Genomic DNA, 72,089 nt, shown 5'->3' on the forward strand with positions numbered 1-72,089 from the left:
GAGTTTTGGGATGACAAGCGAGCATTCAGAAACTGACTTACCACATACACACACATATTCACACAGACAACTGATGTTTTTAATCAGAATCCTCTCCCTTTAGTGTGGTGTGGAATCATTTATCATGGTTGCATTTTGGTTCTTCTGCAGTACAAGACATCGCACTCCCCTCATTTTTAACTACCACCTCTCACCCCCGTCAGTCTTACCTGTCGCCCAACACTCAGTGCTGCTCTCAGTCCTCTGCGGGGGTTTAGCATGTGTTAACATGACAGATTGAGCCCCAGTGGGAACCTTAATTGCATCATTTCATGGATGCGAGTCAGTGCTGTGGTCCGGGAGAGTAAACAAGCTCTGAATTCAGGAGCAGAGAGAGAGGAAGGAGAAGGAAGGGGAGAGGGGGAGTGATGGAATGAAGAGTGGCTGGTAAGATGACGGTAGAAAGAAGAAAAGAGGAAAGAGGGAAATTGGTGTAAATGGCTGAGGTATTAAGATGAACTGAAGGGGTGTGAAATACAGTATGAGATAGTGGAGGTGTGAAGACGGCAAAACAAATCTCTTAGCTAATAACAAAAGTTGACAAAATCATCAGCCTTGCATAAAACCACCCAAACCTCCTCCAAGGTGGTCGGTGAGTGAGGTTTGTTTTGTTATGTGATAAGTGTGAGTTAAGTGAGGCATAAGGAAAAGGCAGCGGCAGCAGCAGCAGCAGGCTGGTCGGAAAGTGTGTCTTCATTTGTAAGTGATCGGGGCAAGGGAATATGAAATTTCAGCTGCTTCAGTCGTGCGTTTCAGCAGTAGTACTCACTGAGCCAGCCCAGAGTAAACACATGAAGTCACAGAATACACTACGCAATTAGTGGTGTGAAAAAAACAGATATACAACCGGGGTATTGACATGCACACAGATGTACACATGCACACACAGAAAAGAAAATACAGGTACAGACTCACTGAAACAACCACCACAAAAGTTTACACAGCCATGATGCAATTTTCTCACATAAATCAATATGTTGGAACCCGGACGGGCCACAACTTATATTCAAAATCACCAGTGCCAGTTTGGACAAACACAGATGTTAATGCGCAACATTAATCAAAGCCGCTCCCCTGTGAGGATCCTTCCCCGACAAGACATCATGACTTCATCTGTTAACACATGACATCAAACTCAAAGTGTACAACTCACATATAACAGTGATTTCCATTGTTTCGTGGTATGGTGGTGTAGTGGTAATGTACAGTTAGATCACAGTGGAAACAGTTATTCATGGTGCAGTCAAACAAGACTTGAAGAGATGTCACAATAATAGTGAGTACAGGGAGACGTTTCCAGAAAAATGTCATGGGTGGACAAGGGCGGTATCAGAAAAATCATGTCAGCAGTTGCAATAATGGATTATAATGTGGTTTTGATAAAGGAGCAGTGCCAGACAAAGACATTAGGAAAATAGACTTTGTTTGGGTAGTAAAACAAGGTGATCTAAGTTTAAAACAATTTAGTTCTACCAGCTTCATTAAAGGGACTAGCCAGAACAGAAAAGGCTATTAAGCAATTAAAACACATATTTCACACAGACTTTTTAAATTTCCATGTATGGCTGGGTAGATTATGTTTTTTCCACTGCGTAAGTCACCAAACTGTACCTCTACACGCACACACTATAGTTTGTTAGTACTCATACGCCTCACAGTCACAAGGGCACCTAAATATTCACTTAATGATTATTTTAAGAGAATACTGGTGAACAGTCCTCTTCTGCACAAATAGTTCATTTTTCACGACAGTCCCATACTGGCATAGAACTATCTATGACTCAGCAAGGTGTAGTGAAAATGTAAAACTCTAAAAAAGATTGGCAACACAAAGACCTCACAATTTTGCAGAATGATTAAAATCAAAGGACCAACCATTATGGTTATGTTAAAATCTGTAGAGACAGCTGGAGAAGCTGAGTAGGATTTTAGGACAAAGTTTGAAGTAAGAAATGAGTCATTAAAGATAATCATCTTTTTACAGTCTGGATCTTATTTTCCTATTGATAATGATAAGATTGTACTCTCCAAGGTAATTGCGAAAGCAAACTGTCAGATGACCTATTGTATTGTACTACTTGCGATTGCAGTTTTCCTATGCAATGAGTGATTACTAGGGATCATTATGCATCCATTATATTTGAGTAGTTTAAGACTCATATATCAACAGAGCAGATCTATACCTGTATGCATAGAAAAAATAGCCTACATAATAATTTGTATGATAGTTTGCATGAGACTGATTGCCCGCCAGAGTTATTTCTGTGCTTGATCTACGGCACAGTGACAGTCCCATAAGAGGAGACATAAGTAAATACAGCATAATAAATTGTTCACATTCGTCTGGATAAGGACAAAAAGTATGACGTGTGTCTTTTTAATCACATGGCTATTGTTTTGTCCATTTTTTCCCCTGCCTCCTCCTGTTACCCTATAAGTATTGCTTGTGCTGACTCACTCACTCATGTATACAATGTTATAGCATGCACTTCCAGCCATCTCAGTCCTACAAATATTTGGTATACAGGCTCCTCATGTTTATTCAAAGTACTGGGTTACACTGTTTGGGAAAGATAGCCAGACAAGGGCCCTTTGGGAAGGAAAAAGAAAACTGTTCCAAATGAAAAGTAATGATTCATGCCACAGATAGTGTATAAACTCAAATATACGCTGGACCTTGCAACACTATTGGACAGTTCCACTTTATGCAATTTTGATTGGATCTGAGCAGTGCACAGACAACTTAGTATTGCATTACACTAAATATGGCAGTGTGTGCACTTGTGTGTATGTGTGACTGCGACCAGAGTGAGGTGGGTGGTCTCCACTCACTATCATTATACAGCACAAAGCCTCATTGGTATTTTGAGAAGGAAATTAATATTGCCATCAGTGGCGGCTCTTGCATGTGTGCCTCCACGCATGAACGACGTACTTCCGAAAAACCAAGTGGAGAATTTCCACTTCAAATTAGGAATATTCAGGCAGAAGTTTGAGCGATGCTGTGATGCCGCATAACGACAGCAGCCATCTCGACCCTCACTGTCAACTCTGCAGGCAGCGTTTCCATTCAAGCAGGAGTAAAGGGAAAACCCTGGGTCTCTAGCCACATTGGCCCTTATTTCACATCCTTCTCTTTACTCTATTTACCTGGATGAAGGACAAATCATCAGTGGAAATGTTGTAGCTGACTTATCAGAAGTGAAACGCTTCCCAGTATGGGACCATGGCAGGGTTCTTATACATTAATTCTAAATGTTGTAAAAAATTTCCCTTGCATAATGACAGATTATGTATGACTAAAATTGTAGGCAACCCATTTTGTTTTTATGGGTTTATCTTAGATTGCAAGTTTTTCTGTTTCTGTACTTTTTCTGTTTATATATGTGTGTGTGTGTGTGTGTGTGTGTGTGTGTGTGTGTGTGTGTGTGTGTATAATTCGTACAAATCTATGGAATCCCTAAGCGAGAAAATTATCCCGTTATTGCAGGAAAACGGAGTAAGAAAAAAAAATTTAATTGACGGCCACTTAGGGCTTCCGTACAAATCATTTTTACGTGCTGAAATATTTCTCGTCTGGGAGCACCGACTGTGACATCACTGACAGCGATGACAAGATCTGACAAAATTGATGTAAACAAACAAGGTATAACATGTTAATTAGTGACTTTTAGAAGACTCTGTAGGAAGATTTTTATTAATTTATTTTTGGACTTTGGACAGATCCAGAATAGTGCTTGACTCTTTAAGCTAAACGTCTCTTGGCTGTAGCCCCATAATTAATAAGCATAATTATGTAAAAGTGGTTTTGTTTTGTTAATAATTTGCAGCTATGAAGTTTTGTATTAATCATTGTGGAAATGGTACACTACCAATTACAATGACTGTTAGTGTAACCTGGAGAGTCTATTAGTAGATAGTAGTATTAGATAGTAGTTTGCAATGATACATGAATAATGAATACATAATTAATTGCTTTTTTCCGAGCAAAGCTCTACATTTTCAATAATTAGAGCAGTTCTAAATAACATATTATAAAATTAGGAAATATAAAAGGTTTACCATACATTACTGAATATCAAAGACAGGACAAATATTTCAGACATGCTATAAATTTTAATAGACATATTGATATTTCTGTAGAGAAACAAAGTTATCCCTAGTTTTATTTACAATACAGGAATAAAAAATGTCACATACAGTACAATGGTAAAAACAACATAGAGAACTTAAATAATCATTTTATTTGTGTAACTACTTAAATAATGAAAATGGTTATTCTATTCACACCACGCCGTCTCAGCAGCTACAATGCAACTTTCACATTAAGTGCTAACATTTTTTTTTCCATTTTACAGCATGAATTCCATTTTGACCAGGTATAGTTGATTTATTTCAGCAAACACAAGCCAGGCGGGAGATGAAGAACAAACACAGACACTGAACTTCAATTAACCATGATACTTGGAAACTTTTTTTCAAAGTAAATGTTGGGAAGACAGCAAAACTGCAACTGTTTACCTTCACAACTCATCTTATGGAATTTAAATGGAAGAAGATCAAATGTGAAGTTCTTAATAAGATAAGTTATTAGTTTAAGAGAATATGGGAATGCATGTATGTGTTCTGCATCTGTATGAACTTCAGTCTGGCATTTGAAAAGACACACACTAATGTGGCTCCAGACAATCCCAGTCTATGTTTAACTATTTTTTTGGACTACGTGTAGGAGTCAGATGCTCATTAAAGTGTAACGTTCAAACTTATCTCCATTAATTATCCTTGGGTTAATCTTAAATCTGCTCTCCACAGATAAGACTGTGAACATTTCTGACAGTAGTAATGAAAGCACATGTCAGGGAAAAGAATTAGATGGACCCAAATTACTCTATGCAGGCACAGACATGCATTACTTGCACACGCCTCATGTGTCTTTCGTAACATAGGAAAAAGCTGCATATGTATAAGTACAATAACATGAAATGACATGAACTGACAAGCTTAGTGTAAAACTGCTTTCTATAAACACCATTCTCTCCCATATATTATTACGCTTAAAAAAATAAACCCTCCTCTATGATAACAATAGTAATGCTATAGTTTTTTTTGCAATGCTAAGTAGTACTTAGGTAAGCTCTATTGGAAATATACATAACCGCGTATCTCTTCCCTTTATAGTTTTGAGTTCAGGTTCAGTTTCAGTGTGTGACACAATGAAAGAAGTTTGTTGAGCCATAACTGTGATAGTATGATGTGTATGTGTGAATGTGAAACTACTTTCAATGCGCTTAATGACAAATTCATTTTGAATAATAAAGTGAATGAAACAAAAAATATGAATACAGTGCATGGGAGCCAATAACTCCGTTCAGATTGTGTGAAACTGGCTTTGACAAAATGTTCTCACTCGGTTGTTCCTATTTCTGTGTAGGTAACAGTCCTCTGTTGTAGATCCATTCTGTACATTGATAGCAAGTGAGTATTGCAAAACAAAGTATACATAATGTATACTGATATAGCTTTAAATGACAATGTGCCCACAAACTAAATACAACATCATAAGTGAGACACCATGTTTTGTCTCTCTTGTATTAGTGCCTTTAGGATAGTATAGCATAAAGCACTGCAGACTCTATGTGACCCAAGACTCTTACTGACCTCTCAGCTTTTTATAACTGAGGAAGAGGTGCAGAGTATTCCTTCAAAGTCTACGTATATAGACTGGGTAGACTTTTGGGGTTTTGAATGGACCGTGAGCACAAGCTGGATCTTGAGTCACGCCACAATTTAAAATCCTTAAAGAAACCCTGAACAATCAACTGTCTCCGCTGAAAAGCCTCAAACTCCATTTTGTGTTGTCTTTTTTTGGGGGGGGGGGGCTTACATAAGGCGACAGATAGCCCCTGAAAAGATCCACAGTCTTGAGTTAAAATGGTCTGTTCCTGTGGAGTTCCTGTTCCTGTGGAGTCATCTGTGTGCGAGCGTTTTCTGAACGACAGAGGAAATGTCTTAGTGGAACTTCCATACCTTGGCCATGCTTGTCAATCATGTCGCTGCTGTCTGCAGGTCTCTCTGAAAAGTGAACACGGCTTGGATGCCAGGCCTGGTGCTCAAGAGCAAGTAGCTTATAGGCAAAAGAGGAAGAGTTCGGTGATGAGGATGAAAAGCAGTCTGATTGGGATCCTGTGTGTGTGTGTGTGTGTGTGTGTGTGTGTGTGTGTGTGTACGTGTCTGTCTGGGTGTGAGGGACATTAAGAGGCCATATTAAGGACACCTCATTAGAGTCTGCTGGTGGTGGTAGGTAGATTTGTGTCAACGTGAGGATGACATCGAGGAGCAGCCCCCCTCTGCGCACAACTATACGATATAGCTGGTCAGGTCTAGGAGGTACGAAGTCATGTCAATGATGTGGTCCAGTATGCCAACTTTCTCCTGGTCATTGGGCATACCCCGCTCACTCTTCTCACACTGGGCCCCAGAGTAGCCGCTCTTACACAGGCACTTGTTGGGCTCCATACACACGCCTCCGTTGCGGCAGGCTGGTTCACATTTGGCTTTGGGCACAAAGAGACAAGGGAAGAAAAGGGAATGGTCAAAAGTTGGGTAGGCAAAGATTTTTGATGATTCATAAAACATATTTAGGCAAGTGTACTGTGCGTATGTATTTCTAAACCTCATTTACATCGGGGAAGAAGCAACACATAGATGTCTGTCCAGATGATGCTCTACTCTGAAAGCAACAGATGCAAATCTACTAAAAGGCACTCACCAACTCGGCAGAAGGGTCCCTCCCAACCGGGGCTGCAGCAGCACTTGCCAGTAGGAGTGCAGTGACCGTTCTTACAGTGTCTGGAACAAGCTGTCATCAGCAGCTCTGGAGGCTCTACCTGACGCTGGCACTCCTTAGGGGCATGAGGCCTGCAACAGTTGTTAGAAGGAGGGAAAGTCAATATGTGATGGACACAAGCATCACATGGGCATGCAACGAATTACAGAGTGTAGGGCTAGGCATTCATTTAATATTTTCGCTTAATGTCTTTCTATAAAGCCACACAATTATGAGGTCATTAAACTACCTAGAATGACACAATAGCAATCTCACAATTGAAGCTATTTAGGGAACATAATTTAAAAATATTGGTTTTAGGACACTATATGACAGTTTCATCAACGTGTTAACATATTGGCGGTCACATACAGAATTGTGGAGATATCATAGCAACAGAATCCTAAAAATATTTAAACTTGTCAGTTAATTCAATAATTCCCAACTCCAGTAATTGGGACCCCAAATAATTTTGTTATCATTCTGGTCGTCTAATAGGGAGCAAAGACAAAAACAATTATGTGGTCGCATAAGTCATTCCCTCATTATTTTAAATTAGGTTAAATGTTCAGCTTTCACGCCACTTACAATTTCGAATCATTAAAGAACCCATGGACATTCAACTCAGTCTCCTTTTGGGGGGGATCTTAAGTAAGGCAACAGATATATCCAATAATAACGTATGGATGTACTGGAAATAATTATTTTTATGTAAAAAGGGTCCCATTGACTTATTAAACGCAAGCAAAGTGCGGTGTAAAGGTGTGTAGTTATACTGTGAGACTTGTGCAAGAACTCAGTGAAACAGCCAGAGACATGTTTAAATTCTACCAACATTTCAGAATTTTGGCCAGTTATACTGCACTGCTAATCAGCTCTGTATTTGTTCTGTGCTCAGCTGCAGTGCCAAGTGGAGATATTGGCAGGGTTGTTATGTCCAAAACAGACATGACTCTTCCTGTGTGCACAGGTTGTTTGATTGGGCTAGTAATGGATGGTTTCCTTCTTCTCGTGTCTGCTTTTAGGCACACTACGTTAAATGAGTCTGTTTAGACGTTTGAGCCTTTCAGCGAGCAGTCACACCCATCAACACACATCAGTTCTTATTTGCCAGATCACAGTTTCCACAAAGTTTTGTGCAAAATCCATTCATAACTAACTTAATATTCTCCTGACACTAACAAAAAGCAGGGACTGGGCAAAAGTAATATTGACTCAGGTACACAGCAACAATGATTTGTGGCAGTACTATATGAAGCATGTTCTTTGTAAATATCTAACACTTCATTTTGATGTACCGTGCTAGCACTGTAAAGCTATTTTTAAATACAAAAAGAAGCATTAACAAATCTGCAATCATGTGTTGTGTTGATGATTTCAGAATTCACTGTAGATGGTTAATAAAAATGTATGTATATATCTATGATGATTTTTTGCCATGTCATTAATGTATTGGCAGCTTTTCTGGGTATCGTCAATTTATAGCAATTCAATAGTCAATGTACCATCTAATGACAAGTTATATAGTTATATGTCAAGTGTGGCGCTTTTATTGTTTTGACTGATGTTTTTCTTAAATTCTCCCTACTCGAAGATCAAAACTACTCAATGGGTTAACACAGGGCTCCCGCAGATATAAACATGAATTGGAAAATGCAGACACACACAAACACAAACATCTCCACACCATATGTGTTAAGCCTGAACACCAAAGACACATATTGTGATCATTCCATATTAAGACAAACATCCAGACACGCACATCAGCAAATGGGCTGAATCAGAATTATTTCATATCACGCTCTACAAATCTGGAAATAATACAGCGAGTGCAAATGTGAAGCGTCTGTTGGCGCCTGTTGCTCACTGGCCCACACACACATTTGTCTGTGTGTGCATTTGTGAAAGAGAGAGTGGGAGAAACATAGATGTGTAATATAGATGTGAAAACTGTACTAGGGGTAACAAAAACTAATTAGCACAATTTGCTGGACATTCACTCACACACTTTTACACACAAGCATGGTAACAGGACTCCTACGAACTGATGCTGGTATGAGAGAGTAGTGAGGTCAGCGTGTGTGACTGTATAATGTGTAGTCCATGGGGGAACAGTCCTCAATCATGGTTGGAGAGCAAATGGTTAATCAGCAGTAGAAAACAAAACTAGATGGAGTTTAGGACACACTACCAGAGTAAATATTTTGCACATTAAATTAGAAATCAGCAATGTTTTCAATGTACTGCATTACACACATCTAGTTGAGCTAACTGTGCATCCAGTCTTAGAAGCTCTCAGTATTCTGCTGTGGGGAAAACTGATCAGATTTGAGAAGTCTCACCTGTTCTGACCTTCACTACTTAGATACATATTATTATATTTGTTTTACTTACTATAAAGGATTGACTGTGTGGGAAGATATGTATTTCAGCCGAAAATCTGACGGTTAGTTGGATAAATGATAGTAGCTATAATGCTGAGTGATGATAATTTTATTTATTTGATTGCGAGTTTAACTTTCTAGTTTGAAAAATGTGTCGCAAATGTTCTGACAGACACAGTGACTGATAGCAGTGTGCAGCGACAATACTGTGACTGTGTGTGTGTGTTAAAGTTGCTTTAAATTTGGAGGATGGAGAAGGGGTAGGGGGGTTGATTCCCATGCTCCCATCAGCACCCAACTGCAGACTCCATCGATGCTGGCTTTTGTTGTTGCAGGCTGCATGTAGTTTAAAAAAGAGCGAAGAAGGGAAGCAAACAGAAAGAGAGGGAGAGAGAGAAAGAGTAAGAGTCCCCGGAGGATTGGGGGGTCTGTAGCGAACACTGTTAATAGCAGGCAGGGGTCAGCAGCGCTACTAAACAGTCTGTACGACTGCCAGGGTGGCTGTGAAAACAGCACCTGCTGGTAGCGCCACTTGACAAAGGCAGCTGGGTCAACAGCCACTGTGGGAATTTATCAACTTTGGGAGGGGTGGTGTATGTGTGAGAGCGAGGGAGTGGGAGAAGGGCGACAGTGCTCACACATGAAGTAGTTACATGGGCAGAGAAAGAGATGATGATGACGACGAAAATCAGAAGGTTGCAAAAACACAGATATGTCATAAAGTCATAATTAAAATGAAAAGAGATTGTGAAGTGAGCAAGGCATAGTAGCTGCTGCTACAGGCTAGATGTTTTGTGCATTTATTTTGTGCTAAAAAACTGCCCTCCTTTCTGTCCATAAATCAGGGGAAGCTGAACATTAACATATCTTAACACTGACATCCATTCAGGTCTGCGCCATCAGAGCAGTGTGCATGCTCTGCCTTAGATTTGTTCCTGATCTGTTTGATTATTATGTTTGTTAGTGTGTGTGTGTGTGTGTGTGTGTGTATGTGTGTGTTTAGCTTGATGGCTCGCAGGGCCTGTTTGATTGACATGAGGTATATGTGAGAAAAGGGCTGTGGAGTGGTGTACATTGTGCGCCCTAACAATGGCTTAATCAAACGGCCCAGTGTGGTCTCTTTTGCTGTTTTGTCATCCGACTCCATTGTTTGGGGGCTTCTTTTGTAGCTTCATTCCTTATTTTAATTGTGCAAGAAATTTACTGTGTATTGTAGGAGCCAGGGCTATTCAGTGAGACTGGCAATCAGCTTTGTCAAGGGGAGGACCACAGCAGAGATGTAGGAAGATTTAGGAGGGATAGGAAAATAAAGAAAAGGCTTTTTTTCTACAGCGTGCTGGGAGCTAGCGTACCTCATGCTCACACAGGCTCACAGATGTGCATGTTCGCGTGTACCCACCACCCACACAGTTTATATCTGTACACACAAAACACAGAGAGGCACACATACAGATAAATATATCCACAAATGAGCACCCGCAGTCTCCTTCCCCTGTATATCAAGTGATTTGTGACTTCCATGGCTAAGGCAGTTCATAAAGGAGGTCCCAGGACCCTATTTGAAGTTCACTCTGTCTTTTTAATGTCTCTGCTCACTGTAATTCAATCAGTCCAGCTGCAACTGACAAAACCTCAACGTGTGAAAAGTCCTTCATAATGTTTACCCTTCATCTGTGTGGAGAGGGGCTGTAACAAACATAAAGGCAAATTGCATTTTACACCAGAAATTAGCAGGAGGCCTGGCTCTATATGTTACAATTAGGTGTTGCCAACGACCAACTGTAAGAGCAAGGCTGATTCTGTCCTGCATGGATGGAGTACATGCGCCTTTTGAATTATTATATGATAAACATGTAACTTTACTATATGACTGACATAGCGTATTGTATATACACAGAAGGGCTGAAACAAGTCCCTGTCTTGTGCTGTGTGATAATATCTTCGTAGCATTATTTGCTCCTGGCATAAATATAATGCTCTCATTGTATAAATGATTACGTTATCAAAGGCAGACTCAGTGAGACTGAAAAGTTGCCAAACTTGCCCTTGAATACCTGCCTACAGTACATGTGCAGAGTAAACCACAATCAAACTGAAGCTCCTGAATTACTGTATGTGTTAAAGGCCAATATAGGAAGTAAGATTGTTGGATAAGCAACAATGATATAAAACCTTAATATTATATTTGTCTTAATCTGACATTCTTTACATCCGACATTGATATTATTTACATATTTTACTCTTGTTAAACCCTATTTTTCTTGTGTTTATTTTATATCTTGTCTTAAGGGCTTTTAAGCCTTATGTAAAGTAGTTTGAATTACCTTGTTGTTGAAGGTGCTATGCAAACAAACATGCCTTCTGTTGCCTTAGATAAAATGTGTGCATGGATGCCCATTCCTAACTTTTGGGAATGACATTTGGTGATGAAAATTTAAGCTCAAAAGGTTCACTTAATTTTGATTCAGAGATTTCAACTGTATACGGTCACCGTATAGAGACTATGATTGGAAAAATGTCTTTCCGAATGCTATACCACAAACAAGCCCTGCCTTGCTCGCTCTCTCTTTCTCTCTTTATCTCACTCACATACGAATACACCCTCACACCACACACATTCAGCATGTTTCAAAATGCATGGTGGCCTATTTATTATTGGAGGGGCACTCCAACTGACAAACAAATACCTAGAAATGAAGTCATCTGGCCAGGACATGTTTACACAAACACTGCTGAGGGATTTTATGGCTGATGTTTCCCTGTAAGCCTTTACCACTCTCCCTAACAGTTCCCCTTTCCCCCTCTATGTTCCCAAACACACAGTTGATCAAAACACAGTGCTAGATGCTATACTGGACCGCAAAAACCACCATACTCTAAAACAAACCCCTTTATGTGAGGGTTTTAGGGTCCAGATTGCCTCGCAGTATGGAAAAGAAAAAAGGGGAGGACCACCAGACTTGATAACGTGCTGAGGTCGGACACGTTAGCTACCCTATTTACTTCCCTCTGTCACCCCCTCTCCATCCTCCCTGTAACAAGATCATAATAACAAAGCCAGAGTGTATTAGGAGTCGAGACTCCAACACCACAGGGTCCGCACAGACTAAACAAGTCCACTTGATGGTGGAAACAATTGTTCTTTGAGAAATGCATCCAGTGGCTTTGGCAGAAAACAGAGAGAGCCACCAGGGCCCCTATGAAACATCTGTGGTGTAATTAATTGTGCTAATGCCTGGGCGGCACTGTCGTCACCCAGGGATAATCAGCTGCGGATATGTTTCTATTGTGATTCTGAGGCATGCAGATTCTCTCTCTCTGAGCCTGCTTCTCTTCCTTTATCTGCCTCTCTGAATCAAATCAGACCTTGCCTAAAGAAATATTATTCATTTGGGACTTTTCTTGTGCATTCATTACACGACCCACTTACTGATCTCAGCAGACGGGCCTAACCCTGCAGGATCCCACTCTCTCAACTTCCTGCAAAAGTACTGATAAGAACAACGGTAAAGTTGAGCTTGAAACTTAATATGCAATTGGTTTGAATTACAAACTCTGCTTATGTTTGCAGTGATTTCCTTTCCTCCAGGGTAATATATCAGATACAAATGCTTACACCTCCCTGATCCTGAATTCATGCCCTGTCTGCAAAATTTCTCAACTTGAGTGACAAATGTTTTTCACATGTATTTGGCTTTGCACAAACAGTTTATAGATCCATTACTATTGAAGCAATTTCTAATACTGTGATGCATATGGTAAGCTTTATGATACAAAGCCACACGCACACACATTTGAATTATAAAGTTGCGCTCATGCGCATGTTCCCCACACATTCCAGTTGTTTAACATCAACTTGAGATTAATTAAGCATTAGACCTCACGGAAATAGACTGGACTGAACCACCCAAATCAAAGCCGATGTGTGTGCTGCAGCGTTGCTGAGCTCTGTCCACATCATGACAAATAAAATGTGCACTAAGTTATTTGTGTGTGTGTGTGTGTGTGTGTGTGTGTGTGTGTGTGTGTGCTTGACAACAGGTGCCTTTGTGTTTTTCTTACTCTCAGCAGAATATACCCTGCTGTCAAGTGCTCTGAGCAGCGTAGTTATTAAGGTGAGCATGGCCAGCTAGTCTGTGTTGCTGTTAGCGATACTTAACATTTTAAAATGCTGTGCTTACTCTCGACTTACTGCTCGGCATTTGTTTTGGCCAAGGCAGCTGGTCATATGACAACTTGTTGAAGGGCACAAAAGTTCTGGTCATAGTGATATGTTAAGTGTGTGTGGAGGGGGTCATGTATAAGTAGTGACGACTTGAGGAGGAAAATTAGCAAGAAAAGACGTCACTGCTGTGAAATGTGATTAATGGGTGGATCTTGTAGTATACACACTGCATGTGGGATCATCTTAGTCCATCATAAAACAAAGCCAGCATGGAACTAGGGATGGTGGGCTAGTTTTCCAGAGTCATGCAACTCTACATGGCATGCACAAGTACTAATGGATCACTTACTTACTGAACCGAAACCCAACTGTATACCACCACAGTCTACAAACATATGATGGTTGAAATAAAGGTTCACTGAAAGCTCCTTTCCAAATTAAAAACTAACCACCACATGAGAAAATGAAAATGTGCTTCATGATTGTACCTTTTGGGGTCTACCAGCTTGTAGAGTTTCCCACTGTGTGACTGTGCCATGCTCTTACTGCTTGCCAGTATGTAGACTTCACCTGCAAAAGAGGAACAGTCACATGAAATGGGCCATCAGCGTTATTTAAATTACATACTTTTAAAAGGCAGCATATATACCAATAATTCTCTTTTCTGCCAAAATGACAAAAGGAGACAAGAGGAGACAAGCGGACACAAGAGGACAGCAGGCAAGGAGATGAGGAGAATGAGTATAGCTAAAGCTTCTGCATTGCTGCACTTGCCAAAGGACTTTAGGAAAGAGTTTAATGGGACAATTGGATACTCATGACTGGGAACCAGGCAGATAATTTAATGAGGAACAAGCCCGCAAGAAAATTCCATAAGGGGACAAATTGTAAACATGTGTCTGTGGGGCCCATACTTTGGGACCTAAGCCCACCCCCTCCATAATTCTTGCACCACTTGTAAATCACGATCAAATGCAGGAATCTTTAAATACCTTGTCAAATAATAACTCTGAGACCTGGAAAGAACTGTGATCAAACACTTCTGATGGCTGTGTGATGCACATCACGTCTTCATTTTAAATCAGAAACACCAGAGCTGACAGCTAATAATTCTGTGAATGTCTAGTGAGGGTCCAACTGGTAAAAACGTTCTGTATCATATTAGTCTGCTCACCTCAGCTCACCCTACCTTATCTTCATGCTGCTACCCCCAGGTAAACAGTAACACATCTCTCCACCCATGCAAAACATTGCGTTGTAGGTGGCCCATTACATAGCTCATAAGTGGGTCTTTGGAGAATCATTGCTATTCTATGGAAATGACAATTAATCCAGAAGGAAGAATGCACTGTTTAATATCCTGTTGGGAATATGCCATAGAGAGGGGTCTGAGTTTCCCTTTAAGTTCTCCTTGTTGGCTGTGTTGTAGTTTCCTCAGATTTTCAGTCGGGTTTTCATGCATCACCATGTGTTAGTGCAAAGCAATCCAAACATCTTTTAAATAACCATCTGGAACATTCCACGCCATGATGTTAATAGATGTACCATTGATACATATACAAGAACACGACACTAAGCCACGATTTTTCCATAGTTTCGACTTCCATCATTTGAAGTCAACAAGCCTTGAAGGGTTTATGTTGTGAAACCCCAAAGCAATTTCAGAAATTAAGTTAAAATAGCTGTTACTCAGATATAGGGAGGAAGAACAATGGAAGAGAGAAAAAAGAAAGAGAGCTAGAAGAAAAATCTGAGAAGAGATAGAGAATCTGCACAACAGTGTAGGTTTCATATCACAGCCCTACTAACCTAGTTCATCCTCTCCAAAACCCAAGATGTGTCCCACAGGCATAGAACCACAGGAGCCAGCTGAGCCCAGACACAGCGCTTTCTCCAGCCACTGTTCACCACTTGCTGATGTTGACGATGTAGACTTCTGGAGGATCCGCAGGTTACTGAGACAAACAAAACACACAGAGTAGGTCAATTACGACAGCCATTACTTTGTCAGTTTATCTCATGTAGACTGTTAGATGATACAGTGCACATCTCTTAGATTAATAAATCACTGTGTAACAAGTGAGAAATACAATGCATTGCATTTGCAGTGTATTAGGCAAATTACAGCTGAGATTTGGAACAGGGACAACTTCTTGTACCATGGTTCATTGACCTATCATCCTTTTCCACACCATGTCTCACATGGTGTTATTTAAGACCTCAGCTTTTAGTTTCAAAACAAACATCATGCCTGGAGCCTTCACTTAGCCACAACAATATGCCCTGAAATTGTAATGAGGCACAGAATTAACCACACATTGTTTTAAACACAGTGCCAACTCCTGATAGTGTACTTCCCCCTGCTATTTACTTCCTTTGTTTACTCAAGCGTCAATGTTTGACATCAGCAAAGTAGGATAAATTACAAACCAAAGAAAAGTGTGAACAGCACAGAGCAGGATGTCTAATCTCCATTTACACTGAATGGGCCGCGCTGTAGTGGTGACAGTAACTTAAAACTTGTTTTTCCCCACGTGGATGGAACTTTGTGTTTACTTTGGCACATGTCAACGCAATGGACAGATTTTCAGTGTGAGAGAGGGAAGAGTCATGTTGATCTGTATAAGACTGAAGATGTTTCTGACTACGCATAAATCAAGTGTGCTTTAATGGCAATAAAGCCACTACAATATCTTTAAAATAAAGCTATCCATCATCAAGTATGCATGGAGTCGATCAAGATTTCAACATGTTTATCAATTCATCAGTACTGTTTCAATACTCAGCCCTTTTTTAGACTTACCCATTTTTATCTCCAAACACATAACTGCCATAAAGTCTTCTAGACTGGCAGCCCCTGTAGATGAATCCCCCCACAGGTGGTGCTCCTCCACTAGACTGCAGGTCATAAACAGAAGGCTCATTTTCTAGGGAGGGACAAGAAGGCAAAGGTCTGATTTAGGCACCGCTGCCTGCATACATCACCAGTAGACAAAGTTTAATCAAAGAGGCAATCTATTCCATCTCTCTGAGATATAACGCATTAATCACAATAATTGTTCATCTGTATCCTTCAGTGGTTACTTTACTAAAGGAATTATTATAATTTATAATTTTTAGTCCCACAAATAAAACTGCATAATAAGTGCAGTTTTATTTGTGGGACTAAAAAGAGTAACCATTTTTACTTAATTTTGTCTATTAGATATACTGTGCGGTACCTATTAGGGGAACTGATATCAATAAGTAAAAAGAGCAAAGAGTGAATCTTGATTTAAATTGGACAACAATATATTTGACTTCTTCCTTGGCAGCCAACTTAGACTTGAATATGTAAAAAATGGAAGACAATGTATTAATATTTTAGTGTGTGTAATAGTGTGATGTTGAGGCAATATGACATGTCATTTTGGCAAAAGGAAATATGAATGGAGGTTTGCTGCCTTTAAAAAATTATGATCCAAGACTTGGTTTACTCCCAGCTGCAATCACTTTGGGTAAACTGGCTAAATCAGGCATTTAGCCAGGTGAGAGGTCGTTTGTGACAAGAACCAGCCCTTTGAATTAGAGTGAGAGATCGAGGTTGAATGATTAATTAGAGTTGCCAAAGCTACATTCATTGAAAAAAGATAACCGGCCCAATGTAATTTGGAACAAATAGGGGTAATTTGCTTTTCTGTGAAAAGAAGAAGGCTAAGCATTGTCAAGCAGCTGCTGTTATTGATTATTTTCTCAATGTGAGAAGAACTAAGACCCTCTCAGCTGTGTTTTCAACAATACTAAACAATCATCTAGACAGTTATTGTTGTTGACAGCTTTAAATCTTACTTGTGGACACAATCTCACATTCCCTTGGCAAATCTACACACCACAGGGGAGGAATCTTTCTAGATCACATCATTTTTACATTTAACCTTCAATGTCTCTGCACTAAACCCGGTGTGTTTTCTGAAACTGTTGCCAAAACACCATGTTCTTACAAAATGAAAGACATTCGTAAAAACAGATGTCATTTTCAGCAGAACAAATGTGAAGGGTTATCCAAAAAGTTCATGTACTTTCATTTCTTACTCCAGATGTACATCATCAAACAAAACCCAGGCAAAGGTTACACTTAGTTATTTTTATCATAAGATATGTATATTAACATTGCAAAATAATCATAAAAATAATCCTTCCAAACTTAAAAAAGTAAATATAAATAGTATGAACATTCTTGGAAGATCTCAAGAAAATTATAACTTACCGTAATCTTTCCCCTTAGAAATCTCCAGTATTCTTCCTGCTGATGTGTTTTTGCCACTGGCGTCTGTACAGAGGATCAGGAGACTCCCATTGTCGGTCTGAAGTCGATCTACTGCACACCTACAGTCAAGAATACCAAGGATGAATACAGGAGAAACAGAAGTAATGTCTTGACACCAACCAGCTACAAGGTGGCAAGCTGGCATGAAAACAATCTGAGTGTTTTTCTCAAAACAGCAGTAACACAACAGCATATTAGGATAATTGTTATGAAATCTAATGTTTTGAATGAACAAAATACTGTAAAAGTTTGAATTAGTCATAGAGTGGGTCTCTCTTATATAGCTGTTCTTCAGTGTGACATTGCTGAAGTTTCTCATGCAAACGTTTCACTTACCTGCCTGGGTCATGTAATCCATGGGCAAAGATTTCAGGTGGCTGGTTAGTGCTGTTGAAGTATGGGTTGTTCCGTGGTATGGAATAAGGTGATGTGCAGCAGTCCGTGTCCACATCCACTCTCAGGACAGACCCTGTGAAATCACTGCATTCAAACACACAAACAAAATACACCTTCACGATGGTAGGAGCTAGGAATTGATTCAATCTTGAGGCAAATAGCAGCAATTGATCATTTAAACCACAATTCTTAGTCGTCGGATCTCACCTGAGTCCATCCATCTCCTCCATATCATCCAGGGTGATCATGCCATCTCCCAGGATGATGTGCAACAGACCATCAGGGCTGAACATAAGCTGACCACCTAGGTGCTTCCTGTGCAGCTCAGCTACTTCCATCAGCACCCGGACAGTCCGGGTGTCCACCTGGTTCGGGTTTTTCCTGAGGAAAAACACAACATGTCATTGTCATTGGCTGCGAACTGATGGTTGCTACAGTACAAAGTAACTAATATTTATCAGGAGTGTGTCCAACATATCAATACCGACAGGCTTCCATACATTAATAAAAATGTTAAAAAGTATAAGGGTCTTGGTAAGTGGCTTTTTGGATGACATGCAGTTGGCTCTTGACTGTGGTGAAAGAACAGTGATGTAATGTTTTGAAATATGCTGAGTTAGGCATGACTTTATAAACAACAACATTGATTGTCTCTAAATACTTTAAAAATAATTGTGTTGGTGAGCAAAGGCATGGATAAAAAACACTGACATGACATGCCATACCAAACATAATCAAACACTAAATGGGTTTAAATAGTTTGTTGTCTGGAGACATTTAGTCTAAATCGAATTCATTGTCTCATTAAGGCAAAGACGGTGGGTGGAGATGTAACACAGGCTTTAAAATGTTGCATAATTTCTGATGCAAACTGAGGATTTGGGTTCACAGTATCAGCAACAAATATTTCATGATGTGTTATTTTGGCTAGTCCAACACTTTTTAAAACACAGCTTGCCAACAATGAAAAAATTACTCTCTTAAACTACCATCAAATACTGTCATTTCTCTATTGAACCCTCAAATTAAGGACTATATGCTGCAGTCACTATGACTGCATGCCAAGACTATAATTAAGATTAGATCATTAAGTCAAACATACAACTGTGATTATGCAAATTAAAATGCAACACTTAAACACGTTCGTGAGAGAAGATCACTTGCAACACTCTTAATCACAGGTGTGTGATGAAAAGCGTTGCAAATGAACGCCCATCACATATTCAGCAAAACAGCGCACACTACAGCGCACGCTAGTTAGGTGGGACATTTGACCTGGGTTTTAAATCCCCATAACACAAAAATCCTTCATTTTTTTCATTGCAGCTTTAGAAAAATTACACTGTGTGCTCTTGAAGCCCTTGTATTTACTGTGGTTACCATGGTCTCTGGCAAAAATGTGTCACATCAGTGTTGTTGGATTGGAATAGGCAATATTATAATCAATTGCTCCAGGGTTTTGTGAACAGGATTTTTTTCACAGCATCCAATAGGTTTAAATTTTGTACTATCCTTATACTTAGTTATCTTTTTCCATCTGAAAAGGTTTTACAAAGTGCACCATTTGAATTAGTAAGCAATAAAGAGTCAAATGTGAGCATGTATTAAAAGCAGATTGTGGGAATTTTCACCAACCGCTGTACATCACTGCAAATTACGACTAACCACATTGTAAACTGTGTTGTATTTTTCAGTAAGGATGCCTTGAAATCTTGATGATTAAAGTGGGCTTTGCATGAAGAAATGCATGTCCAGGGTATATTAATCCTCAGTACTTAATAGATAAGTCAGTTTAATGTTGTGTAGACCATGAGGCAGCTGAGGTTTTGGTTTCCTTACAGGCAGTGAACGACCCATATTTAAAGGTAGATTTGGCACACACTTCTCCTATTACCTTGAAACGGTGTACTCAACCACACGGAGAATGTGGTCGTGTGGTCCGATGGCCCAGCGCTCTTGGTTGGTGGTGTAGGAGACATAGAGCTTGCCATTCTTCTTGTAATTGGGGTGGAATGCCAGGCTTAGCAGTCCCCTTTCATCTCTACCCTGCAGTCAGATGAGAAACACAAAAGATCCAGGAGTTAATTATGTCCCTCTTTGGCTTCTGCTTGGCTGTGTGGGGTTGGAATCACCCCCCTCAGTCATCTTCATCATCACCAAGACCACTATATGCAACTCCTACACACCAATCTCACCCCACCTCCTTTAATTCTTCAACCTCTCTAATCCCCTTTTTTATTTATCCATCACATTCCCTTTCACACCCCTGCTATTCTTCCATTCTGTCTTTTTCTCCCCTCGTCTGTTTCACTTTCACACACCTTCACCAACCTCCTTGAATATACCATTACCAACCATTATAAAGCATTTGACTCTGGGTAGAGGTGCACCTCCTCTACAACCCCCCGCCCTCGCCCAGTCTTCTCTGCAGCCTGGTTGTGTGCGCTTGTCCACAGGGTCGGGGGCCCCTGCGACGCCCAGGCCCTCCCGGTGGCCTCCATTGTGCAGTGATTTGTGTGTGTAATCTTTGGGGGATATCCATGAATGCTATGCTGAGTGGCTGAAAGAATTTATTAGCTCACTCACAGTTCATAGAGAGCACAAAAGTGCAGAGTGCTTCAGTCCGTGCTTTTTGCTCTCCGTCCGAAAGCTCTTTCCTGGTTTACACAAAATCCATGCAATTCAGGGCTTGTGGGCCGGTGGGGGGTGGGGGGCAGAGAGCTGCCAACTCCCACTGTCTTGGCAACATGTTTAGAAAACATCCAAATTGCTTGAGTAATATGTAAACCTTTGTCTCACCCCGGAGGCAGCTACATCAGTTGTCACTACCCTGGTGGTCCTCCCATCATAGTTAGCTGTAATAATCAGCTACAGCATTTCATCCCCAGGCAAGGCAAGCCAGGTCGGCCCTTTTTTTATGTTGTGCTCTCCCTCACTATTTCTTCTTGACAAAAGAATGAACGGAATGCTAGGCTTAGGTGTGAAGAACGTTTATAAAGTGGTCCCTGTGTGACTGTATCCCTCCAAGACTGTATCCCTCCAAAACAGCTTAATTCTTTTTTCTTTCAATGAGGAAATAAAAAAAGCAAAAGTAAGCGTCCTGCAGAGAAGTTATCTTACTCATGGCAAACAAACAAGTATTATATCCACAATTAACACAGCTGTCTCAGCCTTAAGGTATTCCCTCTCAAAACAGTAAAAAGAGGAATTGAGAGAAAAATATATCTTGGTTTGGACATATGTGGCAGGCACTGGATAGGTGTAGTCTATGACAGAGGCCAAGGAACACACATCATAAATTGGTGGAATGGATCTTGTAGTTCTGTTTGGACTGCGTTAGACCCGGCCCAGTCCAACACAGCAGTGACACAGGCCACATACGAATGCAAAAGGGATGACTATTTGAAAAGGAATGTACTTGAAGTACCACTGAGCAACAACAGAGACCCACATGATAAGCCACAGGGGTTCCATCAATCTGAATATGAAGTGAAATGTTGTGAAAGTTGACAAATAAATCTCCACCCCAATAGGCAGAGTTCCTCCACAAAAAATTTATGAGTACTACTAAATGTCAGATCATTGAAGTCAAATAAAAAAGGAGTTATGTGGGAATGCATGCAGCACACTACACAGCTGGATGTTAGTTGAAGCAGAGGTGACTGCACTTTGCCAAAGAACGTCAAAAAGTTTCATCTTGGGAAGAGAAATTCTCAACCTCACCTTGAAATGCTGGATCCATATGTTGGATTTAGGGTTGCAGTGGTTAAATAGACTGAAATATTAGCCCACTTTGCTAATGACTAGCCCCTTTTAGGAGAAGGCGAACAGCAGAGGTGGCACCGCATAAGAAACAAACACTGCATTTTTCACTGCAGAGCCAATCCAAGGAGGTACCCTGATTAAAAGAAGACAACGTGCCAACCTGTGGCTCCTGAGCACCGATCACGGTTAAATTGCTGCCAGAATGGCAGTAAGTAAGATATTCTTGGCACGGCTCAAAAACCAATACACTGTACAAACAAGCTCATTTACAGAAGGTACATGTTTCACATATTGTCAGCTGCAAAGTGAATTTTCAGGGGTTTTACGGTCTACAGCACCATATGCACACTATTAAACTCTGTGGTATATTTATGTCATTTAATTAATTTAGGATTCTTTCACCTACAGTACATATGGATGAAGATATGGGCCGATTTAAGGGTAAGCGGCAAGATTCTGTTTCATTGCAAAAGCTTTACTTTCATATTAATAATTCACCTTCATAATTTCTTAACTACAGATGTTTATGCCACTGATTATAATGCCTGCCATCACTAAACCTCTATCAAACTAAACAAACAACTCTGCTGTATCAATTTAAGACACATTCCCTCCATTTTTCCCTTGAACATCTTTGTGTTTTTTTCCTCTGCCATCATTCTTCCACAGCCGGGCAGGGGGTTCTGATTGAATCTCTCATGAGGAATTATCTCTTCATTTTTCACAAACACCTGCCTCTGCATTCCTCCTTTCCCTCCAATTCTGTTCTCTGGGGCTCCGGCTTTGGCACTGTCAAAATGTTGGCGTCATTCCACAGAAAAGCTGGGAAAGTGAGGTGCAGGGTTGAGGGGCGCTAGTTATCTCACGGTGCATTACATGGAATACTGGTCCTGTCTGAGTGGCGGCAGCAGAGACACACACAAAGCTATTTCCAATTCTGCAGGGGCAGCTGTCTTTGAGTCCTAGTGATGTCATCCATTGTTAACTCAAATCTTTTGATCCTTTCTCACTTGCTCGTGGGCATTCCTCCACTGAAAGACATTCCACATTGTTGAGTTGATTGGAGCAAAACAATGTCTACGCCCTTCACTTAAAGACTACCTGAAGCATCTACGCTCACACCTCCCACACACACACACACACACACACACACACACACACACAGACACCTCCTGTGTAGTATTCTCTTCTTTTCTCTTGTGCAATGAGAATCTAGTCTCCACTGCAACTCCTCCACCTGTTAATAAATGTGGGTCATAAATCCAATGACAAGCACACAGCGATCCCATGATACATTAATCCTCCCACCAACCAAGAATAAGATATAATCCATCATCTGGACCATTAAGTTTGCAGAATAGACAATTGCCTTCTACATTTGTTAATATTTCATCTTTCACTAGAAGGCATCAATGTTTTGAGGATAACTATCAGATGCGTATCAGTTTGAGCCTGCCTTTGCTTCTAGTCAGAGTAAATAGTAAAGATGAAGCCACTTATTTTGGTCTGTATGAGAGCCTCTGATGGCCGCTGAGAATGTAGAGCAGCTGTCAGCGGAGCAGGGACAGAAAGAATAACATGCTGTGACTTTTTTGTTTTAACAGTGAAATATTTTATTGCAGGCCCCCTCACCCCCGTTACACAGGCTAATACATGTCACTTGACTGTCAAGCTTTGGGTTGCTGCTCACAGATGTCTTCATTTATAAAACTCACTGTCACTATCACACACGCTACAGTATTCTCGAGTGTCTTTTCTGCGCTTGTACAGTTCAAGATGCTGTTATTGTATGAGCAGAGGCTCATCAAAGTCTACAAATACTAATAGACACACAGGATTTACATGTGTATCAAAGAATATCATCGGCTTGAATGACGCATCTAAAATTGGGTTGCCTTGAGAGCAACTACAAACATGTTCAAGGTTAATTGTAGTTGTTGTCATGTTTAATTGTATAAAAAAAATGTTTGTCATTTACTTCTCTATTAAGCTTTATGTAACTCTTGTATGCTCAAATCACCGCTACCAATAAAACACATTCAGCTAGGGAGATGGAGTTGTACATCACCTGAATCACACCTGTGCTTGTGTGGCACTGGCGTATAGAATGTGGTGTTACTGTGTCCTCAAACCCAAGAGATTTGTTAAACATTTGAGTAACTCAAATAACCTTAATTGCCTATTTACAGAGGAAAGACATTATTTTTGCAAAGTTACATTCTATAATATATCCTTTAACATATTGTATTTTTTATAAACACAAACACTGACTAACTAGAGTGCTACAAGCTAAAGCAACACAATCTCTTCTCTTTTGTTTGATCTGATGTGTATATGGCAAGAAGTTACAGCAAGAAATGCAAATATGAATATGTGTTTGGAATATGTGATGGAAAAGTAACAAACAATTAGAATAGGAATGTTCACTACATAATTGTCATAATTCCTTCATAACCCTCTCAAAAACACTTTTTAATAAAAAATACAAATAGATGCTATGTAATTGTTGTTGCAGTCTCAAGTATCCGTATTGGTATTGGACTCAAAAACCCAATACTGGTCAGGACTTAGTCAGGAGTAAGAATGGTCAAAATCGGCTGCATGCACCAAATTTAAACCAAATCCTTTGGTAGGGCTCTATCCAATCGGGAAATTTGTCCACAATTCACTATTATGTTAGAGGTGTGTGAATGTGAGCCACTTGTGGAGAGACCACTGTGATGAGGACATGGGTAGTGTGTGTATGTGTATGTGTATGTGTGTGTGTGTGTGTGTGTGTGTGTGTGTGGTGGTGGTGGTGGTGGGGTGGGGACTGGAGTACAGAGATTGAATTTCAGGAAAAGAACACCCACAGCGCAGCTAGGAGCCCACACCACCACAGCACAGTATTGTTTCTGTGCAGTTCAGCTTAATTGGCAGCGGGGGGATCCATGGAAGGAGGGGGATAGAAGTGCAGAAGGAAACACAGAACATTACAATCAAAGCATGTGCATGGAGCTGACGATAAACCCATTATCTGCCCTGTCTCCTGGGGGGCTGGGTTCCTCTGTCTGTATAAAGGCACCTCCATCCTGTTGATGCTGCCAGTAAACACCTTAGCCCTCCCCTGGTTCTGTTCACCCCATGTGGCTGGGAGCCCGTTCTGGCAGCCAACATCACAGAATAGGACTCCTGGGGCCTGCGGGGGCTCGAACGACGTCTAATTGTCATAATGATCACTATATCCACAACAACTTTTGATTGAATGATGATAAGAGAGCACAGCAGAGTAGTGAGAGCATTCCGCAGGGGGCAGTTGCATATTCATTGCTGTGCTCCGTTTGACTCCTTGTAAGCAAAGAGTCTTGTCAGTGGAGGAGCAGGAGGCATGCGTGATAGATAAACTTCCTGTCTGGGAGTGTGCCCCACAAGCATCCCAGCTACTCCATCTTGTGCAATCTAAACTATTTCTGAACAATTCTCAAATTCTATATACGAGAAGCAGTTAAGGATTATGTATTAAAAAGAACAAGACATTACCTTTAAGATTACAGTATATTTGCAACTGAGATATCCATACATTATTCTTAGAGTTACAGTATATGTCATAATACAAACAATTTATGTCTAAGTCTTGCAATCTTTCCAATGTCACAAGACATTGGCACCACACCACAACACACAAACAGTTGAAACTATGCCTACCTATGACACAACTGAAATCAAAAAGATATGACAGGCATCCAATAAAAAAAGTCTTTGTTGAAGTGAATAAAGAGAGTAGACTACCATACCACTACCAGTTACCATTTAAACCTGAGAAACAGTTTGTCATTCCAGTCATCATGTGGGGTATTGAGTTAGTCACTATTACCATGTGTCATATTAGAACCCTTTTAGGAACAATATGGGAGAGATTAAGAAAGCCATTAACCCATCTTGTGAGAATTAGCAAAAAATTAGCAGTGAGCACAATGTGTGCTGTACCTACAGTTAATTAGCAGATAATAGCGTAATGATTAGCCACAATCAAATTTGATGAATGACTGCTTGTTTGGTGTAATTATATAATTAAATACTAATAGTGAGCAGGCACCACTTTCAATGGATTTGTCTTGGCTGGAGATGTTCCTCACACGTTTACATAGGTGCAAACAGTTATGTTGTAAAGAACTGTGTGAAGGTTCTACCACATTATTTCCTTACTAGCAATGTAGCAAACAATATTTTATACTTTATCAGCCAAGTTCCATTTCTTTTCTCTTTCCTGTTTACATCTTTGCTCAATTTACATCCATGTTATCATATTACTTCTGTAATTTCTCCAACACTGTTAACACCATGAAGCCAGGATCAATCTTACCTTCAGGCCGCTCTGCACCAGCTTGTGGATGTCCAGGAAGGGCTCCTTGATTAGCTCGAGGTCATGGGTGAGTATCCTGACAATTCCCTCCCTCTCCAGGACAAAAAGCCGCTGGGATCCATCCCCACAGTGCACCACAGCTACCGGCTGCCTCAGACCACTCAACATCTCCTGGGCACAGTAGCAGTTGTGTTTGTGTTTCCTGGGTAACAAGGGAGATACAAAAGGTCAGAGGTCAATGGAGGCGGTGAACAATCCAGATATTATAATTGTTTATTTTACTTTGATTATGCATTCTTAACCAGCACACATTTAAATCCACAGCAAAAATCCAGTGTTGGATACTACACTTATTTGAAGGCAGCATGTACACAGTGATTTCCATCTGCAGTCGCTAATCTCAGTGCCAAAGTCTAACTTCATATGCAAGATGAAAACTAGAAACTAAACTAAACATCCCTACGTCTGTGTTATATTTTAATCTATCTGGCTGATGATTCAGCATTCTACATACATTCCTCCTTAAGCTGTGAAAGCGTGCTGTACATTATAATTTCCTAATAATAATATATAACAATGCATAGGACACTGATCTTATTCAGAGCAATAAAAATATTAGACAACTAAAACTTCTTTCTCCTCTCTATATCTCTGAACTCCCTCACAACCACCTGTTTCCACCAATCCTCTCTCTGTCTTTCCATCTTAATTAAAAAAAAACAGCATTCCAGGACATCAGCTGCATGCTAACTGCAGCTAACTAAGTGACTCTCCCTTGTCCACATTCCACTGTGCAGGTACCAGACCAAACTGTACAGACATGGCCAAGAAAACGTGTGGCTTTTCAGCCTGTCAATACGGCCACTTTGGTGCAGAGAGTACAGATTTTAAGGGGGATAAGAGAAGCTGATTTGATTGGCCACAATTAATACCAGCCCATAACTAACAAACACACCCATAGGTAATGTAGAATTAATGATTCTTTTTTGTCCTGTCCTGTTTTCTATGTGCTTCGTGCGAGAGCTATGTGCCACCAGCCATGAAAATAACAGAAAGTGCACCACCACTCCCTCTGTGCATTGCGTGAGGAGCACTTAAGCGCTGTGTCTTAATTCCCAAAAACAAAGGCCTTAATGTTAGCCAAAAACTGTGACTTCATTTTGGCACGTTTTCCCAGCCTCTAACATTCACCTGTGATTTACCTGAGTATACATCTAAGAGGACAAGGCAGAGAAGCAACAAATGAGCCCCTGACTCTTGGTCAGTTATTCGACTGAATGTTGGTTGCTGTTATTCAGGTGCACATGCTGCTTGGCCTTCTTGCCTCGGGGGAAAACAGAGAAGAAAGACATCCCCCCATGGACAAAAGGGCAAAGCCCTCTGTGATGTACAGACCTTTGCAGTGAGGGAGGCAACCAGAATGACGCAGGATAAGCATTTTCATTATGTGAGCAAAGCTGAGCAAATGCAGTCTGGACAAACTTTAGGATTAGAGGAGAGATGGCATTGCATTTCTGTCTGAGAGTATGGACCATGTCAAAATAGACCAGTGAACCTAAAACATGTGACCAAGGCTACGCCTGTTTCTATAAAGACATAAAGATCAAGGCTGAATCTCATGAATCTGAACACATAAGTACTAATGAAGTTCACTTAGCTGAAACACATTTTAGAACTAGCCAAAGCTCATTCAAAATACTAATATGTACAGTACATCTTCCACAGCATAAGTCCATGCTAAACTGTAATAAAATATGGTAAAATTCAGGCTACAAACCTGCTGATATCTTCTATTTTCTCATCTCCCAAGTAGTTGGAATCTTGTCCTTGTGGTTGCTTTCGTTGAAAATCTGGAAAGCACAGACTGGCATCTCTCCTCCCATAGTATTGGCAGAACTCATCCACATCGGCCTGGAAAAGTTCTAGCAAAGACATCATACACAAAGGGTCTTTCACTTCCTATACATACTACATTGTTAAATCAATACACTGGGCTCATGTATATGGCTAAACCGAGAAAATCCAAAGAATGTGACTTTAATGATACTTACGTGTGTGCATGCCTGTAGCGTATGTGACTGTACTATATGTGTGTGCCTGAATGAGTATGCACTAGAGAGGACAAAAGAGTAAGACAGAGACAGAGAAAAAAAAAAGGATGTGATGTGCTTGTGTGTTGGGAGGGTTGGAATTATGCTTGATGAGCCAAACCAAACCCTGGCTAGACTGGGCTGAAATGAACAAGTGAAGAGAAAGTGGGCCAGACCAAATGGCTCACAGATTAGAGAGGGTTCTGCAGTGAACTATGGCTTCTCCACAGAGAATTGCTTTCTCAATTTTTCTCAAGTTTATGCTTAAGAAAAGATCATGTGCATTTTGCATTATTTTGCTTTTATGTTATAAACAATGCATTTGCACTAGCCCTAATGGATTCATATGGAAAAGACTCTGAGACTGACTTTCTTTGACATCTGTTCAGCAATATAGCAGATCGGTGATAAAGGCAGAATATGAAATACACCCAATGCAAAATCAGGTGTGATGAGGGCTGTAATTTTCTTTCTTTGGCACTAAAGATTTCACATATCAGCAGCTCTTGGGTCATCTGAGAGTTGGCTTGGTGTCTTATTGTTTGGTGACATCTCCAAAGTATTGCAATAGAAAAGATTCTATATCTAGAAAAAAACAACACATACCTTTACCCCACATTATAAACTCAAACTCAACAGGCAGTCTCAACATGATTCTGAAAGATATAAGGTACAAAACAAGAGATAGAAACACCCCAAGTGTCTGATAAATCTTCACTGTCAGCCAGTCTTGTTTCATTTTGTTAATGCATGCAGAGAAATACCACTTCATATGAACAATACAATAACGAGACACACCACCACAAAATCTCAAAGCCTCAGAACAGTTCTCTTTATAAGGCTATTTGTAGGACGACATTTAAATTGGCAAAATACTACATCTTCATTTTATGATGTGAAATGTGGAGTAGGGTTGGGCCAAACATTGTCAAACCGGTTTGATATTTAGCTAAGGACCCGACGGTATACTAAATTTTACCACTAGGTGTCACACGTGACTCAGCGTGACTCCGGAATAAAACATATTGAGAGATCATGAATGGAGTTGTATGCCAGTGAGTTTTCCTAAGTGTTTCTGCAAATGTATCACAATAAAAGCTTCTGTCCACTGGAATGTGAGAGGGCTTTTAATTTGAAAATGGATACAGGAAGTGTTGAGTTTCACAGGGTAAACGGGATTAAAACAAAGCTCCATACTTACATTTTAATATGCTACGCTACTGTACTGACAAAGTATATAGCCGGTTAGCTACTTGTCTAACAAAGTAAACAGATGTGATGAGCCTGAGTAACACAGCAGTTGTCATGGACAGGGTTATATTAGAGTTATAGTGGAGTTACATACAGTAGCATAGTTATATATTATATTAGAGTTATTTTGAAAAGGGGCTCAAAGTGTCTACTCAGCTCTGTTGACTACATGTGCTGCAGACAGCGCTGAGAGAGTGACAGCATATATTTCTCATGTTGCTGTGCTGGACTGAGTAGTTTGGAAAGTTTTCTGTTTTGTGTTCCATCATGCGAACATTAGTTTTTGTTGTGTTTGTAATGTGTTTTCTCTGTTTATATTTCACTTCTAGGCAAATTATAAGCAGTCATTGAATTAATTTCCACTGCTACGCTGATGATACTCATGTATGTGCCTGTAAAGACAGATGATCACACCAAAGTCATCAAATAAGAGGCCTGCTTGTCTGCTGTGAAAAAGTGGATGTCATGTAATTTCTAGCTCCAGAATTCTGAAAGAACTGACATGCTGGTCATTGGCACCGTTGGATAAAGACTCCAGTAAGAGCATTAACTCTCAAAAACTGTGATTTCTCAACGTTTGACACGCAAGAATCAACTGCTTTTTTTCAACTATGCAACATAGCTAAAATTAGGTATTTTCTGTCAATGGCTGATACAGATACCTCAATTCACACCTTTGTTTCATCCAGACTTGATTATTATAACGCTTTGCTTTCAGGCCCATTGCGTGCCACTACTAAAAGTCTTCAAATGACTCAGAATATTGCAGCTAGAAAACTGGACCACATTACTTAGCTTCCCTTAATTATTTCCCTATTCATGTCAGATCAGACTTTTAGGTGCTTCTGAAGACTTACAAAATTGTAAAGGGGCACACACCTTCATACCTGTCTGATCTCCTTAAACACATACATGGCACCTGTCTGTCCCTAAAGAAGTCAGCAGGCTCCAGGGCCTTTCCTTCTTCTTTTTTTCTTTTCCTGACATCAGACAGTCTGACTCAGTTGAGGCCTTTAAATCCAAACATGAAACTCGTCTTTTCACCTTAACTTCCCTTTTAGTTGCTTGTTCATTTATTACTTCAGGCTTGTACTTCTCTCTCTCTCTCCCCATTTTCTTCTCTCGGTCCTCTCTTTTCATTCAGGCTTCTCTGTGCTCGACCATTGGCCGTCCTGGGACCTTTCTCTCTCCACAGGCTATCGCTGCCTCATTCCAGATGTTATGGATTTTGATCTACGTCCTTCAGGAGATTCTGTCTCTCCTCTCAACTCTCTCTCTCTCTCCCTTGTGTGCATGCTGTCCTTGTCTCTTTCTCCCTCTGTGTGTTTGTTTTCTTTCTCCAGTTGGTGTGAATGGTGTGCTTGAGCTTGAGCTCTTGTCTGTTGGTGTAGTCTGTCCACTTTCCAGGTCTCCATAGCGAAGTTGAGTTTGTGTGGCTCGGTTCTTATCTGTTTGGCGTCACCTGGAAGTTGCTTGACGTCCTGACAGATTCTTCAAATATGTTTGGTTACAACTATAATTTTGTCATAGTTTTAAATCTATTCTATCTTACTGTGTCCGCCTATTCTGTACACAACATCTATTATCTATTATGGCTGTACTTCCTGGAAGAGGCATCCCTTCTCTGTTGTTCTTTTTGGGGAGTTTAGAGGGGTAAAGACCCTTTAGGTAAATTTGTGATTTGCAATGTTGGGTTATATAAATAAAATTAACTTGATATGGCTTGACTTACTGATTGTATTTTACTAATTTAGCATGTTCAAGGTATGCTTGAATACCTTGAACCGAACATGCTGGCTTACCTAAAATGTTTCGGTGTGAGAGAAAAAAGTTATTTGTGTAAACATTGCAGTCACATACAGCTACGACTCCAGCCTGTGCTGTAACAACATTATTCCTGGCAATAAGCAAAGTGTGCAGTGGGTCTCAGAGGCCCTTTGCAACCTAAAAACAATCTTGCCAATATTGTTTCCTTTAGTCAATCCCTCAGAGGACAGAGGAGAGCAAATACAACAGTGATAAAAACACAAACAAGACTCTCCCTGTACCTCCTTTCATCTCCCTCTCCTACCACACACCAACCGCGAGGGCTGACCGCACCAAATACTGGAGGTGATAGGATATCCCCTCAAACATCTAAACACAACATGAAGATCAAACACACGTAGAAAGACACACAGCTCTGGCTATACCACCCACCCACTTGTGTCTGCAGTTATCTTAACCATGCTGGTTGGGGACCTCGGGTGCAGGGAGAGGGGATGAGTGAAGAGGGGAGGAAGATATGAGAGAAGAGGAGTACCAGGAAGGTGGGAGGCCTCCAGGCAGAAGTGAGAGTCAAGGCAGTAAATGTCTTTATGGAGAAATGGGGGCTAAGTACATGGCCTAGTCAAGGGCTGGTAGGAAGTTTCATGGGAGCAGGATGACAGTTATGGATGCTGTAAAGGCTACTGTTTCATTTTAATACCTTTGGCCAGCAGTTTTGATCAAGCAAAAGTTTAGGACACATCACATTCAGTGCCACATTTAAAAAAATTATTAAATATTTTAAAATGTCAACACAATTGTTACACTTTATCTGCAAACAATGCATATAACTTTTTGGGAAATATTTTATTCTGCAATATGATTTAATCTAATTAATCTTTTTGTAGTAGGCTGTGTATTTTTAATGTTTATTGTAAGGCATTGTAAATCCACATACTCTGACAACATGTTCCACCTTAATTGTACTGTGTGCACTAACAGAATATAAGATTGAAAAAGAGTATGAACCAAGTAAAGGAGAAGAGAAAGAGCATGCAAAAAAAAAGACAGGATAGAGAGAAAAGGGGGATAAAAAGAGAGAAAGGGAGAGCGAGAGACAGAACTCTGTCCATATTCCCGACTCCCCAGCGCTAAAGTTATACTTCCATCTGGTTATCTTCCAAGACAACCTGGGTGGCCCACCCAAAGTACTTGACATCTTGATGCACTTCAGCAGTTTTACATACACACAACCTTTGTAGAAAAATAAATGTGTCATTCGTCACCACATATGCTGATCTGTAGAAGGGGGGTTGAGCGGGGAGGAGCACGACAGTGAACACAGGGAGGGGGGATTCTTCTCTGGATTCCTCTGTTGAACTTTTTTGGTTTGACTCTCTGAGCCCATATGTCTGTCAGCTCACGAGCGAGTAATGTAACTCCAGACAAATCTTCATCTTCCCTCTCTCGATGCTCTGTGGTGGCCCACTCGCCAACCTCAATAGTAGTTCAAGTGTTGTACAAAGTATGCCAGCAGACCATTAGATGCAGATGAGGATGGACCTCAGATGGAATGTATGTGTTTGATATTTGACTTGAGCTGCAGCATACCATGTGGGTGGGTTCCAGACAAGTGTGTTTGAAACTATTCTCTGTTTGCAAATCTCAGCAGATCTAATCAGTTTGTGGCGACAGAGATTGGAAGAAGACTTGGCTTGAGCAGAAAAGACAGCCAAAAAGTGTTTGATCATGTTTGGTATGCACTCTGAAGGCACAGGTACCTGTGATCTTGCAACCCTTCAAAGGAAATTCTTCTAAGACAATGCTTTCTGGGGGCTGAAGGGTTCCTATAATTTAGCAGCACTGTCTCCACAAGGAAAACTGTTGCATCAATTAGTTTCGTTAGTTTGATTCTGCTATCTCAAGGTAGAGCTCATAATCAGATATGGCAAGGGCCAGTAAATCAACATTTTGACTATGTTTAGATTCATGTGAACTTACCACTTCAAATAAAAGCATACTGGTGGCAAAGCATGAGACACAGATTTTTAAGTGACAGTTTTTGTCTGAGGAAGGCAAGGTGCCGGGCAGTCATGTCTAGACCACAGCTAGGGTTTTTATGCATCCCGGATACAGAATCAACCACAGGAGTTGAGTCTGGTGAGCAGTATCCAGGAGCAAGTCATAAAATAGTTCATTTTGCTCCAGTTCAGTTTTCTGGTACAGTGGTCAGGATATGTTGGCTTTTGTTAGTGCATGTGAGAAATTTGTTTTCACACCCACCTTTGCAAATCAAATATTTTCTACTCACATGTCAGGAAATGCCTCAAATATGTGTATTGTTACTACACCCAAGGTCATCAAAAAAGTCAAATATTTGCAAATGTATGCTGATTAAAATAAACTTGCAAGATCCAAACAAGCCTACCAGAGACAAGAGAACAAGACTTTCTGCACCTGGTGCCATAAACACTGCTGGACTAAATACTGCGTCATAAAAACCCCAAATATTGCGCTGCTATTTGCTAGACCAAATGTGCTAGATCAGTCTGCAAACTAATCACTAAATGGTGTTGTGTCTGTATAGGTAGCGCGTGGTGAGTAATTTTACTGATGCATTAAAGTGCAACAGTAAAGCAAGGAGCAAGGCAGCAAGCAAGCAAACGGAGGAGACAAGCTCAGCAACAAATGGAGGTGAGGTCAGATGAGGTAAGAGCTGGATAAATAAATATTCACAGACCAGACTACTGACGCACCATTTCTTGCATAAGTCCAAAAATCTGCCAGTTCTACATGTGCAGGCTGAGTCTCAATGAGAAATGAAGCCTGCTGTGAATTTTAATTCATCACAATCACAAGTGTAAGTTTCGTTTCAAATATATGAGAGACTGAAATGAGCAAGTATAACGTATGCTATACTTTGACTTACTCTGTTCATGTGTATATGTTTGCTTGTGTATCGCCAGGTAACCACACACCAGGGCTATAATTCAAGTTACATTTATGGTCATTACTGTCTATGTAATTACCTGGTATTTGCCCCCTACAGGTGTAGTAGAACTCGCGGCAAAAGTCCTGGCAGAGCCGCGGCAGGTCTGGCTCCCTGTGTGGCATCTTATCCATGTCCAAGGAGTGGAACAACACCTGGGCATTGGGGGAGCAGTGAGCACACTTGATCTCCTCCAGGAGACGTCCACATTCTGTGTTGTTGGTGGAGAAAATCTGGAGACCACACACAAAAAGGGCCAATGATTAAAATGGTGGGCAGTTAACTTTTATTTTTTACTTTTATTCGCACAGGCATGTTGTTTAGGATTAGCTGGACATTTCGTGATAAAACATCATAAACATAACGCTATGAAGTAGTGAAAGTTTAGGTTGTAGGGCACATTTTCAAATCTTCCTTCTCATAAATACCTGACAACTTTGTTTGAGGTTTCAAGGACTGTAACTATACAAAATTAGATGTTTCCCAGTTATCACAGTGAGTCCAAATGGCCTTTTTAATGCAGAATTTAGCCATTACAAGTTGTTTAACCTTTTCTGTTATCCATGTATATATCATGTCCTGTGTAAAATTAATGGTTCTGATTCAATGTTTAAATTGTTCCTGCAATAAAACATAGGGATGCCTAAGCACATTCCAGTCAATCCGACCTCAGTTACCACACAGAAAGTCAGTGATCTCAGTGAACTGTATGTTAACACTTTACATCACATAACACATCAAATGTTAAATGTCAATGTCATCATGGAGTCTGTTTATATTCTAAATGATCTGCAGATTTGATAGGTGGTTAGTTTGGATGGTTATTGTTAGGGCTGGTATTATGCTGAACAGTTTGTTCACACAGCAACTTTTTTCTTTTTTTCATATCATCTGTAGAATGAATAATGAGGAGGGAGACAGTCGCTTGCATAGTGTGAAAGTCTGCAGCATGTCCACGAACGTTCACACCATTCACACAGCAAAGACACTTCAAATTTTCACTGGTGGTATGGCCTCTTTCCTCATTTTCCCACTGAAACATTTCTTTTGAGTTTTTACAAACTGGATTATAACAAAGCCCTGCAATTGGAAATTTTAAAGCTCAAGTACACTGATATTTTCATATTTGTCCCCTATCCAAACAACATTTTCTATCCAACACTATTTCCTTTGATACCAATTTGTTAAACATTGAGGCTGGAACGCCCTGTCTGTTTGGAGAAATAAACAAAGAAATCATCTCATTCACTGCCTACTTACCCAAGTTCATAAACAGTTATAGTCAAATTACAATTCCCAAGTCTGACAGATCTCAGGGCATGAAATGAATGAAGCCAAATAACAGCCTCAAAGCCTGACTTGGGGTCATTATGCAAGAGTACACAAAGAGTTAATCCAAAAGAAATTAGCAGGATTATTTACATAACAAATTAGCTGTAATAAAACACAATGTAATCTGTTTTAGGTCAAGAGCAGCGCTGCTTGGGCAGCCAGGCAGGCTGGTAGTGCTTTGCTCTGTGTGAGGTCCATGTGTAAACACCAATTTAGAGATAGACAGGCACATCATTCCCACTCTGGTATCAACAAATTAGCAGTCTGTCGAAGTCAATTAGACCAGCAGACCCAAGGCCAACATATGGATGCCTTACACTACAACTGAGGAAAAGATTTTTCAGAGCCATGTTTACTCAACAGGTGGCAGATCTCTGGCAAAACCTTGAGGGTTTACCTGAAAAATATGTATATATGTACACAAACAACATATATATATAGTAAATATCTCATCACAAAAGGCAGTATAACAGACAAATTGAAGAGGGAAATGAAATCCTAGTCTATTTGAGGTTCGATAGTTAAACTCTGAATCCCAATTTTGTTCTTTACTTTATCTAATTGTTGACGTTTTCCTCAAAAAGGGAGCTCCGGGCTGGCTATGACCCTGTATGCGTGGTGTGTTCCTCTGTCTCCGTGCCCTCTACATTCATGCCATGTAGTGTTGTGGGCATGCCTGCCCTCCTGCTAAATTGCCCATTGATTCTGTGTGCCATGGGCTGGCACAAGGTCCACGGAGAGTAGCATTTGTGTGCTCTCAGCCATGCCCTGTGTCCATATGTTGCTGGGATGGGCTCCAATGTTGCCATCATCCAAACCAGAACAAGTGGACCTTTGTTGTCTTTTCATGAATCTCAGTGAGTACGTTCCTCAAAAGCAGGGAGAAAATGGCAATGAGGCTCAGCTGTTGCACTTTTGCTGAGGACACGCTAAAGCAGGTCATAAACAGAGCCATAATCAAACAAACATGGATCTATAATAGAGTAAGAAAATAAAATTGCCATTAAAGTATTCCCAGGCTATTTCAGATGTTTACATTATATTTTCTAAAGTTGGCATCACACCAAGCTGCAATGCATGGCTTTATGTGAGCGAACAGCTGTTACTGGATTACTTCTATGAAAGCATTTGCATAATGGCCTTTGCCAATGAAATTGCTGGAACAAACATATTAATATACAATGCCACACTTGAGGAAAGATATTTCAATTGCAAAAAAAATAAAAATATCAGTGAAGCTCTGTAAACCTCTTATGGTCAGAGGTGGAGAGAGAACTGATGTAGGCAACAGTAGGCTTTAACAAAACACTTATCCACAGGGAATAGGTTTAAGTTGGTTGGCAGGGGAATATAGTGAAGGACACACACCCTCTCAAAGGCATTAACACTTGGACAGGGCTGATGACTGGGGGAGAGTGATGTTCTCCAGCGTCTCCCATTAGTGAAACCAACAAACACAATGGTGTTGTTGTTATTCTTTTGCCATAATCAGAAAGGGCTCCGTGTGTGGGCAGTGTAGTGGGGAGGATGAGAAGTCGAGTTCGTCCTATTGAGTCCCCCCCCCCCCCCCCTTATTTGCATGACTTGAGCAAATTAAATCATGCAATATGGCTTTTTGTCGCAACACAAAGTAAGTTAAGATACCACCCAGCCACTGAATGATTCGAGGAGTGGTTTACATGAGAAAGGCCCGGTGAGGATCCAACGGAATCCGCTACAAGTTTGACGCATACACTGGTTATTTTTTCTGTCTTCCCCCCCTACGGAAATTGCGCAGAGGTTTGAAACCGTAGCTTAAATGACATTTTAACGCTTATTTACTTCGTTGGATGCCATAACGGTCAAGAGCGTTGCGTAAAAGCGCGAGCCCAGTACATTTTGTGGAACGTTTCCAATGACGTTAGTACGCTGGACAAACAAATTCCTGTAAGCTACGTTAACGCCGAAAAACCGCTGAGAAGGAATGCCTGTTAAACAGACAACAACAAAACAGTTCGCTATCAGCTCAATGCTGCGGTAAAAAGGTCGACGGTTGATTTAATAAAAAGTTCAACGGAGCTCCTACCTTTTCGGGTAAACGGTTCAACAGTTTAGTACTTTAGTATTGTAGCCTACCCTTTCCTCCTGACAGATGAAGCTGACTGTGGCGAGAAGTAACGTAAATCGGTGAGCGATTACCATGGTAACGCTGAAGCGCACTTGGACAGCTGAATTAGAGTCGCACCAGATTGTGTACAGCAACACACATGGTAAACAAAATTATCATTTATCCTCGAAACTTGGTAAATCCTTCGATTTCAGACCAGTTATGCAAGAAAATAAAACAGGTAAACACTTACAGGAAATATAGGCAGACCCTAAACAAGCAAAATAAGTTGCTGTAAAAAGATATTATAAGGGTATTATAGCGATCATTAAGAGAACATAAACCATGATGAAATAACAGTAAAGGCAAACAGTACGCTACATGTCACTAATGGGGATTTTACAAGGCGACAATATAGGTAGCCAAATAGTTAAAATAAAATAAAATAAAAAACACAAGTAGGATATAATATGGTTACTTACCATTGAGCAGGCTACCATAGACGCATATTATGCCCCTGTAGGAATGTTAAGACTTTTTCATCGGGACACTCAGAGGCAGCATAGCCAAGGGCAATTTACCCTCACCATCCTCAAATTCTGCTGTCCGCAATAACAGGCGGAATGACAATAGCCAACACAAGGGCTATAAAGGCATCTCTTGAGGCGTTTTAGCAGTAAAACCCCAGTCCCTTCATTTGAAGAAAAAGCACTGTGGTGGATGGACATTAACCTACCCTGGCATCCCTGCGGTGCAGAATCTGATAGGCGGCTCTCCTGGTGGGACAGCAGGACACACGGGGATACAACCTGTGGCAAACTTCTCCGCTGCTGCTGCCGTCAAGCAGCACTTTTCGCTCTCTTTTCTTCAGCCGCTTGGGCAAGCTTCCGTCGTAACATCTTCTCCTTCTGGGGCTAATTTCACCCCTCTCGCCGAATTTTGCGTCTCCACATTCCCACACGTTAACCGCGATAGCCAGGACGAGCACAAATTGCAAATGCTTCATATTAAAAAAAATCTTGAAATTAACCAAAAATATGGAAATACAACCAAAAAAAGTGCACCAGCTGTCCCCCTTTTTCAACAAGTGCGGTTAACCTGCAATGTAATATAGGCTATATATATTTTTATTTGGGCTATATTTCTCAGCAGAAGAAGCCAATAACTAGAAAAAGAAAAATATTATGTTAGACAGAGCAGGTGTCTTAAATTTGATTCACTGCTATAAAGAAAAGCTGTTTAAAAATAAATTATTTTTGTTTTGCTTATACAATACAGCTCAGAAATAAACAAAAAAACAATAAAAAAACAAAGCAATAACACAATTTATCCTGATGAACACAAAAAGTCAAAACCCAACAACACCATGAACTGCAAAAGAGCCCTGACGTTCCTTTAGATGTAATTCCTTTTAAGCACAGCACGGCGGTTTGTTCATGCACGAGCTCAAAAAACACATATAAGACATAAAAGTTGTCTGACTAAACTCCGCACACCGCTCACATGTTTTCCCGTGCTCTTTCCTCCTTCTTTTTAACCAGCGCGCGAGAAGAGGAGCGAGCACGGTGACGTACGACTCCGCGGGTGCGCGCATGTGGCCACAGTCGCGTCCACGTCGAGGTAAACAGTTACCTGGTAGAGCGGAAGACGGCGAGCGGAGGCGGCGGGACTCGCTGTTGGGCTCAACCGACCGAAAAAGTAAAGATTGTACTTAAGTCATCCTTAAATGTTCGATGAAATGTAAAATACAACAACTTTTTGATAGGTAACTTGTAATAGTTCAGGGGAAATTATTGATAATACAACCCTGATTTGCCAGCAGTCCATATACTGTTATGTATCAGGAGAATAATACTGTATAAAAATATGTAAATGAAATATGTCCATATATATATGTATATATATTTAATGTATATTAATATAATTCATACAGGTACCATTCTAGTATACTTTTGATGCTTGATGTAGGCTACATTTTTCTTTTAACATTTTTGTACTTTTGAATGCAGGACTTTTACTTGTATTTTGACATTGTCATATTGGTGCTTTTACATAAGTAAGGATTCTAAATGCGTATTCTATATGCTGGAGTTACTTCATGTACATGAGCCAAGTCTTTAATATATTTGAAAAATGATCCACAAGTTTTTCCTGTTCTCCAATAAGTGAGCTTATGGGCACAGAGCTTTGTGCAAGACACTGCCATTATGAAAATTGAGAATTTTATGTTTCATCACAAACTGTGTCTTGGGTGTCATGGGTGACTTTATTTCTAAATGTGTCCTAAAAGGTTTATTTTGGTAGCAGCCGAATGAAGAATTACATGTGTTAGGCAGTGGAAAATCAATTACAATGGGAATCAATCACTATGGCCAGATGCCCAGCAATTTGTTGCCCTACAGTTGTACATACTGTAAGGCATCTTAATTTGGCTCCTGATAATAGCAAAGCAAATGTGGGACAAATACTCTTTCATTCCCTCACGATAGCGATCCGAAAGGGAATGTCCAACCATGGTAATTACTGGAGAAACAGACCCCCTTCTTTCGATACACAGAGAGTCTGAAATCAGTTACATTAGCAGCACCTGTTCTTACTTGGGGGTACTCCGGCACTCACCATAGCCCCAGCTCATCTTATCTACAGGAATCTGGAGTGGGAGGAATCCAAGAGGGGTAGGTTTGATTGTGGGCAATTATGGAAATGGCTGTGTGTGCTATGAAGCCGAGGCAGACCCTGCAAGATCTGACCCCCCACCCTCTACATTCTTTGCGTTACCCAACTGGACACATTTCAGGACCAAGTATAGCCAAAGTGCTACTGCAGTATTCTGGATGTAAAGGAGGGAAGGAACAAGACCAAATGCAGAGAAGGAATATGCCACCACTACCACCAACAACACTAGAGCTCCATGCAAAGAAAAAGAATATAACTGCACTGTTGAACAGCTTGAAAACATGTGGGATGCAGCTGTGGAGCAGAGAAGAGTACATCTGCTGGGAGAGATAGACCATTAGGGAGAATCACAGTTCGACAGACGTAGTTCTAAGCTGACAGAGTCCTAGTGAGGCTCAGAATTAGAGCAGGCGCGCACACACACGATGCATGCACATGCAGAAATAAGCAGCCATATAAAGTGTCTTCTTAAAACTAATTTGGTTTTATTACACTTATTGCATCACATTTAAGGTGTGGAGATGAATTCTTCAGCTCACTTTGCTTTAATTTGGCTCATTAGGATCATGCTTATAACTCAGTGGTGATGAAGATAAAAATATTACCATAATCATTCTTTGAAAAGATTCCCACCTGCTCTTTTATTTCTGCAGGGTCAGTGGGGGAATTCGCATGGGCTCATTGTTTCACCCTCTGAGAGGAGGATATCCCAGAGCATGATGGTTACACCACAAAAGAATCAACAACATGAGTTTGGAGCTCTGCAAGCTCTCATTACCACCTCTACTGTTTCCCAGGCTGAGGAGACACTGTTCTCCCTGTCCATTCTGTTTCTGCTTCATAACTCAGCATCGCAATCATGACCATACACAACAGGGCTGATGACAGAACTCCATTTGTGCTTTTTCAATTTTTCCATTCGAAGAAGGCAAACCCACTACCTCACACCTCACAGTTCGTAAGTCCACAGAAAGTTGTCTCTGAGTGCTGTTAGAGGTGGCTAACACTTAGCTGTGGGTCCAGCGGAATTCATCATTGGAGCTGCAGGAAAAGTAGGACTTTTAGTCATTATTTGACTCAGTAATAATCTATGAACAGAAGTTTCTTTTTTAAATCGCTGTAAAAATTAGAATTTGTCCATTTGAAAATTCATGTCAAGTTGCTTTGTTTTTTAAAATATGTTTGAATCAGCGTTTGTCTGTGAATATTCTGTAGTCAAATTATTAGCTTTTTAGCCGTTCTAGCTGGATGGCTCAATGGACGGCAATGTTGTCTGTTTGTTGGTCCACCACTTTGATTCAGACTGAAATATCTCAATAATAATTTGATAGATTGCCATGAAATCCTGTGCAGACATTCATGTTCCTCAGATGATGAATCCTAATGACCCTGACTTTTCCTTTGAGTGAAATGTCTCAGCAGCTAGGCTAATGGATGGATTGCAATGAAATTTGATACACCCATTCATATTTCCCTCTGAATTACTTAAAATTCATTGATTGATTCCTAGACTTTTCATCCAGCGCCATCATCACCTCAAAATTTCCAATTTGTTCATTTTGTCCAATACGTTGGTTCATTACTGCAAAACTAATGACCTTATCATCTGTCATCTGTACGTTGTGTTTAGCGCTAATGAGCGAATGTTAACATGCTAACATGCCAGACCAAGAGGATGAACACAGTAAATATTATACCAGCTTACAGTAATATCAGCAAGTCATTGTGAGCATGCTAGCACCCCCGTGCCTAATACAGCCTCAAGCATGTCTGTAAATCCTTGTTAGGAGTTTGACACTATAAACATTTTGTAAACTTGTATCTCTGAAAGCAGTACTAGTGCCAAGTATTAATCTGACACTACAACTGTACTGTCCATATACCCTAGAATTTTGAACATTGCAGGGTCAATGCGTGTTCCAGTTCTACAGTGCTGAAATCACATGAAATTATAAAATTCTTCTCAACTCCACCACTAACATGAAATCATTGACGTCAGCCCACTGCTAACAGCCATTCAGCCATGTGTGTACTTTTCTTCCATGGCTTCCATCCCTCACCTTGCAGCACACAGCAGCATTGTGTTACTCTCACACCTTCTTTAATGGCCCAGCTTTGGCAATCACAAGCCCTAAGGCATCCAGAGCTCGGAAAGTGTTCACAATGTCATTAATAGTCCTGACAACAGCTTAATGATCCTCTGCCATCTGTTTATTAAAGCTTGAGGGAAAAGTGAGAGAAAAACAAGAAAATCAGATCCAGTAGCGATTTCCAGCTGTGTGAGCGCGCCTGATTTCCACTTGAACATTTCTAAACACATGAGGACATTTTAAGTGTAGTGACTTATGCAGCGTCATCTACAGTGAGTCAGTGACTGAGCCTGGGCTGTCTTCCCAGTATCAACAGTCTCTAAATCACTGGCTTCAACCATCAGACCACACTACTTTGCCTTTAGCTTCCTAGCCCCTCCTTCCACTGTACCACCCTGGAGTGTCCTTAGGCCTTGTTTGGCTAAAGTATACACATGGCATGAGTAACTAAAGCCACCCAGGGCTCCCTGGCGTGGTGGCACGAGACACAAACCGGGTTTGCACAAGTCAAGAAAACGAAGTGTCCTGTCACTGTTTACGCGATACTCATTGCCTTATGCATGCAAATATACACACATACAGAGACATACCGCAGCTCCAGAGAGATAAATACAGCGGCACAGGCTTGCATTGTGCCGTAAAGGAAACTGATCAGTCATTTTGCTCCAGATAGATGCCTTTCCAGATGTGTAGGCACAGTGACTCTTAGAAGTGGTCATTCTACCTCTAAAGAGTCTAAAATCTCTCACTTCACTTTGATCATGTCTTTTCTAATCTTTAAGCAAAAGGAAGGCAAGTATTGTAGTGACCATAACTCGGTCCTATTAGTACTTGGCTGATTTCCTCTGTAGTCTGCTTTGAAAGGGACTATTTCCATTTGCTCCCTGTTTCAGTTTCTTTGGTCCTCTCAGAACCCTATAATAGAGAATAGCACAATCCCCCAAAGGCAAGTAAGAGGTTAATGTGCAGATTGATGACCCTTTGTGGCCACTTGTGTGTAAATGTTTCCATCGGGGGGTTAAAAGATCTCAAAGTAGTAACATGTAAGGCACCATACATATGTGTGCAAACTGCAGATTCATTACAGTCAAGAATCACTGCGCTGCAAATGAATTTGGTGAGATGGGATGGGGCGGGTGGGCGAGTGGTGGTAAGTGTAGTCTGGTGTGGGCAGCAATGATGGTGGTCCCTGAGTGTCGATGCTCTCTCCCTTCTTTCCCTCCCTTTACTCCCTCATTCCTAGTACCCCGCCGTCCTCAGCCCATCTGTTCCTGCTTGGCCTCTCAGGCTCTCCATCAGGTAGGCCCGAGCTATTGAGAACTCCTCTGAGCTCACTGCATCCAAATAAGCCAGGCAGAGTGTGTGTGTGTGTGTGTGTGTGTGTGTGTGTGTGTGTGTGTGTGTGTGCGCATATGCGCACCTGCAATGTACTGTCTAAAACATTTGATAAACGAGGGCCCACCAATCTCATTAGCTAGCTATGAACTTGTCAGCTCAAGTGAAAATATTTAGCGTAAAGAAGTACAGTGAGTCTGTTCTGTATTTGTGTTTTTCTTTTAAATACAGACAGGTAAGAAGAACAGGTGCTATCAAACAGATTTGCTTCTCAAGAGATTTCACACTGTTTCTTTCTTTATTAAGAACCATGCCAGGACATTTGCCCCAAATTCTTGCTTGCTTGGCCGATATGGTATGCATCAGTTCTCACTCTAAACTTTAACATTTCATCTGAGGAGACTTGCCTGCATATTGAACTCTTATCATTCAAACAAAAAGGCTAGAAGACACACCGGCCAGATTAATCAATTCCACCCGTATTTAGATTAACCAAATGGTATTTTGTCCATTCCTTCTATTATTTGGAAAAATAGCTCTCAAGGTGGTCCACAGTGTGAGTTTGGAGGGATGATTGGTATGATAGTGCAGTGTTGTACAAGTTCACTCAAAAGTGGACATGAAATGGTTTTCCCAGCACTTGTGGTCAAAAGTGAAATCCCGGTTTATGTAGTCTCCTTGGATCATTTTACAACTGAAGGAAAAGAGGCGAATGGAACAGGCGCTCCCAAGAAGGTAGTTAGGTGTGGTGTGGAATGAGTTTTGAGATTTTTTTCCTTTCATCCCTCCATACAAAGGTCACTGTTTGGGAACCCACTGTGTTTTATTCTCCAAGGGAATAGTTTTGAGGTCTCATTTCAGAGTAACATTTCCTTGTCTGGGCCTTGTTCTTTTATATCAAAAAGCTGAAGTGAAAACTTCCCCTTTGTCTGGGATCTGGTTACTAAGCATGAGTCATTTTTATAATGTGCCAGCTTCTCCTGTCAGGATGTTTTTGTTCTAATCCCTTTCAGTTAGTCCAAGGTACGTCTGCTAGAAAACACTGCCCAGTTATTACAGTATACATTTTCATATTGCCACCCTAAATGTAATTCCAACTACATCTCTCCTTTGTGTTTTCGGTTCATACTAGCCATGGAAGGTATTTGGCGGTATCTTTGATGTAACAGCTTGAAAACTGTGTGCCAGATTCGCTACTGCTTTTGTTAGCCTCACTTGCTCTAAACTCAGTGTGACATCAACATGTTTCTTTATTTATGTCCAGGTGCATTTCCACCTTGCCCCTGCTATTACTCTTTACATATCACCTAACACTTTAATAGCTACAAAGTCTCCGAATTGGTCATGCACAACTGCATGTTAGTCAGATGTGTTTTGCCTCCTAGTGGCCTTAAGGTTCTCATTAGCAGCAGAGTGAGCGTTGGGTCAGAAGGTGTCTCCATGTTGGCCCCATTGATGGCAGGATTGAGTCAGTCACTAAATTTTTCATGCACACAAGAAAACTGGTTAATGAAATCCTACCTTCTACTATATTTTTGAGCAAAGAAAGGCATTTCATTGAAGCCACTTTCTTATACATCAGATGTGCAGTTTGAGTTTGATATTTTATTCCTTACAGTGATCACCGTCGATAACAAAGCCCAATCGTTTCCTTTGTCTCACTTTGTGCTCATAAGGTATTGTCTATCTTCCTAACTTTGGATGGCAATCACAAACAATGCAGTATTATCTGGTGACATATATTAAGTGTTATCAGTCAGTTATATGTGACTCTGCAGCTGAATGAGTTTTTTTTCTTTTTCTTTAATTCATTTTAATGAATTTACTTGCAAATGTATGTGAATTTTAAAATCGTCAACAGATGAGCTGTGGACGGCTCAGACTCATGTCAGTTTCCGTTTTTCTTGAACTTTGGATAAAATGATTTAAATCTGCCTACGACGGACTGGCGACCTGTCCAGGGTATACCCCGCCTTTCGCCCGATGTCAGCTGGGATCGGCTCCAGCTCCCCGCGACCCTGTACGCAGGATAAGCGGTTGACAATGGATGGATGGATGGATTTAAATCTGTTCAAATAGGATGAACAGCTACACTCTTACTTTTCACTGCTGCATATCTTCCTTGAAATCTTTGATATATACATGGCCAAAAAGTCTTATTTCTTCAGTAGGAATCCAGCAGTTTTATCCAGATTTCTCTTAATCTCTGCACCTGATTGAGAAAACCCAATTTCCCATTTACCCAACTTCAAATTACTGCAGAAATCTAACAATAAACCAGTTATGCAAGTGCATGTAAACACTTTGTGTGTGATTGAGCAGTTGCGTCCCAGGCCTCAGACCTCTCTCAGCAGGGTTCATCTCAGACTGATGGGGTCATTGCCCTGTCTGCCACTGTATGTCCCCTTCCCATTCCTAAAACCTCCCGTCACACTGACACTTGGATGGACAAGTTGTCTCTCATATTGTCTGAAACCTGCAGATGTCCCCCACACTCATGCCTAAACCCTTCCTCACAAGAGCACAAAACACTCAAACAGTTGCAGGCCTATTACCATTAAATACTCAAAAATATAAACATCGCCTCATAATCTTCATACTCCCTTCATAGCCATTTAAAGCAGATAACAAATTAACCAAAGTCAGTGACCATAAACACAGGCTACATGTTTGTACTTTCTTGTGGGAAAGATCATTTTGTAAATAATTTAAGAAACAAAGGATAAATCAGGACAGTGTAAAACCCAAGTTTATCTTCAGCTAATTGCAAAGATAGAGAGCAGAACATTTTGGGTGCAGTCCCCACTGTGCTACATTCCAGATGCTGATAGCAGTATTGGACCACCAAGGACTTTAAGTATACTTAACATGACTTGAGATGTACAAAGACTCTGATAAAATGTTTCCCTCTGCTGCTTATCCATCCTCTCCTTGTCAGAGAGGCAGTGTTTTGTCTGTAAAGTGGCGTCTTTTATTTAACAAGTCTATAAGAAGAAGTTTGAATTCTGGACATGGCAATTGCCTGAAAGTGATGCACACTGTAGCCAAATTTTAAAACATAAATCACTGCATCAGTACCTTGTTACTCTGAATAATTGACAGAACTCACTGTCAACAGTTTTCAGAGGCATTATGTCTTCATTAGAATGTAATTGAGCAATGAAAGCAATGAAAACTGTCCACAGTTAGGTCTGTCCACCACATTGGAGATTTATGTCCCTTTTAGTATGAACTGTAATAACTTTGGTTATCCACTGGACTTTACTGCCATAATCTTCATCAGGAATCATTATACCTGTGCTCCATCACCATGTTAGTCTTGCATTGTGATAATTTCTGCTTGCTCAAAGCACTACTGTGTTGCACAGTGCCTAACTGTATCTGTACAGCCTCACTAAGCTGGCAGTGTGGCTGTTGCCTCTTTGTATTTTGTTTTAACAACACAAATGAAATTCTATTCACCTCCATTGTGTTTAGGTGGTGGTAACTCTTAGACACTGATGTCTCAAAACTTGAACTAAAAACTATGTGCATGGCTAGATAAAACAAGGGTTGAATGTTTTTAGTAATTTTGCTGAACTTACCCTTTAATTTAGGGGTCTGTTTTTGTATAATTGTGAACAGAAAAACTGTTAGTCGAATGGCGGCCAGCATGAGCAGGTGTTTGACGTCGATGCTCATAGATGTACAGTTTGTGCTAATTTCCTGCAAAATGCTTACTTTTTATTCAGCCTGTGGCAGGGGAATATAAAGAAGGAAATGTGCTGTCTTGCCAAGATTAGGCCACAACTGGAATCAGTATTCCGTAGACGCAATGTCTTTGATTAGAAAGGTTGTTATGATTTACAGGCCAAAACATAGAAGCCATACAGCATGTTTTTTATTAAGATGCGAAATGAACTGAGCCTTTATGTTCTTGTGGTGCACTCAGCCCACCAAAAGAGCTCTGTGAATTCTGATATCCAAGGGAGAGTTGACCGAACTTGACAATGCTGGTGAGATAAACCAGCAAGCAAATTAGAGGATAGATTGATCATTAATCATTTGTGCGCCACAGTGCAACATTCAGATGCATTTCAACACTTGTGCTTCCTTGGGAAAGTGGATTTTTTTTCCTACCAGTCTTTCACAACCTGTGGCTTGCATGCTGTTTCAGGCAGAAGGAGACTGCCAAGTATCACTGCATACTCCAAATATTTGTGTGGTCAACTGGACAGTGCTGTTGCGGTTGGATCCCATCAGTGATGTTCAAACACTCTTGAACTTGCCTCATGTTTTTCACGGTGCTGTTCAAGAGCTGTGCATTTTGTTGTTCAATGAATAAAATGTGGCAGTTATTCAAGGGAGTAGATATTTTTTCTGTTGACTTTTGTTGTCCTGCTCTTACTGAGCAGCATTTGGTAAACATTACAACACTTAAATGGGGGGTAATAAATTTGGGTTTAATTGCCTCATAAATAGAAATGACACCAATGCTGTATATTTATGGATGTTCTGATCAGTTTGTGGATCAATACCATAAGTGGTTACTTTGGAAGAAAGAATCACTTTTGAGGCTTTAATCAAAACTAATTCTATCCCACCCTATTCATGGATTTATTTAGTTTGACCTTACATATGTCACGCGTGTACATTTTTATCAGTGTTGTGGTAAAACACAAGATACCGTCAATTTGGGATTTGCTCAATGAAACACTTGTCTATATTGCCAGTGGTGCTTGAAAAGACAAGAGGGTACATTTAATATGGGAGTTCACCTATCAGATAACTCCATATTTCATTGAAGCTACTTTCTATTTTGTACATGTACAAAACAACAACTTTCCTTTCTTTGAACTTTGAATGGCGACCACAAACAATGCAGCATTATCTGGTGACATTTTATTTGGCAGTATGGGTATCAACAGTCCCAGTTTACAAACTAATATCATTGTTGGAATACTCATGCTCAGTTTCTGTAAGCTCCGTGCTGACGAATCACTGCTGCTGACCTGAATCATCACACTTATTGAAAATGGCGTGGCCTCCAAGATCAACTACAAAATAGTGGACATCCTTAAATCACTGTACCTGCAGCCTCATTAGCAACCGGCAGAGGAGAGGAAGCCATATTTTTTATCCAAGTGTGACAACTTCACCAGTGGCCAAACAGAGAGGTGTCGTGTGTTTGTACCTGTCTTTGTTGAATGCCTAGCAACCAGTGGCTTAGTCATTTACGACTCTTGTAGATCCACATGACTAAATTATTTTCCATCATAACATACAGTCTAAAGGATATCCTTCACACTTTGAACTGCCAATGGATTGCATTGGATTTTTGTAAAGCTAGTGTGCAATCTTGATTTAAACAAACGTGTCTATGTCAGATTTTATGCTGCATTGTGTTATGCAAATTATAAAAAATTATACATACATTTAGACACAGTTTCTTGTGCTGCAGCTGTGATGGGTGGTTTGCAGTCACCTTCTCTCTGTTTGAACGTCTTACGTGTATTCAACTTGTTTTTTATGCAAAATTGTAGAATTGTTGTGTTTGTGGTACTATGTTGCTGATGAGAGCCCGGGACATTATTTATAGCATTGCCTTTACAGCTTGAAATGGACGTTTTCTTCTTGTGTGTCAGAATAGCAGTCAGTACACAGTCAGTACAATTTGACATTTCAAGTTAACAAAATATCACACAGCGTTTTAAAGCCAAATACTATATTGACACATGGATACATAAAGGAGGCAGTGCAGTATACAGATTATGCCAATGATAATTGTTTAGCAGGTTGTTTGGACTGGCTGTGTGTCACAGTGTGGAGTCCTGGCTAAATATTTACTGGGTGCTGGGGGGTTTAGAAGGCATACTTGGCTGAGCTTGCGTCTCTGGTTCAGGAGTAAGGAGACGGGGGGTGTAAGATGGTGAAGTCATCGCCACCGACCGATGTCGTTAGCAAGCCACTGACGTCCACTCCTGACCCTTTTACCATTTAGGGGGCCCTGGACTGATATGACTGTTATTGACCCAGAGGCCATGCGTGGCATGTTTAGGGTCTGCAGAATATATCCCAAGCTTTAACCTATACAACAGAGCCAATTATAGCTGCAAAAGGCCAAACAATACAATCCATCAGTCAGGTTTCTCGGGTAAACAGGAATGGGCGGCCCATGTCAGGGTGTAAACTCCAAATCCCAGAGAAGCTAAGGGTCAGTGGAGCTGTTTAATTGTCTAATTGGGGGTTGGTATCTGTGTGAGTGTGTGCGTCTGAGGAAAAGAGAGAATGAGCGATAAAAAGGAGAGCGTAAGGGAGACTATGCATGTGTTTGTGTGTACATGTGTGTGTGCATCACTGCGCAAACACTACGGCTCTGGAGGCACCCAGACACCTAATGAATGTGTGTTTGTCCTTCAGACCCCACACACCTCTGTTTATTTGAACATGGGATAGTGTTCCTGAGCTGTTTTATCCTCCCTGTGTTTGCCACTTAACACGTGTACCGCAGGGTTGGCCTGTGCAGCAGTATGCACAAGGGTTCAAAAAAAAAAAAAAAGGAAAACATCAGTCAGCCTGACAATAATGATAGACAAACAAACTTTATCTTGTAGTTTGTGGATACAGTGTTCCTCTGCATTACTGTTCCGTCTTCATTATGAAGCAGGGTGATAATCCAAACAGCTCCAGCACAGACGGTGCCAAAGGCAATGGGCCAACGGAAGATTGGCGGTCGGTTTAGTGTCAATGATGTGGTGATGTGGGTCAGTGATAGCAGCCGCAGCGATCATTGCACAGTGGCTAAGAGCCCAACCAGACCACCGGGGAGGAGGCCTTTACCTCTTTCCTCAGCCATCAATCACTCACATACATATAAGCAAAGATGCATTCAAACACAACCAGACACTCATCCTTGCACCTCACCATTATGTATAATTTAAACTTGCTTTCAGCCAGGATTACCTATAATGTTGTAATTTACACTATGCTGTATGTCATTCATGCCGGATCATTGGTTCCCAAGCAGTGATTGATGCAGACATGTGTTATTCATAAATGTGTATTTTTTAATGTTCTCTTTATTTTGTTAAAGTGGACTTTTCTTCAGAATTGTCATGGAATGAAGCCTAAAAGCCAGGGTATGCTTGAAAAGTGTGTCCTCCCACCATGTCAGACAGCAAAAGTGTTTATAGCTTACTGCCACACTGGAAGGAGGGACTGAAAAGAGAGGAGCAAGATGCAATAATTGGTCAAACAGGGATCCCTGATACAAAAGTTAAAGCACAATGCTGAAGCACATTGATGCCTTAAATCCCCAGGGTCAAAAAATTCCTTAATAAAAACTGACCTTGAGCTTTACACTCACAGATAAGGAGGTTTATGCCTCTTACATCAGGCCAGACGCTCTTTAATGTTTGGTGCCATATCTAGCCAACCGAGGAAAACAGCAAAACACTCGGGTAGGACTAATGGACACAGATGGGCAAAGCAGGATCTGTGTGTGGACAATATTTCCTAACACAGACAAAACAGTTTAAATGCATGTTTAGATGGAAAGGTGACCTGACCAAAAGGTCCAGTTACTATAAAATGTGTTTTTTGTCACTACCCTGAGTTTTTTTGTTTAAGAGCAATAGAAGCTGGTCAGAGCAGACAGTGCATCAGAATAAAAGTTCATCACAATGGTTCTATAATCTTGAATTTATTTTCATTGTAAAATCGTAAGAAAATGTAACATATCAGACTTTGTCCATGATATAAGAATAAAGTTCTGGACGTATTTGTATCTTTTTTTTCCCGGTGTTTGATGTTACTGTAGGATTCTCTCTGCACCAAACATGTTCAGAATTGTCAGTTATAGTGAAGCGTGTCTTTGACCTTTGAGACCTCAATGTGTCTTCTGTGGAGTCCTGCTACTCATCTGGTGTTAGCTGTTTCATGCTCATTTCACAATTGACAGTTACTAATGTTTATGGTTATCTGCATGAAATTCACCCTGAAAGTGGTGATGAGATGGCTCAGAGTAGTGCCTGGAATTTGTGAAAGTTTGATATTCATATCATGGTGTCTTGCATCTAGTTTTGTGATGAATTTAACACAGGTTTTTTTTAAATCCATGATGTAATTGCCTAGGCCGATAAATAAAGTCTTCAGTCTTTCTAATTCTTAATCAGCTTCACACACACTCACACCACACACATATGGATATGCATGTGTGACTACACACACACACACACACACACACACACACACACACAGGCTGCCCTGATGTAGCACCTCTTTAATTCACACCAGCACTTGCTATTCTTCGCTGGTGGTGTGATAGTATTCCCCGAGAGTCGTTCTTCCCGAGTCTTTCAGTTGTCTCAAACACTCTACTTCAGTGCAAGGCCTTATTGCCCACCCAAAGAGGTTATAGGGATTCTCGACTGCCCTCTCTCCTCCTAAGTGGGTGGTCCTCTGGGGTATGGCTGAGGCACAGGTGGAGCATTGTAGGGGTGCTCACAAAAATAACCCCTCTCACCAACAACCCTTCTCCCCACCCGTTTTTGCCCCACCTGCTCTACGGAAAGGTGGACTAAATTTTGCAGAACCCTCCATTAGACCGTTAAGGCACTAAACACTGAAGGTGAAATGTTGACACACACAAATCTGTGTGTTAGCCATTCTGGGAAAAGGTGAGCAAATTAAACACCAATACATAATACAGCATTCTCTACTCCTTAAGTAAATAAGCACTTTGATTTCAAACTAGCCAGTTGCTTTCAAAATGTCACCACAACAAGGTGCTTGTAAAATATAATTCTTAATAAACTTTTTAACACAAAGGCAGCGGGCAACAAACTTGTGTTATGTCAAAAAAAAATCCCCCTACCCCTACTAAAAATATTCCCATGCTCTGGTTTTGTAAATAATTATAGTTCTGCTGAATGTGTTTTATAAAGTTTACATCGTAGGTTCAGTGCACCCTATCTGTTGTTTGGAACCCTGCAAACCACCAGCAAGATGTTGACATATGGCAGCTCTGGTGTAGTGCACAAGGCATGGATTACTTGGGAGCATAATAAACAGGAGCATAAAGAGGGATCTGTGCAAAGGGGGTGCCCTGAGAGGGGTAACTCTCCTCGGACCTCCTTGTCTTAATATCTCTGTGTCTGTCTCCAGCTTTCTGAAATACTTCACCCCTCTGGCTAGGTAGAGAAGCAGGGCACACACTTTCATCCTTTACAATTGGACTGTGTGACTTGGTTGGTAAGAGGCTGTAAGCCACCTGCTCATATATGTTAACAGAGTGATTTATTGTTAATGGATGATGCAGACAGTCAAAGAACACGTGTCTTGATATCCTTACAAGCTGTGAAATAACAAGATACCAGCAATATAAAAGTAAAATAGTGATTTTTTTTACCATGTCATGCAGTTGACACATAAACTCATAATACAGACATATTTGTGTAGAAATATAGCAGGTGCTCCCCATAGTGAAATTGCAATGCTAGTGTGCACAAAGACTTGGCTGTGTGCTCCATCCACCTGCACTTAGGTAAAAAAGATGCCAGAATTTCTGATTCAATGAACCATTTATACAAGGTCGAGTAACATAGTGGTCAGCATGCTTTCCACCTGTACCAGTGCATCATGCAAAAAAAACATGAAAAGCTTGTTAAAGTTTTGTTGAGCATCTTAGCGCAGAGAGGCACTGTTAAGTTTGACGACTTTGGCAAGGTCGTCAAACACGCGGTGACAGGTACTCTAGACAATGATGGGAATTGCCGGAGAATCAGCCAACTTTATGTGAGGCTAAATATCCATTATCAGAGTTCCTATCCTCTTACGTCTCACATAACTTCCTGCTCAGATCTTTGCGAGGGCCAGATGGTTACATTGGCCACTGGGGATAGCAAGAAGCCCAGAAAGACAGTTTTACAATGTGCAATTACAGGACAGATAAACTAAACGCTCAACAAAGCAAGGCATTTCCAGATCCCTTGGTTCTAGACTTCGATAAGGAACAAGCTGCATTCCTTGGCCAATTTACTGTTTCAAAATTGAAATACCAGTGCTAATGAACACTCTTACTGTAGCTCGAGTGGGAGATTTTTATCTCAGCCTAATGAAGGCAGAACACTGATATACTGTAAAGCATGCCTTAGTGATCCAAATGTAGAACCATCAATGTGTGCTTAAAAACCTTTGCAAAGCACTCAAAGCTGTCTGATTTGTTTTGGGCTTGGTCTCATGCCAGTTGATGTTAAAGGGGATAGAGTTTCTTAACCAATGAGCAAGGCTCCACATATTGCTACACTCAGCCTGTTTTGTTCCACATTAACATTTCACAGAGAGATCAGGCGCCTGCCCTCTGTGCTTTACCCCAGGGAGCAAGAATCCCCCACAAACTGACACTGATACAATCTTCAGGTAATGGCTGCCTGCTTGCAAGCCAGAGGGTGTCTGAGGTATATATTGTGTGTGTGTGTGTGTGACTCGAGGAGGTACCCAGCACCACTGGTGTGGTCACAGGGCCAAAGTTCACTCAGAAATGTGTGGCCTGGGGTCGAGAGGTGCTATGGCCTCCGTTAACGGTGAGAGTAGAGTTTCAACCTCCACCCTCACCCTCTCCTTTTTCTCCAGACTGCTCTGTCATTTACATTTCTCACCATGACACGCGTGACGACCCCCACCTTTTAGTCAGGTGACAGAGACTTGATGGAGGTGAAGAAAGAGCAGAAAACAGAGCAGGACAGCAGGGTGTTAAAAAACAGAATTTGATGCCAGTGGTTTGGTGGATTAGATTTGTTGATGTGTTGAAGTTAAGGTGGAAAAAGTCACTACAAAACATCAAAAAATTATTGTTGGAAAGGTAAGTGAATTACTTTTATGTGAGAGCGGGTCCGCTGATGGGGGCACTGGAGTAAATATAGGGTATAAATCCTACATTTTGAGCAAAGCAGTGGTGGAATCTAAGTACAATGACTCAAATACTTTGCTTACCTACAATTATGAGGTACTTTATCATTGTACTTCCATTTTCTGCTATATTTTACCTTTTATTAGACTGCTTAACAGCTGTAGTTACCTGTAACTTTGTAGATTAAGAAATGATATACAAAACCTACAGCCATCATCAATATGCCATTGCTTAAACAACCCACATTTTATGAAGTAGTTCTTATTTGCCGTCTCATGACCACGTACAACATTATAATTCTGTTTACATGTTAAAGCATCATAAATAAAGGGTTAAAGTATACATTTTGTGCAATAACATAAAGCTGTCAAAGAGCAGGGGCATCCCTCTCTAACTTCAAGAAGCTCTTGAAAACTCATCTCTTCTGAGAACACTTCCTCTTATAACACCTCTAACTCCTAACCTCTAACACGCACTTCCTGTGCTCTTCTTCTATCCCCTTACAAATATCTTGTATTGATTGCACTTTTTTGTTAACTCTTACTTCTTTCCCTAGGTATTTACCCCATTGATGCGATATGTGCTATTAGCACTTACTAGTATTTATTGCTGCTTTTTATGTATGTATTGTCAGTTGTAGGTCTCGTACTGTATTTGATGCTTTGTTGATGCTTGTATGTTGTTTCTCAAATGTAAGTCGCTTTGGATAAAAGCGCCAAATGAGTAAATGTAAATGTAATGTACTTTAAACCATCACTAACTGATTTGGGCCACTTGGGGCAGCGCAACAAGCTGTAAACACAGCATAAAACATTATCACCTTAACAAAATGTTATGGCTAACGTGTTAGCAAACAGGTGTCTATTTAGACATCCAGCAGACAGAGCCTAACGTTTGCATTGAGTCATGTCTCTGGCTGCCTGATTAATTCAAGTCATTCACCTTCTCCTTTTAGCTCTGTTTGATCTTCACAAACTCCTGAGGGAAACGCTTTTTAGCATTTTTTTTTTACCTTTGTCTGCTATTGATGCTTGGAAGGTAGCATAGGTTAATGCAGAGCTTTGCTGAAACAACCAAAACAATGAGCTAAAAGATGCTGAAAAGTTCTGTAGAGCTGAGGGGAACTGAGAGTTTAAGTAAAAGATCTGAATACTTCTTCTTCCCTCACTGGAACAAAGGCTTCCAAGGATGTTCTTCTGGTGTACAAATTAACGTGGAAATTTGACTCTGAAATGTCCACAAACAGAAGCTTTTCCCTCTTTAAAATCACAGTGAGAGTTTTAATAGTGATCTGTTCTAGTATTTTATAAGTATCAATTGGTGCATCTCACAAATACAGACAGACGCACAGTCACACTGACATTCTCAGCCGACCCTGTTTAACTGCTCTCCAGACAGTATGTGATCCTCAGACAGGACAGTGCCTCTTCCTCTAGTAGTCAGGTCTTGTCTGAAGGATCAGTCTGGCGAGGTCATCCAGAGAGAGACGGAGAGGATCTCTCTCCTTTATGATGCTCCTGAGCCCGGTTAGAAAAATATGTGTTTTTTCAATTCTATCCAAACTGATGTTACTAACAAATGTTGTTGACATCTTTTTCAGATTCTTCTGTGTTTTTTGTGCTTTAGCATCACTTTTCCCCTCACTGTTTCAACCTTTTCTACCAAGCTGTGCCTGTTCTTTCTTTTCTGTTTTGAAAGACGCAGACCTGCTCATTCCATGTTAATTTTATACATTTTATCATCTCTTTGGCATTATTTCCTATGCGATGTCCTCTCTCTCTTTTGTGCCATTGCAGTTTTGCCTCCTCGCCTCCTTCTGTCCCAATTCCTCTGTCTCCGTCTCACTGCTGGTGTTTTTCTGAAAAATAACAAGGTCTGTGCAAGGGCTGTGCGTGTGCATGTGTTTTGCGCTGGCTGCATAGACTGGATGGGCTGGCTGCACTGGGCTGGCTTCTTGTGTGGTCCCCCGGCAAACTTTATGATTTATTCAGCTAAAGGCAGAGGAGCACGACCCCCAGTGACCACAGAGAGAGAGCTGCACGTGGGTTTAATGATTTCACCACAAAAATGTCTGCTATGGCTGGGCCTGCGTGGAGCTCAGAGCCCCCCCACTGGCTAAATGGTGTGTATGTGTGTGTGTGTGTGTGTGTGTGTGTGTGTGGGGGGGGGGGGGTTGAAAAGAGAGCTTGGCTGACCGGCCTGAGTCAATACAAACGCTTACCACTACACATCTACTTGGGGGGATTACGAGGGAAGAAGAGGACAGACAGAAAGCTACATCCGATTGGCATGTTTCAAATGTTTTAAACTCCTGTCTTTCAGCAAATTCTCAGTGATTCCTGCATGCGTGTTGTTATTCTTTATCCCGCATTCTGCTATTATTCTTTCTCCATCTCAGCCCCCCCTCCCTGAGTCTTGTAGCCAGTGGGAGATTTCAGAGGCATTATTGAAATGTGGACACTGAGGATGATGTAACCAAGCTTTCAAGAACAGAGAGAGGGGCAGAAATAATAGGTGGTGGTGGGGGAGGTATTTGGCATATTTTTCTCTGCTGGTGTCCAGGTCTGCTGGCTCAAGAAAGTGACTGCTGAGGGCTTGGATCTGGATGCTACGCTTGGTGCTGCTTCTCTCTCTGTCTGTTTGGCTACAACTCCCCAGAACAAGATGATGTCATTCAGAGGGATTTGTGAACATTCTTGATAAAGAGACAAAATCACGGGGGTGAGCCTAATTGTGCTGCCAGACTGTGAACAGGTCAGGGAGCTATACCAATCCTCGTTTTAAAACAGGTTAGCTTGATTCATCTTGCTTTTTCAAAATGAAAATGGCCCTGCATATTTCAAAGAGAGGCAATGTATGAATCTGTGAACAACGATATTTTATGGCAGCTGATAGGTGCTACAAGTGGAATATATAAATGAATGCTGATAGGCCTTTTGACTGAAGACGATTGACACAGAAATGTCCCTTTGTGAAAAGCACACATGTAAATAATACAATTTATGATGGCTGAGTTCCATGTAGCTGCTTCAGTTTTAGTGTCCTGGTATTGTGCAAGTTGGCTCACTGTCATGCCTTACTGAGACACTTGAATACAACAGAACCATTGTTACTTTAAATAACACCTATGCTTTTGTTACTATGACAAATCAAAATGTCAGCGCAGTATAGGACTCGCTCTAACTGAGGTCCGACACTTTCATGGTTGCGCTCCATTGACTCTAATGCAAAAAGAGTCGTTTTATAGCTTTTTTTGGCTCTATTTTTCTTAGATATGGTCAAACGCTGTTCCTGGGCCCAGAGAGATTGAAAGGAGAAGTACGATTTATTCTCTTTCCAAAATCTGAAATAAATTCAGAAAAATGTCGGCTGCGGATCGTTCCTAATGTAATGTTAGTTAGCTAACGCTAGCTAACTTCATACTGACTGTAATGTAATAAAGCCCTACTGTTCTGCTTTTTAATGATTGTAATAATGATTAGAGACCTACCCAGCTTTACAAGAACAGTGTTGATCCTTAATATAGTTGTCTGTTCTCTCAATCGTCGGGGGATGCGGTGGTTCACTTGTACTGTGTGATCAGTAGGCTTTAGCTTCTATCTTTCATTTTTTTCACGTACGTTTGAGTCAGTTTGACAGCCTAAATACAACCTTCAAACGTATGAATGTATGAATGCAACGGATAAACTGTCTGCTTCTTTCTGAGATCGCTTTTTCCAGCAAATTTGGCAATATTGGGAGTGCAGTAATAGATAGTGGCAGCGCCGACAGTTTGTTGGACTTAGCAACAGTAACTAACGGGGGCAGGGCTTAACGAAGGGTTAATTGATGTTGTTCAGTGCAAGTCAACGATTTACTGACTATGTAGCTGGGTTTATTTTGTATGTTTATTTTGTTTTCAGCATTCGTAATGCCATGACCTTAAGGATTCAAAGTAAGTTCATTCTTAAGTAAGTCGCTGGTTTTAATTGTTTTGCATAATTCTCAAACTGAACCAAAATACAGGGTGTTATAACCAATAGCTCCGCAACCATCTATCAGCAATACAGTTCTCACACCATGACTGTTTATATGGTTTTCAAAGAAACATTCAATAAGTGTTTAACCAAGAATTAACTTACTGTAAGTCATTGCTGACCTGACAATTGCACTTTCAGTCATCACTGAGGGGACCTCTGTGAAAGCTGCACTCACTGATTTCGCCACATGGGGGGCAGGTGAATAATCTAAAAACCCAACATCTGACCTATTATTGCCATATAAAAAATTTGCCTCTTTACCCATCCAGCATACATGGACCAACAATAGCATTTATTTTGGAGTCATATTTCTGGCCATCCAATTAATTTAAATCCAATATTCCAAATTTCCTCTCAACTTTTTGGTTTTGGTCTCCATTCATAAAAAAGATCACACAGCGAACAAGCTATGAAAGCTTCCTCCATTCTGGACTCTTCAGGGTACAGAGGGTACCCTCAAACTCAGCACTGTTAAGCTTGCGAGTCAAATTTACTTCACCCCTGCGAGCAAATCCACGTATAACTGTTTTCCATTGAAATTAACTGAACTTTTCACCAGAAAATTTCACCATTTTCAATGCTTTAAAATTCAATTTGTTTGTGCTTGGAAGCCTCTAGTAAGTGCTTTCTGCTATGGACAGAAGCTCTCGCAGGGTAGTAACACTTACATCACAGCAGGTTTTAGTCTGTGTTTTCATGGATGCCTCCCGAGCGTCTCTGCATGTGTGTCAGAGGGTGAAGCCGTATCAAACCAGTCATCATTATAAGCTCATTCCACAACCCCAGGAGGGATTACACAACGGTCAGTGCATAGTGGGTGTGACACAGGCTTCTCCATCAAACCCCGAGCTCAGGGCTCACAGTGAGTAATGAGTCCACCCAGCAGAACCTCAGCACACGCCCAGGGCCCAAGGAAATGTATGTGCTCACCATGTCTGGTATGACAACCCCCCTCCTCGACTAGCCAGGAACAGAAACTCATATCTACTGCTCTTACTTTGATCCCCAACAAACCCTCCCACAAAACATATTATGTGTTTTTTATATGGCGAGGTATGTAAGGTTTAATGGTTTATTTCCAGTAGCATCTCATAGGTATACAGTAAACGCACGAATGTACACATAGTGACACACACATACCTTCTTTCTGTCTGCCTCTCTCTCTTCTTGCTGTATCTCTTTTTTTGTTCCTATCACACTCACATACTCTGCGAGGTCCAGACATAAATCAATATGACTTAAAATGCAAAGAAAACATTGACCCAAAACATACGGAGATGATGAAGGCATGTATTTGCTCAGCAGGACCTGCAATGATATGTGAATGGACAATTTTGTTTGCTTAGAAAATGAAGGTGAATTAATTGATGTGCAGGCAGTGTAATTTAAGGGGCCTGTGGAGCCCATTATAGTCAACTGGGGATTTCTCCTGGTATAGCACCAGGGTTATTTGCTGAGCAGACCTCCATTAGTGCGTGCCATCGAGAGAAAAAGCACCAAAAGTAAGGAGTTCCACTTTTCAACTCTATCCAGGTGGAAAATCCAGGGGAGAAAATGAGTAAGGAATGAGAATGCACGCAATGAGACAGCTCTTGTCCGTCTCCTCTTTTTCTCTGCCTCACCTCTAATCGCTGCGGTTTCCGCCTCCCTCCTTTTCACTTCCTCCTGGTCCTTGGAAGGATTTGGTAATACCAATTGGTTCCAAGTGTGACATAGCCTCACGGTCCTGCTCTCCGACTCTCCCCTTCTCAACCACCCTCCACTGCCATCCTGTCCCTCTTTAAGGAGCATTTGTTTTGGGCCTTGTCACCACCATGCACTGTGTGGTTCAAGCCACGATGGTGGCGAACCGTCTCTTGCTAATTACCGCACTCCAGATGAGTCACAGAGGAATAGAGGCTGAGAGAGAGGCGTTCTCCGCTATTTTTGGCCCCTGACATCGACCCCATAAGAGACTTTCCCCTCTTGCCTACCCCTCTCTGTCCCTCTGATCTCTGGACCTCCTCAACAGATGAAACGAACACTTTGAGGAGGGCCTCAGTCCCTGGACCTGCTCCTGTCCTTGCTGGCCTGGTGTGACAGCTGCCTGTTTTGGTTTGTGTCCTACACAGAAACATTCATACACAGTGTTTGGGTTTGAAGGTCTCTCTCGGTGTCCTATGAGTTATGACAAACGTTATTATGCTCCCTTTCACATTACTTTAGCACATGCTGCTAGAGTAGATCGTCATGTTTTCCTAGAGCATGGGTCATTTGGCCGACATCCAGTGTTTGAACAGCTGTAATGAGCACTCAACATTAATAACATTACTATGGAGAAAGAGAGATTGTTTATAGATGGAGTCTTTATTAATGAAAAGCAAAGATGTTAAACATGCTCAGTTGATACTATGTTTGAATATTCTTTCTAGTTTAGTTGATTTTTAACACAGTCCATTCCATAGATGATGCTAGTTGAATTTTAGAGTCACATCTACTATAAGCTATCGTTTACAGAATTCCTTAGTTGTTATGAACATATCTATATCAACCAAGAGTCATCTGACTGATGGGAGTTCACTTTTTATTGGTTGGAGAATAGAAAAACATCCTTATGGAGAGAGTGCTTGCCATTACAAATTTCCATTTGTCACTCATGGAAATTAGCACTTGGATTTGATTCATTTTCACAAAGACACATAGGGACTAGTAAAAACTGTACTCACACTGCTTTTAGGCCACCACAGCATGACCCAAATTAGACTATATGTGCCACTTTGTAATGACTAGCTACGGCCCCAATTTTACCCTTGACAAGATTTAAATAAGGACTCATTTGGTCTGGCATCAGTGGTGTAGGTAGCAAAGCAGCAGGCCGGCTGGCCGGACATGTGCTCTCAGCCAGAGCAATCTATCATTACCAGCGTAATAAGGGGAGCTGACTTTTTTGTGTCTTGCAATTGAGGACAAAATGAATGCTTCCACACAAAGTGATAATCACGGGGGCTTGCCAAAGGAGAGGTTGCCAAGAATTAACTACTGCTTTATATTTCAGTTTTCTTTTTATCCTGGTGGGTTATGAGGGCTCAGCATTTGCTGATTGCTGTTTAATTTAGTGTTGACCTTGACAACTGCTGAGTCTTCCAAGGTCAAATAGCTGCAAGTATATTTGTAGTTTTAATGAGCATGTCGGGATGCAGTATGCTTGTTTTGCTTCCTAATGGCTTCAGTGATTTTTGAACCAAATGAAATTTAACAATGCTAGTGGTGTGGGTCCAGGGATGGCAATATCAGTCTGTCAGTCAGTCATTCTGCCACTAGACTAGACTGAAATATCTCAGCTGCTGGATGGATTGCCATGATATTTGGCACAGACATTCATACTGACACATGTCATGGACGTATGTATCTCATACTTTGGCTTTTGACCGGAGACCTGCAAAACGAATGACATTCCCATCAACATCAGCTGTACTTTGTGGTTAGTTGTAATTAGCTACTACAAAAGCATACTGACATGCAAAACTAAGTTGATGAGACTTAACATTGTCATTATTATCATTGAGCATGCAGACATGAGCATTTAGCTTAAAACAACGCTGTGCCCAAGTAGAGACCCTTCAGAGAGAAAGAAATATACTATGCAGCATTGAAAAGTGTTTTTTGGGGGGTATTATTCTAGTGGGTTTTTCTCTTCGAAACTGGGTTTAGGTAAGCCACTGCAGTGTTGGAAATCACTCATTGTTGTGTGGTCCCTCTCCCATTTTCCATTGTGTGGTCAAGAGAATTGAAAGCACTTCGTACAGTGCTCCATCCTGCCCAGTCAACAGAATAGGGAGGGCTCTCACAGCAACCAACAGTCGTTTGAAGATGAGGTTTGTGGCTAGTTTCCACCCACAACGCCAAGCTGTCTCTGATTAGACCTGGGATCTAATTTGAGAAGGGGGCTAAGAGGGGATTCGGGGTGTGGGGGTCTGTATGGCGCAGCCATTCTCTCCCAGAGGGCCCTCAGCTCAAGGGCTCGTGTGCTTGACTTTCTCTCAAGAAATGCATCCTGATGGTATGAATAAAAGTACAAGAAGAACATGCAGACATGGAGATGAATGGGAGAAGCTCTACATCCTCTCTCTGCTTCCTTTTGACTACAGGCTACAGAGGAAGCCCCTGTCTTAAACTCCCAGCCATGATGTTGAAGACTATACACCATACACACACATATGCAGGCTCTCCTGGTCTCAGTAATCATGATGCTGGTCGACCCTCTGACCCAAGTGATGTATTTCTGTGCAGTGTGTCAGCTCCCTAAATGTGTGTTCTGGCTCCAGTCTGGGTCATGCATTGTCGGGAATGTTGATGAAAAATGACAGGCCATTATTACATATCATGGCTGTCCCCTCTTCTCTCCCCCTGCCTCACCACTGATAGGGGGATACTTTTGAAAAGTGCTCGAACCCACATTTTACGGAACATAAACCTGATATGATTTTGCATAATTTTCTTTTATCAGCTACCTCCTTCCTCTCAGCTGGCCTCCTTCATCCCCATCCATTAGGTTTTTCTGATCTCAAGTTTCCCTGTGGAGGTCATTGTAGTGCTAATGTTCTGCAGGGTGGGGAACAAAGCGCAGAGCATGTAAAAGAAGCCCTGGTTCCTGAGAAAGGAGATCAGGCAGCTGCAGGCAGGGGGTGTGAAGGTTTAGGTTACCTGCTCGCTACCTGAACTCATTGACTCTTCTCCTCACTGCTCAGGACCACCTGGGTAGCTGGCGCTGCTCCTCGAGGAACCAGGTAGTGTGGATACAAGCGGAGAGACACATGAAAAGTTCACACACACACAAAAAAAAACCTAAATGATGATCACACACGCACACACACTGAGGTGATGAACCCACACATCTCCAACCTCCACTGACCCATATCTGCTGAGCACAACTTGCGCGGTCTCGGGTGGATGTCAAGAGGTGTGGTGGCTGTCAGTGACGGTTGACCCTGCACCAGTTCTCTGATATCTCCTGTCACACATCACTGACCAGGAAGCACTTTCCTTTCTCTTCTGGTCTCCACACACTTCATCATGCTGTCAACAAGGCTCAAACCACAGACTGCTGACCCGTGTGCATGCATGGTCGCGTGTGTGTGTTGAGCAGCGTTGTGTGGATTCTATGTAACCTTTGATTTTTACTATACTACTAGTAATTAGTATTACTAGTAAACTTTTGCTTATAGTTTGACACCAGTGTTAAATTGCACTGGATGAAGTGGATTTTACACAAACACAAACGTAAACCTAAACTCCGTCTGCTGATCAAGATCACATGATATGATCAAAAGCTCCTTAATGGACCTTCAGGTGAGATTGTTTTGTCGACTGCTGTTACAAAGGCAAAGAATGGAGAAGTCCTTTATGTGCTAAGAAAAAAGAAATATTTGAACATCAACTACAAGTCCCTGATCACTGAGCAAACCGCTCAATATACTGAAAAAGATCATGTGATATAACTGAAAGCTCTAGAACAGCTACTGAATAGACTTTGAGGTGAGTTTTAATCGTCAGTATCTATACAGTGAAACCACAACACATTAAGAGATATTGAAAAAGCAAGAAAAGATATATAAATAAAAATATACAATAATTTGACACATACAGTAGTACCTGGGAACAATGCAGTAAATTCTTTGGAGGACTCCAAACCATACAAATATCCTCTATAAAACAAAACTGTTGTGGTGGCAGCCCAGCTGATGGTGAGTGTACTGTATTTCTCCTTTTTTCTTGTGATTCTGTTTTCCCCTTGTGTTTTAGCCTGCCTGTCTGTGTCTCCTCTGCTCCCCTTGCTTGTGTTCTCCCTCTCTCTCTCTGCTCCTGAGCCCAGCTGACGATCCACACCTGCACCTTGTCAGCCACCTCCTCTGCCTGCCACACCTGCCAGCAATCAACTCCATCCCTGCCATTATTTCAACCCCGGTTCTCCACACAATCTCTGCTTGACTTGGTGCTGCTGCTTGCCTCAAGCTTTTTTGAAATCTTTTTTTCAGCCTGCCACCACACTCCACCAACAGTTCTCCCGTGCCTCCTGTCTTCCTCGGCCCCCGGTGCCTCCCAGTTCCCTCGTCCCAGCCTCCTTGGTCCCACCTGCTCCTCGGCTCCCCTGCCTCAGCCCCCTCTGCCCTACTTGCTCCTCAGTCCCTCGTTCCCGTGTTCCCCCGGCATCCATCTCTCCCTCACCTCCACTTCCTCAACCCCTTTTTCCCTCAATAAAACCTGTTTCACCTGAGTGTTGCTTTTGGGTCCTCTCTGTCGAGCACATACACCAAAAACAAAAGGCATACTCACTCGAACAGTTGAGCGACTTGTCTCAAAAATTCATAAAGGCACAGGATTGTACACATAGGAATTCTGGTCATTTTGATCATACAAACATCCAAATTGCAAGCCACATTCTTACGGTAGTATAAAGGAACTCATCCGCTGCTGCTGTACTTGGCTTTATAGCAAGTCCTGCTGGAACTTTACTCTTTTAGTTCCCTCTCACCACTCTCATAATGTAGTTTTTGGATACAGCAGGCAGCTGTTTTCAGCACAAAAAACTCTAAAAACCCACTGTACACTACCTGCTCAGAACCAAACAGCAGAAAAACAGATATTATCATCTTAAAGCAGGGGTTGGTAGAGATCAAAAACAGAGCTGTTGTGAATATTGTGACTTACACTTGCCAGGTGGTCCAAGTGATTGCTAATGTTGCTTCATAACTGCTGCGCTAACAAGTTCACCATATCAACTTAAAAGTTGATGCTATGTCAGCACTGTTCACAACCTGTTTCCGCTGCCCCCAATAAGTAGCCAAAAAGAGATTGCAGGTTTAAGAGTGAAGACATTCCTTGAAAGAGGGTGTTGCAAAACTTAAGACTCTTTTTGATACATAATGTGTAATTATTAATTAGGTGGGATGTGCATACTTTCTTCCCACCTCAAAATCATAACATATAAGTGTTTGTACACTGAGTAATGTCTCATATAATGAACAGCTATGGCCATAATTGGTAGTAATGAAGAGGAGTATGGAAAATGAATGGAGTAGAACACCACAGAGGTGGTATCTGTCCATATTGTAGTCCATACATAGCACATGTGTACATATGAATTATTTTATTTCAGTCAGCCATAATTTCTACCCATTTAAAAGAAGGAGTAGATTTTTTTAAAAGGCATTGCAAGCTGAAAATAGTTCTTGTCTTAATATCTGGAAGCATTTAGATGTTGTTGTTTTTGCTCAGCAAACACTTTAAAGTGGAAAGAGAGCTGTGGTTGACCACAGGGGAATAAATATGGTTTCTGATCAGCTCGCTAATTACCTTCCACAGAGTAAATATAACTAAAAAAAAAAAGTTAAAAAAACATTGTGAGCCACCCTGGTGTGAATGCTAGCTATTACACACAAATGTGGTCTTCAGATGCTTTATAATCTAGAGTGGTGTGTTGGAGCACTTTATGTGGGTTACTACACTCTAGTGTTCGTAATGATGCTGCAGCTACATAACCCGGCAATATCATCACCACTCAGTCCTCCCCTCCTTGTTGACTAATGACTTGTGTAACACATTGAAGTTGATGCAGCCTTTTTTGGTGCTTTACACTGTCTACATCAAGGATCATGTCAGTGTCTGTTCATGTAGAGATCTGTCACTGGCCTTGGAAACATTTGTCACTGCTACACGGTTTTGAGTCATCTGTTCCAGATGATTTTTATGTCTTGTTCGCCGCTACAGAGCTTAACTTTACGCTTCATGACATGCAAATTCAGCGTCACGAAAAGGAGGTGGTGAAATTATGACACTCGCACGCACACAGTCTATACTTCTCTGCTTGGCTGTCCACTGTAGTTCAGTCACAATCTTGAAGTTTCCTGCCAAACCCCATCTAATGTTCTTGACCACAGTCCAGTTTGGAACACGGACTGCGGCTTGACATCCATTTGCACACAGGTCAGGATCATGGGTCAAGATGATGATGTGCCTCTCGAGCACTTTCCCCTCTCCGTAATGTAATGTAAACAGCTTCAAGTGTATTATACTGGGCTGCTTCCTGCTGCTATGTGTGTGGCATGCTGCGTACGTCAGCTGATGAGACATAAAGTGAGTCTGTTTGCACAGTTATAAATACATGGACTGTGAATGGAAGCAGCCAAATTACCAAGGACTGTTTTGATTTAACTGTCAGAGTGTGGCTTGGAAAATTTTGCAGAAATTGATTATGACATGAAGCTGACAATGACATGAAAATCATTTTTGGATATTGTTTCTTTGAGCATGGACGCCAGGATTGAATATGTATTGCAACATGGTTTCCCTGCAGATTGATTAAATCAACAAAGCACAAAAGTTCTTACTGGGGGGAAAATTGTGTTTGTCAGATACAAATGGACTGTAGGCTACATTGGATCTCATTCTTCCTTTATTCCTCATTATACCTTTACCATGAAGAGCTAAATCAACTAAAAACAGGGGTGTTTGGCACACTTTGTTCCACGCCATACATCAAAGTCTGACAAGAAAACTCAATGAGAAGCATTATCTGCAGATTGCTCCTGTGTCTTGGACTTTAAGAGGTCATATTGTGCTTTTTTGGCTGTTTCCCTTTCCTTTATTTTGTTATACGTATATCTTTTTTGTGCTTGTAATAGGTTGCTTTTCAGGACCCACCCTACTCTGCTTCTGAATGGCTATAGAAGTGAGATGCCTCACTCGGTAGGTAAAATGCAGCCATCAAAACACAGGGTGAAAAGAGGTGCTGCAGCAATGTGCAGTATGACAAGATATGGTGTTTTTTGAAAATGAAGCCACGTAAACCTTTTCTGGTACAACCACTAAATACCTGAACCTGACAATTAGCATAATATAACCTCTTTAAGCAATCAAACAAATACGCCCTAACAAACAAGATCATCTGCTTTTTCTGGCTGCAGATCTTAACATCATTTTTAATGGCAGAAGATAGTTTAATGACGTATCTGTGATAAGAACAAGAATAAAACGACACAAGAGTCTACAGAAGGGCTTGAATTTTTCTTGTCAGTGATGAATATCTGCTTTAACCAAAACTACCAAAACTTAATTGTATCTTTGATTTTGAGTCAGCAACGCCTAAAAAACTCATTGAAGTGTATCTGTGGCAAGACAAAGGCAAAGCAAAGAGAGAAAGTGTCAGAGAGCACGGCGCCATGACCTGGAGGTCATTGGCAGTAGATAATCTGGTATGAGAACAACTGATAGCCTGTCAGTAATGATGGGGCCTAATGCTGGAGAAGAAAAAGGACGGGAGCTGTAGAAGAAAGAACAAAACCTACTGAGAACTCCCCTATGTTTTTTGTCATCTGTGTGCCAAATTAGGGTGAGAGGAGAGAGGAGGGGGGAAGGAGGTGGGTGAGGAGAGCGAAAGAGAGAGTGCAGATGGACCACACCGACTGACTGGTTGGGCTAATGTGGATGCTTTCTCTCCGGGGTCAGATATTTACTCCTAATTAGCTGGAGGAATGCAACGCATGAGAGCGGAACAGATACGTTACCGTTTTGGCTGGAATTTCCTCTCCTTCCGTGGCATGCGCTGCTTTAACTTGATTAGGTATGGCACTTATCAGAGGAGATGAAAGCACTTGGGGCATTGATGATGCATTGCTGGACACCCCTGCTCTGCTTCCACTTCACCCCCATTTTCACCACAACCCTCCCCATGGTCATTACTGGTTGTGCTGTGTGTCATGATACTAGGAAAACTAGGCTGATGATTTACAGTAAGACTAACACCGTGCCCTCAGTGTGGCACTTGTTGCAGGACCGGATCAAAAGGAAGTTGTTGGGTATAAACAAGCAGGGGGAGTTTCTATAAAAAATATTTTTATGGAAGGAACTTAAAATGGGATAAACAAGGTTTACAAGGTGGAGAGAGATGCATTCTGTTGTCAGGAAGTGAGACAATTTCCAGTGGATGCATGTGTTTCAGTGCAAGTATTGAACCTGATGGCAGCAAGCCAGAGCAGATCTCATGGTCGCACTCCAGCGCAGGAAAATGCTTGTGGCAGCAGCAGGACTAACTTCCTGTTAATGAAGTTAGTCCTGCCGCACCAAGCCTGGTGCTGGCTTATATACATGCATATATACATATCATGTCAGAAAGCCATTTTGTTGTTTATATTCACTTTGATGTGTTTGATGGTGGAATTCAAGGAACGATATTTTTTAAAGTATTGTAGTTTTGGTTTTGTTTTTTTTTTTTTTTATGTATTGGGGTTTCAGATTTATACCACCGCACCTAATTTGGTTGTGGTTACACAACATGAAAACACTGTTTCCAACAACAACATTCTTGATTACTTTCTACCAAAGAACTCATTTCTATTAAGATGTATCTGTCACGAACCCCCGGTCGTGACCCTGACCTGCCTGTTGGTATGTGTGTGATTGTAGTTTTTGAGTTCTTTTTCCCTTTGGTTTGCGGTGTGCTTGGTGTGTTTTGGTTTTTTGTCTGTCTATGTGTTCTGCTTCCTCCCTCAAGCTCTGGGGCTGCTGGTGGGCGTGGTCACCTGAGCTCCAGTGAACTCACCTGCAACGCATCCTGTTAAGTAGCACACCAGTGTCTCATCCTGCAATCAACTCACCTTTATAGACCAGCTCAACCTTCCAGTCCCTGCTGGATCGCAGCCCATTTTCTGTCCTGAGCTACCAGCATCTAGTCTAAACCCTTGTGCTGAGTGCTAACTTGTTTTCTCTCTGTCTCGACCACAGAATACCTGCCAGTTCACGGACTCGGATTCGCTCCTATGACACGGAACCCCCTGAGCTTAGTAGCCTGGACCCTGGACCATGACCCTCGGAACGACCACTCCCCCAAGCCACATCTCTGTTCTCACTTGTGTTGAATAAATTCTCCCATTGCACCTACTCTGGTCTGTGTCTGAGTTTCTGGACCCGATCCTGACAACATCATTCCAAAGAAAACTGTTTTTTGGTTAATTGTCCAGAGTAACAGGTACACAGCTTCTGCAAGGACGCATTATTGTTGATTTTGTTTAGCCACATCAGCAGCATGGCTCTGTTGGTCTGTCCAAATTCCACTTTGGTCCAGACTGAAATATATCAACAACTACCAAATGGATTGCCATGAAGCATACTACAGATATCTGTGGTGCCCAGAAGATGAATCCTAATAGACTCTGATCTTCTGACTTCATCAACCGCCACCAGTAGGTCAGCAGTTTCATTCATCCTGTGAAATATCATTACATCTTCAAGATGAATTGGTGCAAATTCTGAGCAGACATTCATTATTCCCAGATGATGAATCATCTTCTGATGATCTTCTGACTTTTCCTCTAATGACACCACACTGTTTAATGATCAAATGCTTGTAGAAAATGTTCTTTTGTTTTATGGGTGAACAAATCCTTTAATGTGCATACATGAATACAGTTACTGTACATGAGTGGATATTCCTCTTTGCATGCAGTGCTTCCGTGATATGTGCGTGTGGAGGACAGAAATGTGTTAACCTTCATGTTGAGGAAGGAACTGGTGGTCTTCCTACTGATGTGGTTCTGAATTCAGGCTAAACATATATTTTCAGAAATCCCCAACACAAACAAAATCAATCACTAGCTGTCACACAAACCACCAGTGAAGTGGAACTCCATGAGTACACATTTTACTTATCAGTGTCCATACATAACCTCATTTTCTTTTTTAAAATGGAAAAAAACATCATGAATATTCCTTTTACTCTAAATTGCGATTTGCCCTCTTTTTCTGGCCATATATTTCAGAATGGAAGTGATGTCAGATTTCACCGTTACTGCCATATGCCATATGAGAGCTATCACTTCTGAATGCAAGACCTACCTCTGCTTTTAGCCAGCGGCACATCTGTGCACCTTCTGTGGTGGGCTTTGCTTTGTGTGTATGAAGCAAGCAGATACACATGAGACACACACACACACACGCGTGCTCACAGACACACACGCTCACAGACAGCCACAAGTGGGCCCCCAATGTGATGGCAACAACAAACATCTTTTACTCTTTAATGAACAAACTCCACCCAGTGCATATTCCCAACTGATCACATGTACCACACATCCTGTACGTGATGTCCAAGCAGGCCCTGAGCATTGTGGGTGCCTCAGAGCTGATGGCTATGCTAATGACCCGGATGGATAATGTGTAATGTGTGTTAGAGGAAATGATCATGAGGTCATACCTTTTTCATTTTCATTTTGTACCACACACAGAGCTTGTTCCCAGCTCCTACTACTACCATTCTCTTTCCCTGTCTTTAACTGACGCGCACACACACACACACACACACACACACACACACACACACACACACACATTTGCTCGCTGATGGTCTGTATTTCCTCAAGAGTTACTGGAAAAGGCCACACTGAATTCTTGAAGCAGAAGGACATTCAGCCTCAGAGCCTCCAGGTCTGACGGTTCCACTGATTGACCTGATGAAGACCAAAGGCTCCAATCACTGAGACTGTGTGTGTGCGCATACAGTATGTGTGTGGGCATGGCTTTAGATGCTTGCATGTGTATCAACACCTGACAACACATACTGTTTGGATGAACTATTATCATTTGCACATTAGACTAAGTCTAGAAAATTTGGGGCCAAACTCTGTCCCACACAAGAAGGCCCACATCAATGGTGTGTGTGTGTGTGTGTGTGTGTGTGTGTGTGTGTGTGTGAGACGATAGATACCAGTTGGTCTGCTGCCTAGGTGGCACAGTACCGATGATGGGATGCTGAAAGCGCTGGAGTCCTGCCAGTGTGCCTGAATTTAAATACAGCTGGTTGGTAATCACATGTCCTGCCCACAAGTATCTCATCACGCCCATGGTGATGTGTTCAAATGCATTACTTTGTCTCACCAACGGTCTAAGGCCTTGTTAGAAGGCGACTTCTTCTTGAAGTTGGCTTAAAAGTTAAAGAATATTAAATAATATTTCACAATATTTATTTATAAAACAAACCACAAATCAAAACATTGTTTCAGCACAACCTAGCAGAAAGAACAACAGTTGTACTTTTACTTAAAGTAATAAAGTAAAAATGGCTAACATACTGGTTTAAGCTTCTTAAATGTGAGAATTTGATGCGTTTCCTGTTTAAAATCAATCTAAATTAAATATCTTTGGGTTTTGACTGTTAGTTGGACAAAACAAGACATCTAAAGACCTTTGGCTCTGTGTAATGGTGCCCACAATATTCTTTTTAGACTCAACAATTACCATATTTATCAAGGAAATGGTCAAAAGATTAAGTAGTAGTAAAAATAATCATTATTTAGAGCAAGCTCTGTATCCTCTGTATGACACCAATAATTCCC

General features: G+C 41.1%; 1 protein-coding gene across 1 annotated transcript; it reads right to left on the bottom strand.

Annotated features, from left to right (window-relative positions):
- Positions 1-4,135: 4,135 nt before the first annotated feature.
- Positions 4,136-39,233, bottom strand: LOC119898862 (hedgehog interacting protein). The gene is made up of 13 exons (XM_038713143.1): positions 38,454-39,233; positions 34,340-34,532; positions 28,001-28,145; positions 26,224-26,425; positions 20,011-20,162; positions 18,324-18,497; positions 18,057-18,200; positions 17,661-17,779; positions 16,218-16,341; positions 15,224-15,369; positions 13,903-13,984; positions 6,809-6,957; positions 4,136-6,593 (listed from the first exon to the last, which is right to left on the bottom strand). Exons 1-13 carry the CDS (start codon positions 38,721-38,723, stop codon positions 6,397-6,399), a joined length of 2,097 nt encoding a protein of 698 aa, XP_038569071.1. The 5' UTR covers positions 38,724-39,233; the 3' UTR covers positions 4,136-6,396.
- Positions 39,234-72,089: the final 32,856 nt, after the last annotated feature.

Source organism: Micropterus salmoides, unplaced genomic scaffold, assembly GCF_014851395.1.
Source record: "Micropterus salmoides isolate LMB-PRFRI ecotype aquatic unplaced genomic scaffold, ASM1485139v1 Ms_hic_scaffold_12, whole genome shotgun sequence".
NCBI lineage: Eukaryota > Metazoa > Chordata > Actinopteri > Centrarchiformes > Centrarchidae > Micropterus > Micropterus salmoides.

Excerpts from the sequence above, each read along its gene's own strand:
- LOC119898862 (XM_038713143.1), bottom strand. The coding sequence starts at position 38,723 with ATGAAGCATTTGCAATTTGTGCTCGTCCTGGCTATCGCGGTTAACGTG. Across the intron at positions 28,146-34,339 it reads CTGTAGGGGGCAAATACCAG|AACTTTTCCAGGCCGATGTG; the intron begins GTAATTACATAG and ends TGTCTTTGCTAG. Across the intron at positions 6,594-6,808 it reads GGGACCCTTCTGCCGAGTTG|CCAAATGTGAACCAGCCTGC; the intron begins GTGAGTGCCTTT and ends TTGTGCCCAAAG.